Below are 60,948 nucleotides of genomic sequence, written 5' to 3'. Positions count from 1 at the left end.
GATACATATAAAAACGTCTAGGTTGAACGTATTGGACATCGCAAAGCATCAGGAAAACGTTTCAATTTACGTTTTCATACATCAAAAACATCAGGATACGTATGCATCTGATGTCTGAATTTACATCAGGAAACGCCTGAATCTATTGTTATTTACATCAACATATACATCAGAAAAACGTTTGAATATAATGTTTTTGCACATTATAAAACATCTAAAACCGACATAATTAAATGTCTTAATTTACATTCATATACATCAGCAAATATATCTAATGTTTTTTACATCAATATATATCAGAAAAACGTTTAAATTTTATGTTTTTTGCACATCAAATACCATTTGAAAACGTCAGATTTTGATGTTTCGGATTATATTCTTGACATAAAAAAAAACTGATGTGTACATTATGTTACCTTGCATAAACACATCTGAATCGTAGTGTTTTCTAATGTTCCACATCAGAAGTACATCAAAACTTAATGTTGATGCATACATCGAAATTTAATGTCAGGCTAATATAAATTTTTTGGGGTCGATGGTAGTTTTATTCAGGATTTCCCAAAATTCCCCTTAGATTAAATATTAAACACACCTTACTCTAAATAAGCTTGTGGCAACCAAAGGTCTAGCCATTCCACAGTGGAAACTCTTCTCCCACACGATCTTCTCTATCCAATCTAGATAGTGGTCAATACGATGAACAATGCCAACTCTGCGGGCTGTACTGCGATAAGGATTTTCAATGGCAGTGCTCCCTATTCCAGTCACCGTGAAGCGACAGGTCCGACTATCTACCATCTGCACAATACTTCCGTTGAATTTGTTCATTTCCGAGCTAGGGTTGATCAGACATGCCTGGCCAGGTTTCAGGAGATGTGGTTCTTTGATCAACTTGTCGCATTCGTCCTTTGTACCGATGTAGTCATATGATGAGTGTAGATAATACGAGTAATTCATTTGTGTGTTAGATGGTGATACTAGAAGAACAGATTAAAAGAGGATTGTGCGTGAATGTGGAAATAAACGACCAAAAACTTACCATCATCCTCGCGCAAAAGCCTTGTTTGTAACATGGCGTCCTTGTGGTGCTCCGACAAACTATTTGCCAAACAGGCCGGAACCAATTTACTGGATAGTGTAACGGCAGTGGATAACCGCACAACCCCGATATCATTTTGAAAGTTGGCGGGATTAAAGTCTGGATGGCACATCATTTCCGAAATGTTGACCATGTCACGATAGCCAATTTTAACTGTTTTTGGACGACTATGGTGCCTGAATATATGATATACATATGATTTACGCTCTCAGAGGGATGTAATGTTCATCTTACCGTAGGCATTGGCATGAAGTCAAAATGAAATTTTCTGACACAAGTACACCGAGACAAATGGTGCTCACAAAATCATCATGGAGCGAGACCTGTCAAAAAAAGAGCTCGATTGCTGAAAATTGATTGATGCGAAAAGAAAAAGAAGCGGTGTGTCGTTTACATCCATCGACCAATCAGCAACGAGGATCTCATCGACGGCACACCGCTCCGATGTCAAAACTGTTTTTTCTTTTTCCTTTATGCATCGATAAATTCAGGAATTAACGTATTATCACCGACGAACCGAAAAGGCCAGCTAGTGCAAAGGTTCATGAAATTCTCGTCCAAAATTTTAAAATAAAAACCGTTGAAAACTAGCGCCATCTGTTGATTTTGGTTCAGAACTATTTTGGTCGAAATATTTCGAACACTCTCAAGTAATGCCACCCATAGGTGTGCTGGAATGAACAGATTTTTCAAACATTGGATAATGCTGTTTATTTCATAATAATTACCAAATTTTCTCATGATAAACTAAGAAAAGATAGATTCACGAACTATGTTCAAAACAAACCTTTTTAGGAGCGTAGAAGACTCAATAATCTTACAGAATTTCATAGTTTGATTGATTTAAACGTAGAGTGTTTGTTTGTATTCCGCGGCGTCGCCGTCGTCGGTGGTCATAGTGGTTTCTGCTTTTAGTAGTGTTGCGTGTACGTACACGCTGCATTACACGAACACCACTTGAGTTACTGGTTGAAAATAGTAAACAAAGATCAGCTGTTCCCAGCAAAATCAAATGGGCATATTTTCAACCAGTAGATTTGCATTAGTGTGCGTGACGCCGCGCTGCGAAACCACTATGCCTTCGTCATACTGCAGCCAAATGTCATGACGGGCTAAACGTCATTTTCAATTTGACACTAGCGATCACTGCAATTTGAATTAACCGTGTAATGTTTTCGGTCAAGTCTCGGAATCGAGTGGCACGTCGGTTTAGTCGGTGGTATTATGGTAAGTTTCCAGTTCCCAAGTAGAGCGCTCAAGTAAAATTCCTCCTTTTTCCGTAAGTAATTTTGACATTTGTTTAACCGACAGCATTTTTACGAAAAGATGCTGTAAGAAGGATGTGAAGAATAGGGCACTGCATACGGCGGTTGCTAGATATATTGTTCGTTGTTCGTGTGGCGTTTCGTGGCCTTGTTGTTTACGATTTGGACTTAGAGAAATTTCGTTCGTTTCCTCAGGAAGTGTGATTGAAATTAAAATTTAATTTTTGCGCGCGTATGGGGAAAATCCAGATTGTGAGATTTCAACGGAATTCCAAGGGAAATGCTAATGAGAGACATTGCGCTGGGATTCTAAGGGAACTTTTAATGGTATTACAGCGAGAACTATGGTTGGATACTAATTATAAATTCTGCAATATTTGAGTTCGGACTACGGTGGGAGGAATTCTGCTGGGACCTAGGCTGGGACTCTGACGGTTACCTTGTGGAGTTTTAGACGAAATACGAGGTAGGACAAAGCTTCACGGGGAATTTAATGAAGATCCACGAAAGATTCTTTGTGATGAATCTTTTGGCATTCCGTACGAAGGTTTTTCTTTGGGGTTTCGCAGAAAGTCCTCTTGAAATTCTTCCAGATGTTCCACCGAAAAATCCACCAGAAGTTCGCAGGGGATTCTCATAAAATGTCTCTGAGATTTTCATTAGAAGTTCTACAAAAAATCGCTCCGTGAGTTCCTTCTAATTCAGGATTTATTTATTTATTTTGTTTTTTTTGGGGATCTTCTAGGAGTTCCTTCAGGGTTTTCTCCAGAGGTGTTTTCTAAGATTCTACCAGGAGTTTTTTCGAACTATTCTACAATAATTTCATCCGGGATTACTTTAGTATTTTTTATCCGGGGTTCACTCAGATATTTATTCGGAGATTCCCGCAGGAATTCTTTCCGGGATCATTTCAAGAGTTCCTTCTAGGATTTCTACAGGAATTCATTTTTAGATTCATCCTGGAGATCTTTCAGTGATTCTTCCAGGAGTTCTTTCTAAGATACAACTTTTTGAGATTCCTCTAGGTATTATCTGGACGTTTCTTATGTGAATCCTCAAAGAATTCCTTTTGTAATTTCTATAGCTTCTTCCGGGATTCCTCCAGGAACTCCTTCTAGGTTTCCTCTAGGAGTAAATTTATGGGTTCCTCTCATAGTTTCTTCTCTTATTTCTCCAGGATATTCTTCTAAGATTACACCAGGGGTGGCATCAGGGACCTCTCCAGAAATTTTACCCGGGATATCTTCCGGGAATTTTTCAAAAGTTCTTTCCGGAATTTCTTCAGAACTTCCAGACTCCTGGAAAATAAGTCAAGGTTTTTCCAGGAGTTCCTTCTAAGATTTGTCCAATAATTCATCCAGGATATCCTTCCGGGATTCCTCCAAGAACTTCTGCTGGGATTCCTTGCAGATTACATATTCTGGAATTCATTCTGAAAGTTTCTTAAATTTTGCTCATGGAAATACTCCAGAAGTTTTTTTTTATTCTTTATGGAAGTACTCCAACACTTGCTCTTGAGTTCCTTATAAAATTCCTCCAACAGCTTCTTAACGAATATCTCCAGCAGTTTTGCAGGGAATATCTACACGAGCTATTTTAGAGAATCTTTCAATAGTTTCTTCCCAGATAAAAATCTGAAGACATTCCAAAAGGTTCTGGAGAAATCCTAAAAAAAAGTCGTGAAGGAATCCCTGAAAGAACTTCTACAATAATTTCATAGGAATCTTCTGGAGGAATCTCTAGAGAATTCCATGAAGGAATTTCTAGAGAATTCCATGAAGGAATCTCTGAAGGAATCCCGTATGGAGTTACAGAAGTAATCCTAGAGAGAACTCCTGGAAGTTCTGAACAAATCCTAAACAAATTGCTGGAAGAATCTCTGAGGGAACTCCCTTTGGTATCCCAGAAAGAACTCCTGGAGCAATCCTGAATTTATTTCTAGAGAGATATAGGAAGGAATTTCTGGAGGAATCCCAAGCAGAAGATCTGTGGGAATCTCAGAGCAATTCTCGTAGGGATCTCGGAACGAATTCCTGGAATTCAGAAAGATGTCCTAATAAAATGGTAAATGACTAATTTTTTACCAGGAATAGTGTATTACGTAAAGCTAATACCATACAAATTTCATCAAAATCGGTTGAATATTGGTGGAGATATCGTTGAAACAAGAATTTTGCCATTTGAGAAGTTTGAGCAAACGAATGTTTTAAAAAATAACACTTCTTCACTGTTATAGCTCTAGATCCAAAAATACTGAACCGATTTCAATCTGTTCTGTATGTAAAGTATACATGTAGAAATATTGTGTAAAAATTTCATTCAATTTGATCTAGCCGTAATAAAGTTATAGCCGTATATGTGGCACAAAGTCACAATAAGCAAAAATGTTTTTTTTTTGTATCGTGACATTCAAACAGTTATAACTTGAAAAGTTTTCAAGCAATTTGGTTGAGAACAGTTTTTATAATGGATTTACAAATTCAAATGTTAATAAAAATCGGAACAGTCATGACAGTTGTACAAACAAAATAGTACACACGGAATAAAATGATTAAAAAGTACCTAAAATATGCCTTGAAGCGATTTGATTTTTTTTTATCTGTATTAACGAGATTTTTAGCCCTGGGCTAGTTCATCTCGGGACCCATGCTTTACTTCCCTTCCGAAGGAAGAACTCACATTTTGCGAGTTTGTCGGGAGTGGGATTCGATCCCAGGTCCTCGGCGTGATAGGCATGCGCTTTAACCATCACACCAGATCCGCTCCCTGTAACATTTGATTTGAATTTTGAATACTAGAAAAACGTATTGAATTGAACCGATTTTGAGATTTTTTTACCAGTTTATTGATACTCTGTTAAGAACTTCGAGTCAAATTTTCAGACGTCTTGACGAGTTACATCAAAATTATAGCCTACACAATTTTTAAAACGTGTGAAAAAATTTGCTAAAATCTTATTTTATGATATTAACAATATCTGCGCCTAGATCTGCGGCAATACCAAACAGAATTTGTTGCGATTGTTATGGTATTAGCTACACATTATATATTATTCCTGTTCAAAAAAATATTTGATTTTGTGAACGCAATGAAAAGCTATACATTATTTTCTGTGTCCAAATTTCATCGAATACAGTCTTTACTTCCCTGGTTCTAGTGCACCATAGAACATTCAACAAACGAAATGAAATGATTATGATGCAACAGTTTTTAGAATCATTGTCTCCTCATCAGCTAAACTCAAATGCTATTTCCTTTTTTAAACTGTCGAACTATTTATAAACAATTCAGTTTTGGGGTGTCTTTATAAATTTTTAAACTACGTAACGGCAAATTATTCAACCTCAAGAAATTCAATCTTGTGTTCTGATGCAGCCATGCTGATGGACGACGGAGTACACATTATAGAGCGACACGGCTAAATACTAATGCACACTGTGAACGCGCAGGCGCGAAAGAAGAAACACAAAGAAAGAGAAAATGTCCCTTTTACTCACGGAATAATACATCGACATATAAGGCAATCTGGCGTTCATCACCCTTCTCTCTCGAGCAGCATCAGAAGATAGCAATTTTTTGTTTCACGTTTTCATAGGGAAACGTTTCCCTACACTGAAAAATATTTAAACCCAAAGAATAAGTTCTAAAAACTCAAATTTGGCTAAACAGCTTATAGTTTTTACTCAGCATTGGGTTGTTTTCTCCCTCACCCCACACGAATGTTGTCAAAAACGAAGAGAGAAGCACCGACATATCCGTGCGACTCCGTGGAAGAAGCCAAATTTGGGTTATCTTGACTAAACCCAAATTTGCGTCATATAAGGCCTCCGCTGGGTGAAAATAACTTACCACTGGGTGAAAATTTTTGCAGCGATCAAATGAGATTTACCTAGTGACCACTATCGCTGTTTGACGCAAATTTGAGTAATTCCACGGAGGTGCGGGATTGCGTCAAAAGAACTTAAGTTTGGGTTGATATGTAGTTCCGTGTATGAAAACAAACCTATCCTCCTCGGGAGCCAAAACGAGAAAGGTGATTAAACGTCAGAAAGCCTTATTATTCCGTACGGAAAATCAACAACATGACTGACAGCATCGCACGACAGTGCCATCTGTTGGCAAATAGCTTTCTGGCTGCGAATTACTTATCAACTGCGAACGCTTAAGTAATTTTGATTGCAGAAGTTTTACGTGAGCATTATTTGTCCTACCCTTTTACACAGTACTTATCAAGTGGAAACTAGCCATTACACTGAAAAGCGGCATGCAGTTGTAACGGTTGTATTGTGCGTTTAGCACTAAATTGATTTCCGAAAAAACTTCATTGACTTCCGCTGCCTTTCCTATGCGTTAAACATTACGTCGGAAGTAGTGCGCTGTATAGCAAACCAGATTTACTGTACAGCGCACTACTTCCGACGTTATGTTTAACGCATAGGAAAGGCAGCGGAAGTCAATGAAGTTTTTTCGGAAATCAGTTTAGTGCTAAACGCACAATAACTATTCTAAAATCGGGCAATCTCTCAGTAACAAGAGACCCCTTTGAGCTGGGTCTCAGGGTTGGCTTGCTACCGGGTAAGCTGAGGGGCTACACGAACAAGGTGTGCTGCGTACGATCACCTGACTAGCACTATTACAAATGTGGAATGAAAGATTGAGTTTCGAGGAATATCTTGGAATTTATTTGAAAACTGGACTATTGAGTCAAACTAATCTATGGCGAATATTAAGGGTTGTATTTTGTGTATTGCAAGCTATTTGTTCTGGGTGGGGGAGGGTTATTATAGAAAATACTATTCACGTACCGGTACGACTTCTCCTTCTTACTGCATCCGACGATTCTCTGGAGTTCAGCGAGCGCTCGCCGATGCTGGACTGGAGAACTGGCTATCTGGTGACTACGTTGACGACAGTATACAATGTCGTGAGGGGGTTGGTCAATATGGCGTCTTCCCTCTTTGACTGCTATCGGCGCGGCCCAGGACGGTACCAGAGTGACCGAGCCGAGAGGGTACAAGCTCCTTTTCGTTTAAAAAGACACTACACCGTCTTCAGCCAGAGGCTGTACAGACTGAACATTACTAACACGAGACAACGGACAACACACATAACAACCAGTGGCCCAATGGAGAATTTTTCGTTTGACGAAAAGTTTTCCCCGACTGGAGCGGGAATCGAACCCACACTCCGAGGCTTACAAAACGCTTAAACGACTGACGCCGCTAACCGCTCGGCCACGAAGCCCAGGGGATTTGCCCGAGCTTTCGACCCCAATAACGACCGACGTGGCTAGAGGTCCTCGATGATCCTTGACGGGTTAGGCGTAGTAAACTGAAGTCTACTAGGCCGAATCGTGTGCATCTGGCTGGTCGCCACAGCAGACAAGATGGCGAATTTATATAAAAGGTAAAAAGGTCCTGTGAGGGTAATCGGGCATTAACTGATCGTACTTTCCAACTATCTAGTCATTAGTTTTAAGTCATAGATTAAGTATTAACTATAGCTGACGAATTTAAGTTTCTCTCCCACTCTGACGAAAACCACTCACGTTATTTTACTACGGACGCTTCTATAACTTTCTTATGCACACGAACGCCGTTTACCAAGTGAGGCAATGGCGCTTCTTGGAATCGACTCAACCCCCTCTATTGTACATTCTTCCCTTCCTTGTTTCCTTGCTAATTAGTTGGGGGGTTGTTGCCACCTGTTTAGTGCGATACGCCTGCCGACCCACTCCTCGTTTTATGTTGTACCCACAGCTTGTATGCAATTTCACCCTTCAGTTTCAATTACATTCAATGATATCGATCGATTCAAACAAATTTACTAACATTCATACTCACATTATCTTAGTACTTAACTTATCTTACTGACCCTTTTATTTATTAACTCTTCAAGTCTCCTACACCAATTAGTACTAAAAACGTGACCGTACACAAAACAAAAGCACGAATTAAAAAAACCTAACAACTTGTAACAAACGGTTACACAGTAATGAGAAGCATAAAAATGTTTTTAAATTTACCATGGCAAAACATGATCATCGACCCACCAACGCTTCTTGTGTGCGTTTTGTTTCTTCTCACATCAATCGGTTCGATAGCCGAGTGGTAGCGTGCGAGTCTGGTGATGTCAAGGTTCTTGGTTCGAATCCGGTTGCCAACAGAAACTTTTTTTAATTGAAAATCGAGCCCATGGTAAAATTGAAAATATAATTCTGTTGAATTGAAATGAAACTCAGTCTGCACAAATTTTGTGGCGTTGTGTATTTGAATTGACCCTCAGAATTCTTCATTACACCAACAAAGCAAGCCATGCAAATGTTTGACAATTCACAGGTCATTTTGACAGACCACACACTTGCACGAAAAAGACGGATAACATATTCTACTTTATCGATCTTGTTGCCGTCCTTTACATGCTCATTATACATCTGTCAAAATGACCTGAGATTTGTCAGTCATTTTGAGGTTAGGTTCGTTGGTGTAATGAAGAATAGTAATTTTCACCGCAAGCCGCCGTTCAGTGTACGAAATTAGTCTATGATATTACTAACCACATGCGACTTATATCCCCGCAAGTATTCCCACGAATTTTCACAAAATCCCCCGCTTTTCTCAGTCAAGCTCTGGAAACGCTCGCATTCTGAATTTGAATAAGTAAATTATTCCTACAATTCAAGTGACATTCCTCTTAACAATCACTACCTCTTTCACTGATTCTTCTAGATGTGTTGCTTGACATAATTCCTTCAATCCACGAGATATACGGCCGAAGACTAGTCAATATGGTATATCTTTCAGAATTGTTACCTTTCTTCTCGGATGACACGATTCCCGTCAAAACCCATGGCCACTGCAACTTACCGCGGTCTTCGTAGTACAGTCCCGATCCAAGGTCAGCGTTGCTTTGTATTTCTACCTCAAAAACGAATAAAAACAGTAATTGTCCAACTCAACAAGTAAATGAAACGATCTCACCATTAGGATAGTGGGAACAATACTGGTTTAAAGAGATGCTCAGTCCGGCTTCGAAGCACTCCTGGCGATGAAGAATGGAGATGTTAGAAGACTTCAGTGTATGTCCTGATCTCGTAGCTCCCATTGTTTGCCAGCCAGCGATGTAGACTTCCGATAGTCCTTCCAAATTCCAAAATTCCGTTTTGTCGCCCGGGGCAATGCAGATGTACGTCACATAAGGCGTGTTCTTGACCGGCCAGCTGGTGACCAGTAGCGCTACGTTGTGATCCGAAGTGTCCGGGTGGATAAGAACTTCTCTGACGTAACGTATTTGAACTTTTACATTATGACGTTCCAAATAAGTCAAGCCGAAATGCAGTTCAAAAGTATCCTCCGGTAACGGTCTTCCGGTGGTGAGATTCAGGACGCACTGTGCCGCTGTCACAACGTGCTTCTTGCTTATCAATGTGCCACTACATATTAGTTCAAGCGTACTAGTATTCGGATTTCGGTAGAATATTGCCACAGTCCACGGCCACTCCTCAACTTCTGTTTTATGTTGGTAGATTCCGCATTCGTACATATACAGTTTAGAATCTACTGAAACGAAAAGAAGCAGAACTGTTGATGTTGGACAAGAAGCTGCAAGAAGTGACGGAACGTCAACCACCGACGAACCGACTGTCACGTCGGTTCGTCGGTGCGTCAACTGCGAATGGATTAAGCCTGGAACACATAGCGTCCGTTCCGTCGAGGTTTGCGTTTTCCCATGGGAAATGTTTCAAACTACTGTGACGCACACGCAAACGTATGCATTGTGTGGGGCACTTTAGGAACATTACATCCGAGCAGAGTTCGATCAGCAAGATTTGTCAGCAGTGAGCATGCAACTTGACAATAAGGTCCTAAAATTAAAGACGAAATCTCGCTTATATTGAATAATACGATCAAGCATGGTATTCTAATCGGAATTGTACTTTACTCGAACTTGAAAAACAAAGGAATAATGAGAAAATTCGAAATAAGTAAAATGGTAAATAGTTCTACTTTGACATTTGAGGTCAACCTTGTGTGACTGAGCTCGACATTTTTCGCACTGGGATTTCAAAAATGTTCCTATCTGACATACACGGTGAAAAAAAATCACTCGAAGTATGTGTTATAAGCTATAGCTATAGGGACGAGACAAAAGGCTAAAAAAATAAAAATTATATATTTTCAACTACACACTAAGTTTTTTTTCGCTGAATCTCGACAAACCGATTGCCGAGATTGGCACCGCCGAGTGCTCGGCAACCAGCTCAGCAAAAATTAGATTTGCCGGGTCCTCGGCAATCACAAAATTGACAGCTATTGAAATTTTGCCGAGATTCTCAGTTAAAATATTTGCCGAAAGCTCGGCAAAATCATTACCTAGCATAAATGAATTTGCTGAATCTCGGCATTTGATTTTGTTTTCTTTTGAGAATGGAAAAAAGGATTGAAAATAAAATTAAATGATCTTAACCCGCACGAAAATACAATAAAAAAGTTACATTCTTGAATATTATTTTTCATCGGTCCATAAAATAGTAAGATATCAAAGCTTGTTTTTCTCAGAGATGGCGCCACCACATTAAAAGTAAAATCATTTTTCTTGTATGGACAAATCGCTGGCTTGCACTTGTTCCGCATCACAACGATTTGTACCCTGGGGCAAAAAGTTACAAATTAGAAACAAAATCATTATACCTATGCGTTTCTTCCGGATTCATTACAGTAACAGAGAATTTATTACGCCACCATACAAATTTCAAGCTGTTTACTTCTTTTTTTCTGACTGGCATTTTCCACCCGTGCTGCGCATGATGTTTCCGAGTGGATAGGTGCAGGCGGCGCCGCTGTATATGTGGAAAACACGTGGAACACGAGCGCCATCTATGATTCCGTAGCGTAAACTTTTCTGCTTGTTTACACTGTTATCATGTTTACCGTATTTATCAGAGAAGCGCCTCTACCGGCACTCTAGCAAAAACGCAGCTGATTGCTTCCTATATTATAATGAAAAATATGTATTTTGTTGCCGGAAACATCCATTCCTCCCAAGAGTCCCAGGGTTTCTCCTTTCATTTCAAGATTGGCTACTGCAAAGGCGTACCGCTCCTCGTCAAACATCCACTAATGGGTGTGACCGCTATTCTAGAAAAATTGAATATAACGCTAATAGGGTCCTAAAATTAAAGACGAAATCTCACTTATATTGAATAATACGATCAAGCATGGTATTCTAATCGGAATTCTACTTTACTCAAACTTGAAAAACAAAGGAATAATGAGAAAATTCGAAACAAGTAAAATGGTAAATAGTTCTACTTTGACATTTGAGGTCAACCTCGTGTGACTGAGCTCGACATTTTTCGCACTGGGATTTCAAAAATGTTCCTATCTGACATACACTGTGAAAAAAAATCACTCAAAGTATGTGTTATAAGCTAGGGACGAGACAAAAGGCTAAAAAAATATAAATTATATATTTTCAACTACGGTTAATAAAAACGTCAAAAAATGAGTAAAAATGTACTCTTGAACCATATATTGTGGTTTAAAACAAGAATCCCGATAGGACTTTAGGAACCTATTAGCAATAATTTACTTGTAGAAGCTCGATAGTTCTTATTGTCTATCCGGTTGGAATCAAGACCGACATTCAAACAAAAATTGTCATTTTCTTGGTCCACAAGTGTCGCAACTGTTTCGCATCTAGTGCGCTGTGTTGCTGACAACAACGGGAAGGATGCGCACTACTTTTGACATGATTATAAAACGTCGCGAGTTGGGTCGCGTCGCGACTTGATTGTGCGAAGTCCGGTTTGGTGGCGGCCCGACAATACCTATTTGGACTTCGTAATCGTTTGGGATTTTGGGAATGCACTTCATGTGACTTCAGTACTGTGGTGATTTTTTCTTTTCGGCTGGCGCAACTTCTGCTTTGGCTGATCCGCCATTTTGAAATTGGAAAAAATCGCGAATAACTAACTCGCGTCCGTACGCCACAAAGTTCGTCGAGAGAATGCGCCAAGTACCACAACCACTGATTTGTTGTTTTGTTTTTCGACAAAACATGGCGCCTGCTAAAGTGACAGTTGTATTACCGAAATTCAGCAAAGGATGACACGATTGCTGATATCTCGGTAATCTCGTTTACTGATTTCGGTAAAATCCGTGTTCACCGACAGGTTTTGCAAAAAATGCTGTCAGTTTTCTAATTTTTAAAGCCGTTTGCTGATATTTCAGTAAAATGTTTTGAACAATCTCGGCAAAAACATTTTGTTTGCTGAAATATCAGCAAAATTAGGAATCGCCGTTCGGAATCAGCAAATAGTTCTGCCGAGCTCGAGAACCAATTTTAAGTGTGTACGGTTAATAAAAACGTCAAAAAATGAGTAAATATGTACTCTTGAACCATATATTGTGGTTTAAAACAAGAATCCCGGATATAGGACTTTAGGAGCCTATATTGAGTTGTCCAAAAAAAAGTCTCACTAAACCTACTGCAAGCCTATCCATATACGTGAGAACAAAAGATGTTTAAAAAGTTCTTACAGATAGATTAACACGGGAAATCTGAACACTAACCACTACCACACAGGAATTTGGATTGGTCAATGGCACGGCATAAGGATCACAAGGCAGGCTAGTAACTTATGTAAACATCAATTTTGGATGTAAACATTGTAATGTCGGATGTTGGTCTTCGGATACGATTGCAGAGACACGTCTTCACGCGATGTTGGTCTGAACAGAACTCAACATTATTTATTTACATGTCATTCGACTACGGGTAGGTGACAGCATACACTCTAAGATTCTTTTACACAAGATATTCACAATAGTAGTAGTGTGGACACTACATTCCTCCTTTTCTTTACAGTTGTTTAGTTACTTATATAAAATCAATGCTATCTGACATATAAAACGTTTACAATTATTTAGGACCCTTATTTAAGCTACTGTAAACTTGTTATAAACAAACAAGAAACCATTTTAATTTTCATTGTAGTCACAAGAATGCTTGCCTTGCTATTTTAGTCTACTCCACTGCATCCATCTGTCGTTTCATCTCAAACAGTTAAGGTGATACGGGATGCCGTTAATTTTCCTATCTTTTCTTTCTTTCTAACTATCAACCTTCCGATTTTGAAGACGGTATTCAATTTCTATCATACTGGAGTGGCTGAAAAACAATCAGCTTATGCACATCTTGGTAACAACAGAGCAATGGCGGTTATTGTCTACACAGTCCCGTTTATCCTTAAGTAGATTGATTTTGTAACATCCTCACAGTTATAACAGGCTCATCATGGGCTATGCTTCTGGAGTTTTCTAACAGTTTCTTAACGCATTATTCTCTTCCACTTTCCCTTCATGACAACCAAATCTACCTTCTCGATCCTGGTTCGTTTTGCTCCACGACTAACGTCCTTGGCCACCTCATGTGTGAAGACAGTCCAATGCTTGATGTCGAATCATTGTTGATGAATCACCACCTAATCCTTTTAACAGATATTCCCCTTACAAGCCCAGGTTAATCATCATCATTTATATTTACAATTTGACAATGATTGTGGTCGGTTGTCAGTTTCCTGCAGTCCGGCATCTTAAATAGTTCACGTTAAGAGATAATGGATGGCTATCCGCTTCTTGTCCGACCTCGTTAAATTAGCTGCAAAACTCCTTACTCCGTTCCGTAGAAGACTCAGTTAATGCTTGCTTTATCGCTGGATCTCTTCTTCAACCACTCCGTGCAATATCCGCTAGGCTGATATCTTAGGATACGTCGACCAAACTAATGGAAACATATGAAAGTCTTATTTGTTCATAGAAGTAGTTTGGTATTTAGCCAATGAAGTTTCTCACTCCTACAAGGATTATGATAATTCCTATATAAAATCGAATCAAGATATTCCAGAATTCAAACGGATGTTCTCATCTACTAACACCTAAGTCTTTGATGGATTCCATTTCAAAGTAAATGCTTTCCATGATGTTGAGTGGTAAGTAAAAATTAGTCTTTTGTACACTCATCGATACAAAGTTAGAAAATATGTTATTGTATTTTTTACGAATAATCAGACTTTGACGACGAAATTGAACTCGCCCTAATATGGTACTAACCTAACATTTAGACACATTTTCGCCTTCCTTCTCCGATTCAGGCGAAACCAGCTGATTTTGTTATGAAAACATAAACAGCTGGTAGCCGAGAACAATAAGGATGAACGTAAACATCGGTGAACCAGCTGGTTTTGTTGTGTAAACATGACCAGCTGGTGGACCGATAACAAAAGACCTTAATGGTAAACATTCAGACGGCCGGCGAAAACTGTCACATTATCGGGCGAGTTGCAAAAACCCTGCGACTGAGATTGACAGCGAAATCGAAAGCGAAATATGAGTACGACGAAATTTATCGCATCAAAGTCTAAGTCGAAAAAAAAAAATCGCAATAAGTTCCGGACGACAATTATATATTCCTACTATCCTACATTGTTGCCTACTTTTTATAATTTTCCACCAGTGTACGATCTTATTCTCTCATTCTAATGTCAACTGTTGTTGATAAAATTTAGCGTCAACCTCAGTTTTACAGTTTTCTGTGGCACCTTAATTAGTGGTGTTAGTATTTCAAAATAACAATATAAAGCAAAAACTCTGAGAAATTCAATTGTTTTTCTTTGTTTGTCTGTTTCGGGTGAATCTCGATATGAGAACATTTATTTAATTTTGGTTGTACTGGTTACATCGAATTAAAATGCTACATTGTTAAATGAAAAACATTGAGAGACGCCAGGAGTGACGCTCAATCGAAAATCAGTTATAATGAATAATCGAATTCTCACGTTGAATTAACTATTCCCTTTCAAACAACCTAAAGGTAATTCAATGCTCTACTCTTCTACCGGTTTCGCCAACGCTTTCAATGAATCCACTTCAACTTCACCAAACATTCCTCATGAGTATTAGTTAATGCAAAGTCTATTTTGCCTATATTTACCCTTATCATTGTCAAACTGTAGAAAACCTTAGGTGCTCTATCAAATTATTGATGAACAATAACGGTAATAAGTAAATTCAATTGGAGTTTTAAATTTTGAAAAACTTAATGGTTCATTAATTTTATACGTAAAAGCACCTCCCTCTTAGCCATTATGACTCTCTTTAGCCCTCCAGAAATTCACCTTGGCACCCAAAATCAATCTTCAAGAATCGCCCAGTACAAAATCCGACGAGAGCGATGCAACAAATTACCTCCACTCAATCAGCCAACCGACCCACAAACAGGTTCCCGGGTCCCAAAATCCATGGAAACCCGAACCTTGGCCCAGCCTGGCATGCAGTCTCAGAACATCTTGTCATCACAACACCGGCAAAGAAGCCAACACTCAACCGACTCTATTGCAGCTACTGTTTTCCTCCTTCCACAGATTATCGTGCCATGTTCTTTCACACGCGAACACCGATTACTCGATGCACCAGCCACAAAACGCATTCGCATACCATGCCTGCTACTGACAGTTACAATCAAGGTTACAATACTTTCACCATTTCCGACACCCAATACAGCCCTCATACCACATCACTCCATGCAGAATCCATCTATAATCGTCTATAAGTTCGGCACTTGACACCTGGCACTTAATTCCCCTTTACTCATTCCATCCCCTTCCAATAACCCTTTTTTTGTAACATCAGTGAATCCAGTTCTCAACTAATTTCACTTTATTTAGTTAGCTGTTCAACCCCTCCACTTCATTCATTTTTTTAACAACTGTCGCCATTGAATCCGGTGCTCGATCCATTTCACTGCATCCATCACGACTGTCTCAAATGTCTTCCGGTAATCAATCCATCTCATCCTAAATAAATTCATCTGCAATTATTGGTGAATCCAGTACTCGACTCATTTCACCATCCCTTTTTTTTCACCCCCGAAGCGCCTAACCACTTGTGAATCCAGTACTCGACTCATTTCACTTTATTTAATTCCATCACATCCATTTTTTTCCGCAACGAAATTCACCAGTGAATCCGGTACTCGACCCATTTCACTGTATTCATTACGACTGCTTCAAATGCATTCATGAATCCATATCAACAACAAACCCATCAACAACTATCAATGAATCCTCGATGAATGCTCGACTCATTTCACCATTTACCCCTTGTTTCCGTAGCGCCCTACCATCAGTGAATTCGTTACACGACCCATTCAACACGATCACTTCCACGACTATCAATCACAGCTACCCCAAAACATAATGCATCTGATAATCAACTCATTGTGTGGAGTATACAATGAACCACAAACACAAAATCTATCAATGAATTCCAAATTCTATTCATTTAACTGTAATCACTAAATCGAAATCGCGACTTGCTTGAGAGTTGCGAAGTTATCTCATACGAAGCTAATGTCAAAGTTAAAACAATGGACTGACGGCGGCGTCGTCATAGTGACGTCCTCAAACCGTAAACAAACAGGTCAACGGAACGCCTTACACACCAATCTAAAAAAGGCAATTTTCAAGAAAATATTGTTCAACCAGGAACTAGGAACTTAACCAGACATTTTATTTGCACAAATTGCACTTCATACAGTTTCAATTTTGTTTATAATGAACATTACTGTTATGAATTAAATTGAAAAGCATGCGCCTAAATTTCCTTGTTTTTTTTTGTGTAAAACATTTTGACATTCTTTTACTTAGATTTGGGTACTTTACCGTCAAAGTGCATATAATTTTGCAGCTTCCAAAGTGAGCTTTTTATCGAAATTGATGATGTATGCTTTGTCACTCTAATCGATCAAAAATACGAACAAGTAAATCCAGTTCTTAGTATACACCTCACTGCACTCCGGTGTTCAAACTATCTTAACGTCATTTACCTCTCTTGTAATTGCTCAGTGATGAATCGTTCCACTCCACCACGTCTACACTCGCGTCTACATACAAATATCAGCCCAAAGTTACTATTTCCATTTCCACCCTGCGAAGACTTCACTTATTTCACCCATAAAAGACAAGAAAAGCCATCTAGTTCAACAACAATTACAAAGTACTCTCCTCTTCCCAACCTCTCTCCACAATATGTCCTGTTAAGCATCTGTATCAACTCAATAAGAATCCTCTCAATGCTGAACATGAAATAAAGGCTAGAAATATACAAAATTTCTACCCACTGTTTGTCGATGAATCAACAACTCGCCTTGCAATGGAACACAAAAAAAATATACACGCTCATCACAACTCCACCGAAATTACAATGTTGTGTTGACCATATACAGTGCTCTCTGCTTTGTTGCAATGAATGCCAAAAAATAATTCCATTAAATTTCACTGCAAATAAATTATGAACCACAATGTACAACGAAGTGGGAACCGCTGTTAATACCGCGCAGAAAAACAATACCACTACTGGAACGCAACCACTTCCATATATCAAAATATGTTTCGTCTCTCTCTACATTTCCTAATGGGAGCTTGTAAAGTGTCATTATCATCTTCTCTTTCTCTCGTTCGGTGTCGGTCCATCCTTGCCCTCAAAACAAACATGAGGTTTGGTTTCTACTACAAGCCTCTATCGCCTTTATCCACTTTGTCTCAGGGGACTGTTATGGTCTTCTTGTTTTCTTACCCCGCATTAAAATTATGCTGCTGTGTTGAAAGATAGGTTGTCAGCTTGAGCCCTACGCTTGAGCCGCTGTTATGCTGGCTACGAAAACATTGCATTGGTGGGATAGGGATGCCAATTCCTTGCTTTGTCTGCGCATCTCTTCTAAACATAAATAAAACACAATCATTGACATCTTCAGCAGCAGTCAGAAGTATCCACGCACACATTTGAGCAAAGTGTCAACACTCGCTACTCTCACTCTTCTCTCATTTAACACTACCATCCACGTTGGTGCAGTACGCGCAGCATCATGATAGCCTCCGTTACAACAAATTGCACTGTAACCTCCACATTCCTTGCTTCCCCACAATCCTATTTCCATTCTGCACCAACTGCACGCAAAAACAATCTTTCACTTCATAAACAAAACACCGAAAAATTTATCCTCGAAGCCAAATGTAATGTCGGATGTTGGTCTTCGGATACGATTGCAGAGACACGTCTTCACGCGATGTTGGTCTGAACAGAACTCAACATTATTTATTTACATGTCATTCGACTACGGGTAGGTGACAGCATACACTCTACACGGAGAAATCAAACTACCTATTTTTTGGGTCGATTTTACTCAAAGCTGAGTATATCGAATAAACTAGTTACCCAAAATTAGGTTGTTTTCCCTCTTTACCTCACCGATGTTGTCAAAAACAAACAGAGATGCATCTACTCAACGGGGGTCCTTGAGCCCAATAAGCCAATTTTGGGTAAATGCAGGTTTACTCAAATTTGGGTTGAATGAGGGGGGGTCTTGGGTTGAATTTACCTACTCTTGAGTAAATGTTTTTGCTGGAGGTGAAGGCAATTTACCTAGTGTGAGTTTAATCAATTTACTCAAATTTGGCTTATTGGGCCGAACTATGGGATTGCGTCAAAAGAACTCAATTTTGGGTAGTTTGGCGGTTCCGTGTAAGATTCTTTTACACAAGATATTCACAATAGTAGTAGTGTGGACACTACAAACATGTGACGTCGTTTTTATCGTTTTACGTTGATCAAACTGGTGTGGAGTACTAGATCATTTGTGTTGAACGATTTGAATTACGTAATCAAAAAACTGTCAGATTTTCGGAAGGTATCACCTTCTAAATATTGTACACCGTGGGTCAATGGTAACCTCGACGGAGCAAGTTTCGCCGATTGATCAACGGCCTGCTTAGCACCCGAATAAAACAGTATCATACACCAATTGTACAGTGTATGATTTAGTTATGATTCGTGCTATCATAAAGTGGATTATAAATCGATGATAAGACAAATCACTTTGATGATAGCAGTTATCATTTTGAGAACTTTGATGATAGACCGAATGGGTTGTTAAGTATCGTTACCATTCAAAAATGCCAAATTTCTCGAACAAAAATATTGCCGAATTATACATGTTATAATCACTTTATCGTTAACCTTATTATACGGCGAATAATAAAAATAAAACGGAAATATTTCACGCATCTACTTTATCGACCGAAAAAAGCACACCCCTGCGGGCACTTTGTCGGACACTGTCAAGTTCTGCTACGATTACGTGAATCATTGTTTACTTCCACGGCGTTTTTTTTATTTAGAGGATCGGGAATCGAACCGTGAGATTGCCGTGATCAAGCTGTTTTGGTACTTCTACCAGGTGAATCAGTGCTCGCGGTCGGCTGAAACTCAGTGGTGCTCTAAAGGTGAGAGGAAAAAAGCAACTTTGGAGGCAGGAATGTTCTTCTGGACGGATCGATTAAGAATGAATCCCCAGTGATAACCAATGCAGGTGCAGGTATTTTAAAACGGTTTAGTGACGACGAAGAGACGGAGGATGTACACGGGAATGCATCTATCGCTCCACAAAATCTGCGAAATACAATATTCCGATGTTCTTTACAATACCGCGGTAGCGACTCAGCGTGGGTGTTTGGGAATCGGTCGCCAGCAAGGTCGCCAGAAATATTATACCAAGCACCTCCGGATGAGACTTGAATCACAAGGTACGTTTTCATAAGCTATAGCATATTTACGTTTCGATTATGACTGTGGGATCTAAATGCAATGAAGAACACTATAATGATTGATTGCGTGCAGCACACTCATTGAAAATGGATGATTAAAAATGGTTCAATAATCATAGAAGAAATCGTTATCATTATTAGTATGATAACTGAAAAGTATTGAATGATCTCATTTCAAAGACTTGAATCATTCAATTATAAATTTATTATTACGTCTATCGTTATTATTCCACAAATGAACATCTTATAATATGCACGATACCATGAACCATAATTTTCTATTCGGGCAACCATGTGGGATTTTAGAGGACTTCAAAATGAAATTTCGTTGAGGCAATCTACAAGCGGGCCGACGTTAGGAGCAGTTATCGGTCGTACAGGAAACTAGCAAAGTATTGACAGCATGTAGGAACACTATATGCCTTCCCGGGATAGGCAACCGCTCATGCAGACCGTGGATAACGTGTCCGTGGGCGATCCTTTACAAAAACCTTTACAAACTCAAGGTCAAGCATATTGAGGGCCCACACTGCAACAACGACAACGACCCCTACGTTTCATACAAGTTGGCAATGAGCCAACAGGAGGTTCTGGAGGAATCCCGGAAGAAGTTGCTGAAGGAAGGATTTTCTCTGCGAAATCCCAGAGAAAAACTTTCGTACGGAATGCCAGAAGATTCATCACAAAGAATCCTTCGTAAATCTTCATAAAATTTCCCGTGAAGCTTTGTCCCAGTATTTCTTCAACAATTCCATAAAGTAACCGCCAGAGTCCCAGCAGAATTCCTTCCATCGTAGTCCGAACGCCTAAATTGCAGAATTTTTAATGAGTATCTAACCTTAGTTCTCTCTGTAATAGCATTAAAAGTTCCCCCAGAATTCCAGCGCAATGTCTCCAATCAGTATTTTCCCTGGAAAGCTTCACAACTCCGTTGGAATCTCACTATCTGGATTTTCGCCAGAAGCCCACTCAAAAGTTTTAAATTGAATCATTTTCCCTACACGCGCGCGAAATAGTACATTTAAATTTCAAAAACATTTCCTGAGGAAAAGAACGAAATTTCTCTAAGTCCAAATCGTAAACAACCTGGTGCCCTTCTCTTCACATCCTTCTTACAGCATCGTTTCGTTAAAATGCTGTCAGTTAAACAAATGTCAAAATTACTCAGGGAGGGTGCAGGCACGTCAAACTCGAACAAACTACGCCTACCTACCATGCATCGAGCGGGCCTTCCCAAACAACACAATGCGATTTCGCGGGCCATCCCCATCGGCAAAATAAACCGATTTCCAAGCAGGATTCGACCAGGCTTCTGGTCGCGTTGCCAGTCACACTTACACACTCGCAAAAGATGAGCAGTAGGCCTACCTTGCCGCTTGCGGGTCCCCTGAAATTACTTACGGAAAAAGGTGAAATTTTACTTGAGCGCTCTACACTCAGAAATAAACGAAATCGTGAACAGTTTAAAAATTATTCTTTTTTGTTATTATTGACCGTCCAGTTCCAAACTGTTCACGACCGTTCGAAACAGTCGACGTTTCAAACGGTCGGTGAACAGTCGGTGACGGATTTGACAGCAGAAATGAGCGAGAAAGATTTCGCGCGCAAACGCGTTTTCAAAAACATTCAATTGGTGGAACAAGGACAGCTAACCGGTCGCTCTGATCAGCTGTTGCCGGCAGCGAAGCCGCCAGCTTTTTGGCGCGGAAGTCGGGGGGTGTTCAGATGCAATGTTTATCACTCAACAAATTTATGAAAATATATTTTTTTCGCAATAAATGATTAAAATGTTTTAAAGTGAGGTTAAATAAATGCAATTTATATTATTTCCAAGATAATTGCTAATGTTTGTTATTCTGAAGACATATACGTTTGGAATAATGATGTGCTTGAACAAATTTGCTGTTTAATTGGTTTCTGTAGAATACATCGAGGATCCCCTCGCTATTCGACGACTGTTCTGATCAGTTTCACAAACAGTCGGGATAATCCAACTTTGAACTGAATACACAATATCTGCGTTTAAACTCACACAAGTTTAAAAGGTATACTGCCGTCACTTTATAATTTAAACTGAGCCAGATTTTGGTGAAACTATTTTTACAAGTGTTTAATAGACCATTCCCGTGATTTTTTTTATGTGCTCTACAGCTTTCCGCCAATTTATTGAACAAACTTTCGCAAGGAACCCATATGCTTAGAAGCCTCTAACTATTGAAAAACAATGAAAAACTTGCGAAGTAGCACTTATCCCTATTGTCTCCTATAAAATATTTTTCCTCAAAACCCGTTGAACCCCTTTCTCCTCTATAGTGCATTCGGAGATATGTGGAGAATTTTCAATCAGCTGGCTTTGACGTTTGAGTTTGTTTTGATCTTTTGCATTCTTTCTTGGTCTGTTTGTTTACGCCGTGCGCAATTTCTGAACGAATTCCGATACCGGATCGGATACCGCGAGTTTGATTACCGTTATCTGTTCCACGGGCGCAGAAAATGAAATGAGCAGACGGAGGACTATTTTCCGAAAGCTTGCAGCAACAGCGGCCTGGAATAAGGTAAGAAAAATAAGCTCAAATACCAGTACACAGACTTGTAAATACAAAAGCAATAAATAATTTGTAAATGCTTTTTGGTTGTCCACAGGGGTACATGCACAACTGCACAAGGCAACTTTTCCGGGCTGTCAGGCCATTCATCCGGGGTACGGATTTTTGTCGGAGAACGTGGAGTTTGCGGACCTGTGCCAGAAGGAGGACGTTAAATTTATTGGCCCGCCGGCTAGTGCGTTCCGGGATATTGGAACCAAGAGTCCTTCGAAGCATTACTGCCTGAGATTCAAAAACAGTTACTGATGGATGAAGCGAGTGGGAAAGCAGCAAAATTTTGGATTTTACATTTGACGTTTCACATCTGTAAACATTAGGAGGGCTGAACAAAATTCTCCACTTCTAGGTTTGCTAGGGGTGGAAGCACTACTTCGCATGTAGAGTTTAATTTAAATTTGTAGAGAATTTTTAAATTTTTGAAAATTTGTAAGAAAATCTGGAGTGCATATAAAAAAGTTCTAAAAGCGCCAAAATTCATCAAAAATAAATATCTTTCGAATAAAAATATAAAAAGTATGGGTTAGTTTTGACGGGAATAGTCTATTCAGCCATGGCAGAAAACTTTGCTGCAGTTTTCTCGTCGAAATCATATTTTTTATCGCTGCAAACCATTTGTCGCACAGATAGATATTATTCTGCTAAAAAGCATTTCAAGTTTGTTTCCTCGATGAATTCTGGAAAACCAGCCCGCGGAAGTAAAGGTAAGTGTTGAAATTGGCTAAAATAAGCAATTGTTACCGAACAGGTTAAAATTCCTTTTTCCAGGCACTTTCGAGGACACTTACAGCACCGGAAAGAGTCTGTATTCATCCGAAGACCACAAAATGCACGACGTTGAACATGTGTTGCTGCTGCCGATGCTGATGCTTCCCAATCATTGTCCGCTGGAAATTTCGGAAAGTGGAATTCGATCTACAGTTCCGGCAGCCGGTTGTATGCACATTTCCTGGTACGATTGGAACCGCCGAGGCTACGGCAGCGTGGAGGAAGTCGCGATGGAGTATACCGTTTCAGCGGGGGATTTCACGAACGACGGCGTTACCTGTGATGGATCCGGCCACGACCAAGACGGAAACGTTCGATTTCGACGGATAGAAGGTCAGGCTCATCATTGGACGCGGCGGGAACCCGCGAAATTCAGAACCCCTGCCAGACGCTAAGCATAAGCAGCGTAACGAGAACGGCCGCAACAATGTGTCGGTGATGGGCCATCAAATGCAGAGAAAATTTACAAGTGAAAATAATTATTATCTAATAAAATTTCGTCACTTCATTCAATCTTTGTTTTTCAAATAAAAAGAAACATCAACAACAATAGTTAAACAAATTTTCGATAAATCCAGGTTAAACTAGGTTTGATATTTGCAACTTATACTGGAATTTGTTTTTGTTCAAGTTATACTGAGCCAGTTTAGTCTGGATGACTGGATATAAACGAAGCTTGGGGTCAACCAGGCGAAACGTGATTTAGTCTGAGATTTAAACTATTTAGTATTGATTTTTTCCTGAGTGTACTTGGCAACAGGAAACTTAGCTTGGCAAACAAACGACGTGGTTTTTTTTTATCTCTTTATTCGGGGATTTTCTGCCGTAGGCAGGTTTATCCCGGAAAAACGACGTGGTGTGTGTGGCAGCAGATAAGGTAATCGGCAATTGGCTTTCAAGGGCAAAACAAAACATACTGTTACCCATCTTTGTTTCGGTAGCGCAACTACCGAAGTGATGATGTTTACCTTTTTACCCTTCTTACACCCATAAGAAGGGTATAAATACCGCTTGGAAAACCGACTTTCGATCCGAGGCCCGCAGGGCCGAGTCACATATACCAATCAACTCAGCTCGACGAATTGAGCAAATGTCTGTATGTGCGTGTGTGTGTGTATGTGTGTGTGTATGTATGTTACAAAAAAATGTCACTCACGGTTCTCAGCCGTCTGTTGACCGATTTGAGTTCTCTTGGAAGCAAATGAAAGCTACTACATCCTAGTAGAACGCTATTGAATTTTATTTTGATTGGACGTTCGGTTACCGCGATATCTTTCAAAGAGTGCTAGGGAGTAGTACAACTTAATTATTTTAGATATTTTTGACAAAGTGTATCACCATAAATTTCTCAGCCGTCTATCAACCGAATCGGGTTCTTAAGGCTCGAAACGAAAGCTACTGCACCCTAGAAGAACGCTTTTGAATTTCATTCCGAATGGACATTTTGTAACCGAGATATCTTTCGGGGAGTACTTTGGAGTCGAGTTTGGAGTAATACAACTAAACTTTTTAAGAGGTCTTTGACAAAATGCTTCATAATAAATGAATCAGCCGTGTGTCAATCGATTTGAGTTCTCTCAGCATCAAATGAAAGCTACAGCCTTTCAAAGTTTGTATGGGAATTACTATGGGAAAACGGTGTTTTTCATTCAATCCACCGTAGCATTTCCCCAAGTGCCCTAGTGGGTTAGTCAACCCTTGGTAATCCTAGGCTGCTTTATCAGCTACAACTTTGCCGAAGACCGCATTCAAATCGAACACCTCATTAATTAGTTACCGATTTTTATCCAGAATCGAAATCTTTACTCATGATGGTTAAACTATTCGGTGGGCATCACTGCATTTTGCAGTGAAACATAGTAGCCATGATTCCAGTGTGCTATCTTTGGCGCCATGTGCAGCAATGTTGCCTGCTGGGAAGCTGGAGGATCACTGTTAAAGTTTGCCCAGTTGGATACAAATCGATAACTTATTAATGAGGCGTCCGATTTGAATGCGGTCTTTGGCAAGGTTGTAGCTGATAGAGTAGCCTACACACTTAAAACAGATTCTTGAGCTCGGCAGAAAAAAATGCTGATTTCAAACGGCAAATCCAGAATTTACTGATAGTTCAGCAAACAACACGTTTTTGCCGAGACTGTTCAATATGCTTTGCCGAAATATCAGCAAATTGCTCGAAAACTAGAAAAACTGACAGCATTTTTTGCTGAGATCATCGGTAAACACAGATTTTACTGAAATCAGCAATCGAGACTACCGAAAAATCAGCAATCATCTCGTCTATTGCCGAATTTCGTAGAAAGAACCGTCACTTTTGCAGCCGCTTGTCTCAGCCAAAAAAAGACCAAAACAAACCAGTGACACGTAATGACGAAGGTGCTCTTTTGAGCGATAAAAAAGTGAAGATATGTGAAATCTTTCTGTAAGTAATAATTGCTATTAATTTCATATTCAATCTATTACAGATTAGCAAATACACCTATTGATGCTATTCTTCGAGGAGCTGTTCGAGTCTGTGGAACTGTTAGTTCTGGAGAGCAACGTGTGTCTGACTAGGAGCAAAGTAATGAATGAGCAGTTCCGGCATTAAATTTATTGTTTTTTCAATTAAATTCTTTGGAAAATTCGAATACTATGCAAGAATAAAGTTTTTCTACTGGTTTTTCATGCGGGTTCATAATCTTCATTTTACGATTCACAATTTTTCTCTCTTTTAGAAACAAAAACAAAACAAATTGCCGAGATTCAGCAAATCCATCTGTACTGGAAATAATTTTGCCGAGATTCAGCAAATGTATTTGCTGATATTCTCGGCAAAAAATGGATAGCTGTCATTTTTGTGATTGCCGAGCTCTCGGCAAATCTAATTTTTGCTGAGGTGTTTGCCGAGCACTCGGCGGTGCCAATCTCGGCAATTGGTTTGCCGAGATTCGGCGAAAAAAACTAAGTGTGTAGGATTGCCAAGGGTCGACCAACCCACTAGGGCACTTGGGGAAATGCTACGGTAGATTGAATGAAAAACATCGTTTTCCCATAGTAATTCCCATACAAACTTTGAAGGGCTTGTGCAGTCTCAATTTTCATCCAAATGAGCTCAAATTTTGGGAGAAGGCATACAATCTGGTTAGGAATCGAATAAGCGGTGTGGAGCAAAAACGATTTTTTGAACCACGCTAACATACACACACACACACACACACACATACAGACATTTGCTCAGTTCGTCGAGCTGAGTTCATTGGTATATGAGACTCGGCCCTCCAGGCCTCGGATCGAAAGTCGGTTTTTCGAGCGATATTTATACCCTTCTTATGGGTGTAAGAAGGGTAAAAAGGCTTTTCCTACATACATTCCGTGATATTTTTGCTACTGTTTATTAAGCTCAAATATTACAAAGAGATAGTAGCTTTTATGTATTTGATGCAATTGCATTTTCATGTATAACTAACTTGTGTAACCAAATATGATCATAAAAAATCTGTTGACAAACGGCTGAGAAATGTATTATGATACATTTTATCAAAAATCTCTCAAAAGCGTAAATTTCATTACTCCTTAGTACTCGTGGAAAGATATCACGGAAACAAAATGTCCAAACGGCATGAAATTTAATAGCATACTACTTGGATGCTGTAGCTTTCATTTGATGCTGAGTGAACTCAAATCGATTGACACACGGCTGATTCATTTATTATGAAGCATTTTGTCAAAGACCTCTTAAAAAGTTAAGTTGTAGGGTAGTGGAGGTATTTTGGCCCACCTAGGGAGTTTTATGATATTTATCACATAATCTCTACTAAATCTTGGTAAATTTTTATTGAAACACGAAAAGTATTCAACTGTGTGATGACCTTTATTTTGGATGTCAGTTAAATATGCTGTTCAGTATCAAACATAGATAAAATGTTTTCACTTCCAATGAAACGCACGGAAAAGCACCAAAAACAAAAGAGGTGACAAATTTGTAGTCGGCTTCGAAGAGGTATTAAATTTTACAAATAAATATTTATTTCATGTGAATGTAGTTAGGGCCATGTAAGAACTCAAAATAAACTGTTCTTAACCTCGGCGGAGCGATAATATTCAATAAAATGGTGGTTTGAGGTATGGCCAAAATATGTTCAACATAATCAGATGTGGACATATTTTGGACCACCTGCCAGATCCATCTCTCCAGTTCCTTCTAAAGGGAGAAAACATTCATGCCAATCTAATGTAGTCCGAAAACAGATGAATAGAATAAGTTGGGACCTCCCGTGATCTGAGTTGTTATACGTTTATTTCACAATGAGAATGTTGTGGGTTCAATTTGTTCTAACAAATTTTCGCCAAGTTTTTTTCATTTCGATTCGATTTGTGCCCTAACAACTTTTTGACAAGTTGAAATTTTCAGGTGTTCAGTCGTCCAGTTTAGAAAAGTTGTCCTTTTCGGCAATTAGTTGATGACTGAGACACTGTGTTATCTATTCTATGTTTGACAAATTATGTATCATTCAAATTACTTTATTTTTGATGGCCTTTCCACTCATTACAATATGTGTGGAACGCCTTTATATTTAGCAAAATCACTAGACTTTCACACTTCCTATTAAGGGTTACGTAATTTATACATGGTGACTTACGTCATGAGATAGTTAATAAATATACGTTTTGCGTAACATTTTTTATGAAACATCATACTACAATGCGTAAAAACTGGCAATAGCAACAAAATTTCATCTTTTTTTTACCGTTACGTAATTTTTAAACGTTCCCTGCCTCAAAAAATGAATAGAAAAGATGTAATCGTCACGTAGTTTTAACTATGCTGAGGTGGCTTTCATTTCATCAATAAATTGAAGTTTAATTTGGTGGGCCAAAATATGTGCACTTGGTGGTCCAAAATAAAGTCAGGTGGTCCAAAATAGAAGCCCGAGATCCTTCAGGAGTTTTGATATTTCTTGTATTTACTACAACAATTTTGAGTTCTGTTTGGCCTTTTTCGACAGAAAACATGTTGCTCTACGTAATGCCTACTGAAATTGTCCATGTTCAGAAGTGGGGACCTTCTTTTTTCGCTGAATTGTTCATCCACTTCCTAAAGCGGTCCAAAATACCTCCCTTACCCTATTACTCCAAAGTACTCCCCGAAAGATATCTCGGTTACAAAATGTCCAATCGGAATGAAATTCAAAAGCGTTCTTCTAGGGTGCAGTAGCTTTCGTTTCGGGCCTTAAGAACCCGAATCGGTTGATAGACGGCTGAGAAATTTATGGTGATACACTTTGTCAGAAATATCTAAAATAATTAAGTTGTACTACTCCCTAGCACTCTTTGAAAGATATCTCGGTAACCGAACGTCCAATCAAAATAAAATTCAATAGCGTTCTACTAGGATGTAGTAGCTTTCATTTGCTTCCAAGAGAACTCAAATCGGTCAACAGACGGCTGAGAACCGTGAGTGACATTTTTTTGTAACATACATACACACACATACACACACACATACTCACACACACACACACACACACACACACACACACACACACACACACACACACACACACACACACACACACACACACACACACACACACACACACACACACACACACACACACACACACACACACACACACACACACACACACACACACACATACAGACATTTGCTCAATTCGTCGAGCTGAGTTGATTGGTATATGTGACTCGGCGCTGCGGGCCTCGGATCGAAAGTCGGTTTTCCAAGCGGTATTTATACCCTTCTTATGGGTGTAAGAAAGGTAAAAAGTCATTTTCTTGTCTTCAAAGTTTACTCATTTCTTGCTCTAGAAGTTGATATTTTCCATTTGCAATGGCTTCTAATATCATCATTCTCGATGCCCATATCGACGGACATCGGATTGGCCAGCAAACAAAAGATCCGGAAGATTTCCCGCCGGAGGCATAGCATGAGCTCCTCAATTTAATCACATAAATTGTTCCTAAGTATTGCTTTTTTCACTGAAAATTTTCCTTGCTTCGCTGAGCAATATGACATTTCCTTCCAGCGAAGGCTTACGCGATACAGGAAATCACTGAATTTCACACTAACACAGCAGAAAATCTGTCAACAAGACCTCAATACACATGCATTTTCAGCGAAAAGCTCTATTTGCGTGACAACAATCCACTTCCATGACTAACAGGCGACCGTCGTCAAATTTCAGGATTGCCAACTGCCCGGCGACTGCTGTCAGTGTTCTTTGTCGCCGAATCTGGCGCTGGGTCTTCGGCGCGGAAACCCAAAGGTGGGAATAAAATTTTGGGGTTTGCGCGCAATACCTACCGGATCTTAGCGCACGCTATGTCCAAAGGAAAGTATTATGAAAAGTGAATGTACCTCAATTTTTTTTTCGCTAGAACCGTATTTTTGGACCTCTAGATTCAGTATATGTGCGATTTAAAATCATCCATCTTGGTTTTTTTTTCATACATTTTTGTATGGGATGAATTTGACCTTAAAATTACTTTTTTCGACATTTGTATGGGAAAATAGGATAAAAATCAAAAATATCAAAAAACACAAGATGAAATATTTTAACCCGCAAAGATTCTGAAACTAGAGGTCCAAACCTATGATCCTAGGGAATAACATTTAAGGTACATTCATTTTTCATAATACTTCCTTTTGGACATAGCGTGATAGCGCTTCTGAAAGAGAATTAAATTTTCGTCCCTAAAAGTGCTCGTTTGATTCTCTACGATGCGGAAGAAAAAGTGAAAAAAGTGCATTTTGCCAATGCTGCGCCATGGCAAATTTTGACGGAGTCACTCTTTTCATAGGGTTCTCATTCTTTCCACCAGGAAATATTGAAAAAAGTTCACTTTACCTATGCTTCGCTTTGACGGAGTTGTACTTTTGTTAGAGCCCTCCGCATCTGGTGGCAGGAATGAGAACCCTATGAAAAGAGTGACTCCGCCAAACAGTGCTATGCCGTGCCCGTAGTTTAGACGAGGTGCACTCTTTTAACTTTTTTTCTTATCGAATACATCGTAGAGAACCATACGAGCACTTTTTGGATAAGTTTTCTAAATTCTCTTTCAGATGCGTTTAGATCCGACAGGTACTTACAAACAATTTATGTTAATTAAATTAAATTGAGGAGCACTTGCTTTGCCTTTGGCGGGTAATCTTCCGGATTTTTTGTTCGCTGGCCAATCCGATGTCTGTCGACGTGGACATTGAGAATGATGATATTTGAGGTCATTGCAAATGAAAAATCGTCACTTATAGAGCGGAATATAAGTTAATTTTGAAGACATAAAAATGAACTTTTGTTGTAAACAAACGATTTTCACCTTATTTCACCTAGCGCCTCTACTATTGGGGGACATTCGAATTCGTCTTTATCACGCCAGAAAATGTTGAAGAAGGGAGAATAAAAATGGTTTTTATTTGATAAGTTCAAAAAAATCGATTATTGTTTAATAGATTATTTGAAAAGAAATGGGCATCCCCACCATGCAATGACAGTTCGACAGAATAAACGTCATTCGGATAGCGCATGCATTTAGTGTGTAGTAGTACCTCTTCTGCCGCTTGGTGGCGACACATTCACTAAAAAGGTGTCAAAAATTTGTAAGAGTGACCTATATTGTTAATATAGTATATTTGTATATACCATAATAACAATTAAATAACAATCTAATGTCTAAGAAATTATCTTATAATGGAAAGGGGATGTGGTGATCTATATTATGAATGATACCATGTAGTATATGCGTTGAACTAGTGTGGGTGGCTGCACTAGCGAACGAACGATCCAACCACGAATAGCCGGCACCACTCGTCATTCTATCGTGCAGGCCTGACTAGATCGGACGACATCACAATCTACATACTTGTCGAAAAGTTACAGCTGGTCGACTATTTTTTTAAGTGAAAATTTTGCCTGTCCTGGTTATTTTGTCTATCCTATGTATCACATATTTTCCTAAATCGAATCCAGACCACGTGACTTTTGCCTCTCCCACCCTGCTAACATAACTTCTTTCCGTGACAGACGTGGAGAAGCAGAAGTGATCTCGGTCTAAAGTATGTCGCACGTCATACAAACATTCCTAACATTCTTTGCTTTCCACGATGACCGTAAGGACGTGGCCGACGTTATTGACTTAATAATGTTTGGAATTCTCGATAGTGTACATTGAGAACGGTAAGCTACACCCGAGGCTACTCCCAAGCTTCGTTTTTTGAGTCCTTGTGCAATTTCAAATGTTCTGGTCAATCATGGAGTAGCAACTACGAATTGTAACGGATGTCTGTTCACTCTTTTGTATGAGCTACGTCCATTGTATTCTAGTTACATTATAACGTATCACTTACCTTTGGATTGTCCATCCCAGATACTCTGCTCAATCCAATCCAAATTGTAGGTAATTCTAGCATAAATTTCCATCCAATACCGATTGGGGTATTCACCGCTTCCTCGGTTCTGAACTTTTAGGCCCACCACAGTGGACATGCACGAGCGCCTGTCGGTAGTCTGCAGCACTGCACCGTGTGAATTGTACGACAATTCAACATAGTCATTGTACCTCAATTTATAAGTACTTTTGACACACAGTTCCCCGATAAGGTCAGACCTGTTGAACCAATCGGGACGACGCAGTAAATGGCAATTCTCATATAGCGATATTCTGTTCTCGTTCAACTCAACCAGACTCATCTGGTCGTCTGGAAGTGTTCAATGCTTATTTAAGAATATTGTTTGATACATCTTAATAAAGGCTCTCAAACTACCAAACGATTGAGTGGTGTAGAACGTCTGCACAAGAATGTCGTTCAGATTTTCCGTCCAGTTATTAGCCAAACAAGCCGGGATCAGGGTATTACTGAGAAGAATCGTTTCATTCAGTTTCAGAATAGCTAAGTCGTAGCGTAAGCTGTCGTCGGCATGCTTCGGATGACATGCCATTTCCGAAACAGCAACTTCTCCGTACGAATCGAAGGGCACTTTTGCTGACAAGTATTTTGCATATACTGCATTTCTGGAATTTCGAACAAATATATGTTGATGTTAATCATTGAACATTTTATGCTCACCGAAGGCAGCTGCAAGTGGTTATGACATGTGACTCATCTACCAGGACACCATTGCACCAATTCTTAGAACTGTAATGCGTTGCAATTACCATCACCTAAGAAAAATCTAAATATGGTAAGTACTATAGTAATATATTGGAAAACTTACATTGTGCATATATATGTTTAAGCAATCACCGTTGGGTCGTTTTCTCGTCAGTGTTTGGAATCGTTCGCACTCTGAAATGGAGTTGAAAAGAAAGTAATCACCCATATCTTGTGCCATTCCATGGCATGTATAAATGGATACCTAGCTCGCTTATTCGTTTTTGTCTCTTGTCCAGGCGAAGTTCACTCTCGCCTAAAATTTCCTTAACCCATGACAAGTACCACTGAATGTTAACAAACACGATGTATTTGGAAGCATCAACTGATTTCTTCAACTCGTTGAATTTTCCAAAAGAAATAATTCCCCTGAGCTGCCAACGATCGCCATCACTGATGTACATGCCGCCGCCACTGTCTCCCGGTCCAGGACTGCCTCCTAAACCAAAATATAGCTCAATTCAAATTTTTATAGGCATCTAGGACTTTTGTACTACCTTTTTTATTTCCAGCGCAGAAAACTTTTTCGTTCAAACAGTTACTAAACAGATTTGGGTCGTCCTGCAGACACGTCAAATGACTTACCACGGACAGCGAAACCGTCCGAAGTACATCCGAAATGGTCCCGTTCTCCGTCATTCCCCACCCTGTGACCCATCCTTCTAGCTCTTGCAATGCAAGGTCCATTCTCTGGTCCAGACAAATCGGAATCACGGTATCGGAGTACTCCACTGGCAATCGCATCACCAGCACAGCGATGTCATTCTTATTTGGCTCATATTCCGGGTGCACATGTATTTCACTAACGTCGCGGACCACAACGTTATCACTCAACTTCGAAAGATTATGCTGACCGAAATGAAGCTCTATCTCATAAAAAAAAGGTGGCCGCTTTCGTTTGACGCAATGAGCTGCCGTCAGGGTGTGCTTCTCGTTGATCAAAGTACCCCCGCAACCGTACTTGAACTGATCAGTACTCTTCAATCGATTAAACACTGCCACGTGCCATGGCCACTGACCTTCTTCCACTTGCCAACCGTCTTTGATCAGTGGACGCAATCCGTGTAGTCTGATTCCACATTGGTAGGATGTATCGGAAAACTGAATCGAACACAGAAAACATAAAATAAGGAAGCACTCACGCTGGTTCATCTTTCTCGGAACGATCAGATCTCCGTCAAAACCAGAAAGCGACTAACGTTCTATACGCACTAGATCTTTCCGCAGGAATCACTGCGTATCAGATGATTGTCATGGTGAATCACCCGAGCGTCTAAGGATTTGTACGTAGCACATTTCGCTGGCAATTGGACTGTTGCAGAAATTGTAAAATACCGTCGTTGGGAGTGACAATAATGGGTCAGAGGGGCGAGATTGCTGTCAATAAATTAGGTTTCTAGAGCAATTAGTTATTTTTTGATAGATCATCAAAAAAAGCTTGAACCTTTTGGCCTTTTTAAAATACCACTTTTAAGGCTAGATGAAGTGTCTCGGGATGAATCAGATCAGGTAACCAACCCCGGTGGGAACTTTGGTCGTAGGCTGACAGGGAAGGGGGGGTTTGCTTCGGCAAACCTGAGCGTCTGTTCTCCAGGAGGAGCGGCTCACAACAGCGTCTGATCCCCATGTTAGGGGCGGCTGATCTACGTCCGAGTTCCAGGGAAGGACTCTAAGCTCAACTGTGCACTATGGTCCTCCGGAAAGTAGGGGGTTGGTGTCAGGCCCTACGAGCCAGCCGTAAAAAACAAACGGAAAATCAGCAACAGAATAATACGAACCGAGACCAACGGCAACGACCCCAGCGAACAAATAGAACTTGCGATTGGAAACTCGGTACGTGGAACCATACACAGAAAAAAATATTCATGTAAAATTCAGGGAATGCTAGAGTTAGTGCATATTTACATGGGATATCATGTAAAATTACGTTACAATCGTGTAAATTTCCGCTAATAGTCACGTAATCGGTTGGAGTCCATGATGGTTTACGCGATGGTTGGCGGAAATTTACACGATTGTAATGTAATTTTACATGATATCTCATGTAAAAGTGAACTAACTCTAGCATTCCCTTTATGTGCATGTTTTTTCTTAGAGATACGACTGTGATAGTTGATTCGGGGTAATGGCTTCCAGTCTCTTTTAATTAAAAACGGATTCTTATGCTTTCATCCGACGTTTCGGACACATTTATTGTGCCTTCTTCTTGGGATTAACAATGTTCCGTTTTATCGTTAAGGGCCTGCAGCATAGGCACCTTTGTCAACGGTTTATGCTCCGACAATTCACCCACTTTGTTCTGGCCGTGGGCTGGATGGGCTGATTTTTCAGAAATCGATCCGGCTCGCAGAAAAGAGGTGCAGTCTGCTTCGCGCCACTTTCACACTTGTGTGAAAGTGGCGCGAAGCAGACTGCACCTCTTTTCTGCGAGCCGGATCGATTTCTGAAAAATCAGCCCATCCAGCCCACGGCCAGAACAAAGTGGGTGAATTGTCGGAGCATAAACCGTTGACAAAGGTGCCTATGCTGCAGGCCCTTAACGATAAAACGGAACATTGTTAATCCCAAGAAGAAGGCACAATAAATGTGTCCGAAACGTCGGATGAAAGCATAAGAATCCGTTTTTAATTAAAAGAGACTGGAAGCCATTACCCCGAATTTATGTGCATGATTTCTCGCTGAATTTTAATCACATATTTTTTCCTGTGTAGATTTAAATATCAAGATGTTAATGTGAGTGTCGTAACTGAGGTTAGGCCGAATCAGATTCCGTGAAAGTAAACACGCGTTCTTCTGCTTCCAACTCAGAACAAAGAATGACGTTTATTTCAGTAATGAACATGATACATTGGTAGACCGGAGTCATGAAGTAATCAAGGTTATTATAATGAAAGGTAATACCATTTATAACATATTTTCCCCCCCTTGAAAGAGATTTCTTCTTGTTCCTTTCATTTGAACGAACAACAATGAGATTAGTATGTTAGTTACACAAGTTATAAGTCCAGTCTACGCGGAGGCCTTCTTTCTCGAGTAGATTTTCGTATAGTGCCCAACCCAGACTCTGGTGGTTTTGATTTTACGCTCCGCTCATTACATGGACTTGAATTGGAGCCACCATCTCTGAGCGCAATGCTGACAGGTGTACGAATAGTCTGTTCCAAGTTTGTGCTATGGTCAAAGTTAATTGAAACGTCGATGTTTGGATCAGTCTCATTGAGTTCAGATTTCACTTGTATTACAGGTTGTGAAGTGGGTTGTATGTCATGTACAAGCTTACGTTGACTGCTGTTTATCACTGGGTAACGTGTCAAGGGATCCTGTCGATTTATGGCTCCGGGTCTCAGCTGATCAATGTGGCGTTTCCACATTCTACCATCATCTAGTTCAACCATGTAATGAAGCTTCCCAATCCGTTCAGCTACCACACCAAATCTCCATCTTTCGTTAGAGAGAAAATCGCGGGCAGCCACCCTGTCATTTACGGAGAATGAACGTACCGTAGTATCTTCCCCACGAGGAGAATTCTGGACGCCTATTTTCGGAACCATTAAATCAACTCTAGATTTGATCTGACGCCCAAATACCATCATTGATGGACTTTGTCCGGTAGCTGGATGGACGGTAACTCTGTAGGTCATCAAGATCTTTTGAAGCGCCGCATGTACCTCGGAACGTGGGCAGTTGAGTGCTTTGAGTTTATCCTTAAACGTTTGTACGTACCGCTCCGCCTGGCCGTTGGTGAATGATGCCATTATTCTTGAGAAAACGCTGAAAATGTTCAGATGTGAACTGGGTTCCTCTGTCCGTAACCAAAACCGACGGTAATCCTAAATTTGCGAAAAAATAGCGCATTGTTCTGATGGTTGTTTCAGTCGTTATGTCTGGTACCACTTTAACCTCCGGCCACTTGCTGTGAGCGTCAACCATAATCAAAAAGTATAGCCCCAGGAACGGTCCTGCAAAGTCAGCATGTACCCTTTGAAACGGTTCAACGGGTCGCTCCCAGCAGTGTACTGCTACCTTCGGTGGATCAGCTCTAGTGCGTGCACAGTCAACACAATGTTTGGCTAAATCTTCGATGGCCCGGTCTATATTCTCCCACCAGCAGTAGGATCGCGCAAGAGACTTCATACGGGAAACTCCAAAATGCCCAGAGTGCAATTCGTCGAGAACGCGACCACGAAGAGGTGGTGGAATGTACACACGGATTCCCCTCATCAAACATGAACCTTGCATCGTAAAATCGTTCTGGTTAACTCCAAACCTGTAGCAACCGTCGACCGCTCGACCGGATCTCAGACCTTGAATCAGTTCCTTAACGTTTTTGTCCTGAACTGTGTATTCCTCGAGCTCTTGCACAGTAACTGGCAACGTTTCAATTTGATTGATTTGCACGATGTCGATTTCTTCCACTTGTTTCCGGTTCCCAGAATCACCAATTGGCAGTCGTGACATTCCATCCGCATTACCATGATCTTTAGAAGCCCGATAACGTATTTCGAAATCAAAAGACTCCAAAAACACAGGATAATGTTGCATTCGTAGCGCAAACATCGTCGGAAGTCCTTTGTTCGGCGAAACGATTTGCTCTCTAAAATAAAAGCTCTCATTTTTGAGTAGCGCCCATGCCGCACAGGGACTGTGTTGGAAACACACATTTTTTTAAATTGCTCGCACGCTCGCATGTTTGCAAAATATCAATATTTTTCGGTATTTGAAGGTGGTTTATAAACCCAGTGAGGTTGCCATGTCGAAATTATTGCAAAATACATGCTCATATGAGCGTACGAGCAATTTTAAAAAAATGTGTGTTTCGAACAAAGTCATGTGCGGCATGGATGTTTACTAAAAATGTGCAGGCCGAACACATTTTTGAGCGTAGCCGTTTTTGCGTGTGCACCACTGGTTTGTTATCCGTGACCAACGTGAATTTCCGGCCAAATAGGTACTGGTAAAACTTTCGCACACCGAAAACTATAGCATAAGCCTCCTTGTCAATCTGAGTGTAGTTCTGTTGAGTAGTGTTCAATGTCTGTGAAGCATACTGAATGGGTCGCTCCGTGCCATCTGGGTAAATGTGGCTCAACACAGCTCCAACTCCGTAAGGCGAAGCATCGGTAACTAAAACCAGAGGAACACTAGAATCGTAGTGCGCCAGTACTCGATCAGATTGCATTTCTGCCTTAATCCATTTGAACGCCTTTTCACAGCTTTCATTCCACGCAAACGGCATCTTCTCTTTCAGCAAACTGTTGAGGGGATACAGTTTTGGGCTCAGGTCGTTGATAAACCTGCCATAGTAGTTTACAAGTGCCATGAAAGCTCGCACCTGGTCTTTGTTCTCAGGACGCGGCATGTTTTGAATTGCGTCAACTTTCTGTGGCATCTTGTGTATCCCCTGGCGATCGACAATGTACCCGCAATATTCTATGCTGTCAGCAAAGAATTCGCATTTGTCCACATTTACACGTATGTTGTATTCATGGAACCTCTTCAATACTTCTCGCAACCTAGAGAGATGGGTTTCGTCGTCAGGGCCCGTGATTTTCACATCATCCAAAAATACCGTCACTCCAGGGATCCCTTGAAGAATCTGCGAAATTTCCCTCTGGAAGATCGCAGGTGCAGAGGCGACTCCGTACATGAGTCTCGTCGGCTGATACAGTCCCAGATGTGTGTTAAGCGTCAACATTGGTTGGTGCTCCGGAAGAACCATCATCTGTATATAAGCTTGAGCCAGATCAAGCTTCGTGAATTTTTCCCCACCCGCCATGTCCGAGAACAGTTCATTGACCGTAGGCAAAGGATACTCATCCACCAGTAGACATCTATTAACAGTGAGCTTGTAGTCACCACAGAGCCGAACTTTGTTAGCGGATTTCATCACAGGTACTATGGGTGTTGCCCACTCACTTCTGTTCACCTTAACCAAAACACCGCTCTCAACCAAACTGTTGATCTCCTGCTCTACCACGTCTCGAATGGAAAAGGGAAGGGAACGCGCTTTGAGGAAAATTGGTTTAGAATCAGATTTCAGGTGCAGAGAAGCGAGGATCTTATCAATCTTACCAATAGACTCATCGAAAACTGAAGCGAACTCCTCCAACAAACCTTTTACGGCACCGGGCATGGAAGTACGCAACGAGATCCTGTTAACATCTACAACCGTCCCTCTCATAATCTCGTTCCAATCGAGGCGTAGGGTGCGGCATCCATTCACGACCCAACAACGGACGACGTGCAGCATCCACCATAAACAATCGCATCTGGTTCGATTGACCCTCAAAAGCAACCTCCGCATTAACAACACCCAGAACCCCAATTTTATTACCACAACAGCTTCGTAGTTCAATGTCAGTCGGTAGCAATGGTACGTCTTTCAAATACTTGGTCCTGTCAGCATTGCTAATCAGAGATACTGGTGATCCACTATCAACCTCAAATTTGATCAATGACTCACCTACCATAACTTTGAGGTAAATTTTAGACAAATCTTTAACATCGCTCTCCAGGTTACAAACTTCAACAACTTGAATCATATCGTCGTTTGAGCAATCCGACTCCGACTCATCTTCACCTTCAACAAGATGCATGGAGTGTTTCTTCGCTTTGCTCTTGTTTACGTTAGCATTAACAGATTGCTTATTGTCGCTGTTGGAGCTCAGACACACTCGCCTTAAGTGACCTTTCTTGTGGCAAAGTCCACAGATTTTGTTCATGTGCTCACATTTGTTTGCCAGGTGGGTCTCGCTCCCGCAACGGAAACACAAACATTGATTAGTAGGGTTAGTTACCTTGCTGCCTAGTGTCGTCGTAGTTCCCCGTCTCGGTTGAGACTTCCTCCTCTCCATCAGGTTTACTTCATGCATCTGCCGGTTGAGTACTTCTGCCGCTTCACCCGAGGCTTCCATGGAGAGCGCAATTTGTTTCGCTTTGTCGAACGTCAAATTCTTCTCCTCGATCAAGCGAGTCCGGGTACGATTACTCCTCAATCCGAAAACCAGTTGGTTACGCAATCCCTTGGGCAAATAGTCGCCGAAGTCACAATATTTCGCCTCTCGTTGCAACGCCGTAATATATTCCACAATCGACTCACTTTCTCGTTGCATCCGCTGTCGGAATTTCCATAGATCCACCATCTCCAATGGTGCCGGGTCGAAATAGTCGCCAAGTGCTGTAACAATTTCCGCATACGTTTTAGCTTCAGGTTCCTCAGGAGAAAGATGATCGCAAAGGACGTTGTAGGTTTCCGCTCCCATGTAGTGGAGCAACATGTTCTTCTTCTTGTCGTCAGGTATACCAAAGATTTCGCAAGCGCCTTCCAATCGTTTTACCCAACGAGACCATTTGGTTTTGTTTTTGTCGAATGGCTCGAACGCGAACGTGGGTGGAACCGCTGCCCCTTGAGCAGTTCTGGCAGCTCCGGTTTGCATTAGAGTCCCTATAATTAGAGTCTGGCGCACTGTCACTTTCGACCGGAGCCAATCGAGCATGACGTCATAGTGTCCTCACCGATAAATGCTAAACCGTGACGTCATGCTCGATTGGCTCCGATCGAAAATGACAGTCCGCCAGACTCTAACTAGACTGACTCTATAGTTTGCATTAAATATTGATATGTAGTAGTAGTCGAGGTAGTAGCTTGTTCGTCAACACACACTGAAAAAAAAAAATAAGAGTAACATTGACTATTCATCCACAGACAAACAGACGTAACACTCTGATAATTCCCATCGTACACCGATTTAACGGTCTTTTTCAAAATTTGATAGTTGGCCAACTGCCCAACCGTGGCGCTCGCATCGTTTTTATTCGAGTTTGACGTTTGCTCACTACCGCCATCTAGTTGGTGGTCGGCCAAACATAGTCCTATTAGTATTGGGCGAATATGTTTCCGTGACTATGATTTGAATCGAAAAATGTTCAAAGTGTTACGTCTGTTTGTCTGTGATTCATCCATTTTTAATTTTACCATGCCGAAAAATAGTAATTGTGAATATGTTTTCAGTGATAATTACTATGTTTCTGTTGAAATTACTAATGGTGTGTAAATAGTAAAAAATACCATCAAATGTGGTTATCTTGATAATACCATTCATGTTTGTCAGGACAATTTTTATGTATGCCTACTACTATTCCCATGTTTATTTATAACAAATACCGTTGCCTTATTGTTTTGAAAGTTTCTTTGTTAAAATTTACTTAGGTTTAATATTTTGCCATCGTGTTTGAGGAGTTCATCATTATTAAGTGAAGTTAATGAACAATTTAGTGAAAAGTGTCTGCCGAGATTTCTATAGTTCCTATAGTGAGTGTGACTCAATCGTCAATTTAATCGATTAATGCTTATTATTTCTCTCCATCAGAACCCGCATCACCTCGCCACCTGCCGATTTTAAGGCTGCTGATATTTTCGGAAGCCTTTCCCACCGTCATTGTGGAAGATTGTTTTACCGGTAGAAAATGATTTTAAAAACCAGCAGCTCTTATGATGTCACCTTGAAGGCACTCGGAAGTTCCGATATTTATTGCAGCAATCTAGCTTCCGGTGGCATCCTCCAAGAATGCCTTCACTGAACCAATTCCGAATGCCATACTACCGAACCGATTCAACCGAACAAGCAGAATTCCTATCTCTAGTAACTGTTGTATCGCAAAAATCTCCGCTTCCAAATGATGGCACCCGGTCCAGGGATAATCATGTAAGCAATTTTCTATCCACCGGAATATCGAGTCGCGATCTCGGAACCTCCCAAAGACCCAAAGCACACTGAGTTGAACCAAAAGCAAGTCGACCAGCAGCAACACTTCCAGGAACATCCCTTGAATGTTCTGGGCTGAGTGGCCACTCCCTTCATGAAGAAGCCTCGGCCAGGACTCTCACATTTCACCACGCACAAGTATCCTCAATCGGAACCGCATTACCCCAGCACAAGCAGGTTTAGTTCTCGAGCAACGTCACCCTAGACCTAGATGATTGATGAGTTCAGTTGATTCTCCGGTGCCGGATCTGTTCTCGGTTCCACCAATGCATGCCTCTTCCGAACACCACAAACTTCCAGACTCCTAAATGCCAACGAAAAAAGGAGCGCCACCATAGGGTTTTCGAAAGATATTTATATACCTATTTTAAATTTATTGTGTTATTCAATATCATTTATTTGTTGATATAAATGTAATTAAATTAAATCACCAGCTCTTTTTTAATGTAAACAAAAACAGATGACAGAACCACCACCACTGGCCGAGCCACATGCATAGTAACTGCAACTATTTCACAATGGTTAAACTTACTATGTTCTTGCATACCGTTTAGCACGCGCATGGTAAAATGAACTACGAGATTTTAGTAAAAAATACCATAAAATGTAAACATCAAGCGGCATGGTAAATTAAACCCAGCACATGGTAGTTTCAAGAATAAATCATGGTCTACCAAAATCAAGTTGTAAAAGTTTTTAATTTCACCCTCAAGTTGTAAAAGTTTTTAATTTCACCCCACTTTTCAGAAAACTAGCCTATTATAGATCATGGAACGTTGAAACATAGATTGGTTAATGTCAAATGGACGAAAATGAGGTTTGAAGTTGAAAAACACTTTCGCATTTTTTCCTGCCGCATACTGTACGCAACACTTGTTTGCGCTTTCTGATTGGTTGTCACAGTCAGCGTTTTTTGTTTAAGGGCGAACGGGAGGCAAATTGTTAGAAAGGGAGGCAAGATAGGGAAAATAACACGGCATCCCGTTTCACCTTAATGGTTTCATAGAGAAACGTTTCCCTATGAAAACAAACACGTTCTCCCAGTGAGCCAAAAAGAGAAAGGTGATCAAACGTCAGAAACCTTTATGTGATTATATACTGACTGAAAAGGTCTAGGTGTGAGATACAATCGCGAGTGTCTTTTTTTTATTTCTCATTTGTCATACAATAGGACTGGTAGGACAGGTGCAGGAGATGTGCCTGTTTTTATCTTGCATATGAATGGTTAGTCAATAATATTGTAGTGGTTTTGCCGCTCATTGATGCTGCATGCACAGATTTGATGAAAATCACAGTGGGAGAAGAAAAAACAAGGTTCTTTAGTTGAAAAAATGAAAAATATCAGACATTTGTTTAGTTAAAAAAGGCTGTGTTTCCTGAAGTGTACAAAAGTTATTACCGTTACGTGATAGTAAAAACATAGAAGAATCAGCTGTCAAAATTTCAGCTGCGTAATTTTGCGTAGAATGGAGATTTTTAAGGTTAAAGTTGACCTAAAATAAGGAGAAAATCTGTAATAACTTTTTTCCTATAAGAGATAGAATCTTGATTCCTTCTACAAAAACATGTATTTTGTCATTTGTGATAACTTTGTAGAAGGTTTGAAAAATTAATAAAATACCAGTCAAGAGTTATACTGAAAAAACAGGTTTTAAGGGGTTTTTATACTAAATTCTTTGTATCTCAAAATTTTGAAGACATAGGACATTGGTGTCTTTGGCAAAGTTTTTTGTATTTTGATTCTCTACAACTTTGCCGAAGACACCTTGGCTCTAAAAGTGAGTTTAGAAAAAATAAATTTTCTAACTCACTTTTAGGTGGATTAATCATCAAACTGATTTTTGCAAAATATGCGCCCTTTTTTATCAAAAAACTTCTCCGAAGACAACATGTACACTGAAATAAATTTTGTTGTGGAAACTACCGATTCCATAGTAAAATTACTAACCGTACCTATGATTCTCAACCGACAACAATTTCCAGTTAATTTCACTAAAACACTGTTAACTTAACTAGCAGGGCAGTTAACATAACCAAAAATAATCTTAATTTAACAAATGAGCATTGTATTTTTAACCATACTGTGTTGTAAAATGCGTGTCCTGGAAAAATTAACAATGTTTTGTTGTTGAGACGACTATGCTTTTAGTTGAATTTACTACAATGCATTGTAATTTCAAGCATATTTCAGTTACCTTAACAGATTTTGTTGTCGGTTGAGAATCATAGGTACGGTTAGTAATTTTACTATGGAATCGGTAGTTTCCACAACAAAATTTATTTCAGTGTACCTAAAATCATTAGTTTTGAAGATATTCAATTTTGATCGCGAAATCGGCGAAATAAAACACTGTGCGTCGGCCGAGATGATTGCAGACGCCCTAACAAAGCCGTTGGGACGCTTGATGTTCAATAAGTTCATCGATCGGATTGGACTATCGGTTTAAATTGAGTCGGTGGTCATTCTACACTGAAATAAATTTTGTTGTGGAAATTACCGATTCCATAGTAAAATTACTAACCGTACCTATGATTCTCAACCGACAACAAAATCTGTTAAGTTCACTGAAATATGATTGAAGTAACAATGCATTGCAGTTAATTTGACTAAAAGCGTAGTCGCCTTAACAACAAAACATTGTCAATTCTTCCTGGACACGCATCTTACAACACGGTATGGTTAAAAATACAATGCCCAGCTATTAAATTTAGATTATTTTTGGTAATGTTAACAGCACTGCTAGTTAAATTGACAGTGCTTTAGTGGAATTAACAGGAAATAGCTGTCGGTTGAGAATCATAGGTACGGTTAGTATTTTACCATGGAATCGGTAGTTTCTACAACAAAATTTATTTCAGTGTAGGAGGAGTGTGGGAGTAGAATGACACCTTGCGCCTTACACTCAGAAATAAAAGAAGTCAATAATGCATATTTTTCATGCAAAATGCAGGTTCGACTGGGTTCATGCATTAAGTTACTAAACAATGAGTAGTTACTGCAAAACTTAATCCTATTTAGTATACCAATGCATACTTTTTAGTATTTATTGTAAAGTTGACAGTTCATGCAAATAAATATTTTTTATGCATTAAATGACTAATTTTAAGTAACTCTCGGACTTTCTTTTAGACTTTTAACCCAGTTGTTTACTTGATATAGTATTTATTGAAAATCATGATTAAGTTTATTTATAATTAAAAAAAATATTGAATAATATTTATAAATACTTAAGTATGCGCTGCGCTAAGTTGAGAACTCGGTGGCACCCTTCCTGGGTCCGGACTCGATCACACAACATAGAGGAATCACGGAGTTGTAATCCTGTAGATTATAAGAATATATTAAGAGTATATGTGTACTGTATAAAGTATAAAATTTTCAATATTTACCATTAAAATATTTAAAATATGTTGTCTTATAAAACACCAGCACACCAAACAGAGAATTTATTCCACCAAAATAACTTGTTCAATCATGCTCCAAAGACCGTGGATCTAAATTTTAGAAATAAGGAAACTTAACTAAATGTACGCATTGAAATACTAAAAACTAGTTTACTCATGCGTAGTTTTTAGTTTTATATACACTGAAAATATTCTACACGTTCGAGCCACATGTTTCAAACATGAATTTTCACCACTTAGGAAACATCTCAATTTAACGTGTCAAACCAGTCATAAATCTACTTTTCGAAATCATGTGTAAAACACGTTAGTTTGGCATCATAAATGTCAAATTTCTTAGAATATCAGTACAGGCACCCAGCTGCGAGTCCCTGTTCATTGAAAAAAATGAAGTATGGTAGGACATACTTACCGCGGGCGAGTTTGGTAATGTACATTACGTTATAGGCGAACCATTTCCATTATCGATACATAAACATACTGTCAAACACCATAAAATCATGTGTAAAAAACAGTGGTTCAGAACCTCAACTATTCAACATCTGATTCAAAAGAATTACACGTTGATATAGCGTGCTGTTTTAAACGATACATTAACGTGTAAAAGAACATGGATGAGGCGTGTCGATTATTTTCAGTGTATGCATAGTTGCCTTCCAAACTTTGTCTTGCCTACTGCGTTTTTTGACGTTTCAAGTTTCTAGCCAAGCCCAAGTCCCCGCTGGAAGAGGTATAGAAAATCGATTTTCGAAAACTCTCAATTGGCTTCTTTAGTGGTGTTGAGATAATTTCATATTCTGAATCAGCATGCCAAACTGAGCCAAAATCCAAATTTTCATCAATTTTGGTGCCCGGGAACCTATTTAAAAATCAAATTGAAATTTGTATGGAAGCGATTTGTCGAATCACCCCTCGTCGCATTTTGTACTGAGCGGAGCTGTCAAGCAGTTCCCAGCTGTCAAAAGGTGATTTCAAAAAATCTCTTTGAAATTGATTTAAGATACCAAAATAAAGTTCTAAAAATCTGAAAAAAATCATAGCGGCTCAGAAAAAGGTGCTCTTTTGTTTAAAAATAAAATATCATTGAATTTTTCTTAATTTAAAAACCCAATTTGTCCATGTTTTAGGTCTCATAAACCTTCCTTGGGTGAAAACTAACAGAACAAAACTAAGACGACCAAAATCGGACTATCCGTTCGCAAGTTATGCGCGGTCCCACGTATGCCACTGCATTTATATATATATATATAGCTGTACCCGGCAAACTTTGTCTTGCCTACTGCGTTTTTTGACGTTTTAAGTTTCTAGCCAAGACCAAGTCCCCGGTCAAAATGTATGGAAGATCGATTTTCAAAAATTCTCATTTTTTCCATGTATTTTGCCTCATAAACCTTCCTTGGGTGAAAACTAACAGAACAAAACTCAGACGACCCGAATCGGACCATCCGTTCGCAAGTTATGCGCGGTCCCACGTATGCCACTGCATTTATATATACAGGGTGTTAGGTTCCTGAGTGCAAACCTTTTAAAGGGTGATAGAGGACCATAAATGGTGAAAAAAATTGTTCTACGCATATGCTCAAATCTCAACCGTTACGTAGTTATTGAACTCCCCGTGTTTTTGACTCTTAATGCCTTAACTGGCTATAACTTTAAAATGGTCAAACTTATCGCAGTTTTTTTACCCTTATTCGAAAGATTATTGAATTTTCTATCTAATGGCATCTTTCAACCGATTGGTTTAGTTAAATAACGCAGTTTTCTAGAGAAAATAACTTAAAAGTTGTGCGTTTTGATTTGTATTTGTCAATTATCTTTGAAAAATGTGTAATAAATTAAAATTCTTTCTTTGGCAAAGTTGTGGCCCCTGTACCACTCTACAATTTGTTCTTTGACGTCAAACTTCTATCTCTTATCGTTTTCTTGCAATTTCGATTTAAACGTCGCATTTCAGATCATAAATTTGAAATCGTCATGGTAAGCACCTTTTTGCACACTGTGCCGCACATTTAAATTAAAATTGCAAGGAAACGATAAGAATTAGAAGTTTGGCGTTAAAGAACGAATTGTAGAGTGGAATAGGGGCCACGACTTTGCCAAAGAAAGAATTTTAATTTATTACGCATGTTTCAAAGATAATTGACATAAACAAATTAAAACACGCTATTTTTAGCTATTTTGCTCTAGAAAACTTAGTCATTTAAGGTGAATATATGACGAAGCCACACCTCGAATTTTCAAAAGCACAAATCTAAAGAACCGAATGTCGGTTTAATCTGAAAAGTTGATCGATTGGTTACCCGCTGGTGGTGACCAATCGATCAACTTTTCAGCTCAAACCGACATTCGGTTCTTCAGATTTGTGCTCTTGGAAATTCGAGGTGTGGCTTCGTTATATATTCACCTTAACTAAACCAATCGGTTGAAAGATGTCATTTGATAGAAAATTCAATAATCTTTCGAATAAGGGTAAAGAAACTGCGATAAGTTTGACCATTTTAAAGTTATAGCCAGTTAAGGCATTAAGAGTCAAAAACACGGGGAGTTCAATAACTACGTAACGGTTGAGATTTGACCATATGCGTAGAACAATTTTTTTCACCATTTATGGTCCTCTATCACCCTTTGAAAAGTTTGCACTCATGAACCTAACACCCTGTATATATATATATATAGATATATACCATTTTCTACCTTAACTTAGTCTAAAACTTAGTTTATGAACATTTCATAACCATTTCTGAGTCTTGCCATTCAACTATCAATGAAAGAATTAAAGTTCTACAAAAAAAAAAATAACGATTTGATCAAAAATCCGACTCAGACTTCATTTGGAAGGTGACCCCAAACCTTTGCACGGTGACTTGTAAACCTAACTCTATAATTTAAATTATGTTATGATTTTTTCCGTTAAAATCTAATGGATGGCTCTCAAAGATGAGAGAAATGGGACTGTAATGCAACTTTAATTTTAAAATTTGGTCGACCCAATTTTAAATTACACGGAAAACAATTTTTCGTACAGATTTAGGAAAAACATGTAAGTTTAGGTAAACTTTTTATACTAAAAATTTCATATACAATTCGTGAAAAGTACCTACGAATCAAATCTAACTCTTTATCTTCCGAAATAGTCTAAGAACGACTGGATTAAACGAAAGATGACTGAGATATGACCGAAAAACATTTCCATGTTTTTGAGGGGGTGACCCCAAACTTTGGCACGGGAGTGTACAACACCCTCCCTGCTACTACCACGACGCGAAGAAACAGTGACTACCTTCTGTACCAAGTTACTTTGCTATTCAAATGTCAAAATCAATTTCAGTATCAGTGTAACCTCACGCTTCGTAACAAAAGGAATTCAATAAAAACTCGTTTTTATTCAATTCAATAAAAATATCTTTTCAAGTATCTCGCGTGTTTAGATCGTTTATCCGTGTGACTAGTCCCTTTCAGTGTTTTCCGGTGGTGCTCTGCTCCTTCAGGAACTGGATTGGCGGAAAATGTGTAAACAAACAAACGTCAAACAAACTTTAGTATTGTCTATCCGGTTGGAATCAAGACAGACATTAAATCAAAAATGGCCATTTTCTTGGTCCACAAGCAACTGTTTCGCATCTAGTGCGCTGTGTTGCTGACAACAACGGGAAGGATGCGCACTACTTTTGACATAATTCAAAAACGTCGAGAGTTGGGTCGCGTCGCGACTTGATTGTGCGACGTCCGGTTTGGTGGCGGCCCGACAATATAAGCGAAACTGAAGTCGGGTTGGTAATGCAACCACCGACGAACCGACGTGACAGCTAGAACAAATAAATTCAAATTTGTTGTCCGCGACGCCATGATGAAAAATAGCCGAACACTATCGCCACCTCTATAACGGCTCGCGATGATTTGATAGCTCGACACCAAACCCCCGTGTGTTCATATAGGAAACGGTTCGCGTCTGTGCTGATTTGACAGAAGCGATCGCTCGCTTCGCTGGTCGACCGTTAAGGGAACGTTCAAAAATTACGTCCATGATTTGGGGGAGGGGGGGTCTAGAAAAGTGTGACAGTACGTGTATTGGGTATAGGAAAAGTGCGTGACAGAGGGGGGAGGGGGGGTCTAGAAATCCCGAAAAACGATGGACGTAATATTTGAATCTTCCCTAAATTAGGGGGGGACAGTTTTGGATCGTCACTGTCACGTCGGTTCGTCGGTGATGCAACTGTGATCAAAAAGAAAAGCGGCATAAGGTTCGAGTGCGGTTACTGTAAGGGTTCATTCAAATATAACGTAACGCAAAATTTGACAATTTCAGACCACCTCCCCCCCCAACAACTTTTGTATGAGAATTTTTGAAATTTTGTATGAAGCGTAACACAGTGTTAGACTCCCTCCCTTCCCCTTAGCGTTACGTACTATTTGAACGAACCCTAATAGAAAGTAAAGTATCTAAGTGAAAAACACTGCGATTTATATCCATCAGTGCAACAGTGTACCCTCAACAATGTTTTGTATTCCGATGGTAGTTTTATCAACGATGTTTTATTCAGGATTTCCCAAAATTCCCCTTAGATTAAATATTAAACACACCTTACTCTAAATAAGCTTGTGGCAACCAGAGGTCTACCCATTGCACAGTGGAAACTCTTCTCCCACACGATCTTCTCTATCCAATCTAGATAGTGGTCAATACGATGAACAATGCCAACTCTGTGGGCTGAACTGATATCAGGATTTTCAATGGCAGTGCTCCCTATTCCAGTCACCGTGAAGCGACAGGTCCGACTATCTACCATCTGCACAATACTTCCGTTGAATTTGTTCATTTCCGAGCTAGGGTTGATCAGACATGCCTGGCCAGGTTTCAGGAGATGTGGTTCTTTGATCAACTTGTCGCATTCGTCCTTTGTACCGATGTAGTCATACGATGATCGTTGAAATACTAGAAGAACAGATCATAAAAGGGTTGTGCGTGTGTGTGAAAATAAATGAAAAAAAAAACATACCATCACCAACGTGCAAAAGCCGTGTTTGTAACATAGCGTCCTCGTGGTTCTCCGACAAACTATTTGCCAAACAGGCCGGAACCAATTTACTGGATAGTGTAACGGCAGTGGATAACCGCACAACCCCGATATCATTTTGAAAGTTGGCGGAATTAAAGTCTGGATGGCACATCATTTCCGAAATGTTGATAATGTCATGATAGCTGATTTTGACTGTTTTTGGACGACTATGGTGCCTGAATATATGATATACTTATGATACATATGATCTACGCTCTCAGAGGGATGTAATGTTCATCTTACCGTAGGCATTGGCATGAAGTCAAAGTGAAATTTTCTGACACAAGTACACCGAGACAAATGGTGCTCAAAAAATCATCATGGAGCGAGACCTGTCAAAAGAAGAGCTCGATTGCTGCAAATTCAGGAATTAGCGCAATACTTACCACATGCGGCGGATATCTTAAATCAGCGTCCCAAGAATTTTTACAGAATCCGCTGCTTTTCCAAGTCAAGCTGTCGAAACGCTCGCATTCTGAATTTCAATAAGTAAATTATTCCTACAATTCAAGTGACATTTCCGTTAATAATCACTACCTTCTTCACTGATTCTTCTAGATTTTTTGCTAGACATATTTCCTTCAATCCACGAGATATACGGCCGAAGACTAGTCAATATGGTGTATCTTCCAGAATTGTTACCTTCCATTTCGGATGATACGAATCCTGCCAAAACCCATGCCTGAAATAAATGCTCGTGGCCTTTGTAGTACAGTCCCGATCCAAGGTCAGCGGACCCACTGTATGCTGAAACATGATTATTATCGAACTAGCATGAACCTCATATTTTTTTTTTCGTTAAAAGTTAGTATTAACAGTATAAAAATCGATGGTGAAGACTAGAAAATCTTTCATCGGGGAAAATTGAAATCAAATCGATTTGAGCATTTCAAGGTGAAGGTTGCAAGAGATTCCGGCCTCCTACTCAAATCACCCTCTCAACCGCCCACTCAATCCAAACAAACTACACGGCGCACAGTGCAACTTGGCCATAGAAACAAACAAAAATCTACCAACCAAAACCATGTTAGCAGTAACAACTTCAAGCACGCCTTCGATTGTTTTTGCATACATTTGAGTTTTTCTGTTTTCCGGAAAAACTTTTTCCCAAAACCAATTCAAAACTAACTATAATTTTATGATTTGCCCAGTGTTGCCCTCAATTACCCATTGTGCGTCGTTTTATTCAGAGAAGTTGTTATATATATATATATATATATATATATATATATATATATATATATATATATATATATATATATATATATATATATATATATATATATATATATATATATATATATATATAAATAATTAGAATGCTGTCTAGCATTCGATAAAAAAAAATAATTTTATTCAATTAAACACTAAGTTACAACTCACGATTAAGACTAACTTATTCTAGACACTGAAAGTGGCTTTTATAAACTCATTATGTCAACTCAGCAAACCTATCCGCCTGGTGACTGTTCCTCTGTGGGTCCGTCGTCGATCGGGTGATCGGTCGAATCGATTAATGCGTGTCATCAGTTTATGCGTTTGCCAAAGTGCAATTCCTCATAGCGCCTGCTCGTTCGTCCAATGTGGCATGGCGCCTTACTTTGTTGTTGCTATGTCGATGTTGCCACCCTGGCGTTTCTATCTGTGTTGGTGTTGGGGTTCTGGGGCCGGCTTCCTCCTAACGTCTCTCCCCTTAAGTGTCGGGCGTCCTCGTTCGACTTCTCCTGGACTTCTAACCTCGTAAGCCTTGGGAGAGGGATGAACTTTGAAGGTGTTGGCTTTCCCTCTGCTGATATCGTCTCCAGACTGGTTACCTTGTCCGCAATGATTTCTGCCTTGGTGTTTGTTGCTTTACCAAAGCACTGCTTCCTGAATCTGTGAAGATAGACTATGATCAAAAGAAAAATGGTTATGGAGGCAATAGTGGCTCCTCCGATCATTTGTGAATTGGACAGCTGCAATCGGATCCTTGCGATCTCCTCCAAGTTCTCCAAGTGTGCCTGATGGACTTCTTCTACATCGGCGATCTGCTTGTTTGCTTCAATACGTTTCCCAAAAATTGGTGTGGAAAACTCGGCGTTCGATAAGGTTTGGAAGTTTTGCAAGAACGTTTGATTGAGTATTTTTACCGTGCAATTTTCCGTTTCAATTATTGTGGTAGCCGCTATAATACGGTCATCTCCACAAGAGTCGTAAACGTGTACCCTAACTCGGGTATCAAGAAGGATGGTACCTGGGATGATCTCTTTTAGAATGAATTGGTTTGTATCCTTGGACATGTTGCACTTTGCCGCCTGGTTGGTTAATATGTTGTAGACACACTCATCGGCTAATTTGTGAGTGTTGTCGCATAACACGCATCTCTCGCTCTGCTTGTACATGGACTTTCTGAATTTGGCCACATACTGGGTCTCCAAATTGATTCTGCTCCCGTTGATGTTTGTTGCCTCTAGTTGGATGAGCTGATATTCCTGACTTTCTACAACTGGTAGTTTTATTATAAAAACAATATGCTCGTCTTTCAGTGTTGTAATACATTTAACAGATTCCAAGATTTCGTCATCAAAATAAAGTTTGATCCCTTGCTTTTTGTAAAATCCAATGATATAATCTTTGTCTAAGCGGGATAGAATGTTTTTGTTAAGGATGTTTGATTTTGAAAAAATAATTTGTTCTTCTATGTCTTCAAGAATTTTAATGATTATATCCAAATTTAGAATCAAGTTAATTTCTTCTACATCTTTCCTGAACGTTTCCCTGTCCGTACTCATTCGTTTGGCAATCTTGGCTATTGTAATTGATACTTTATTAACCGTTTTTTGTAAAGAGTTATTGATTTTAATCTGTCTATCCTGGTTGCTTATAATGCGATTCTCGGTTGATTCGATTTTTTCCAAATTATGTTGTACAAGTTCAAGGTCTTCGTTATCTGGATTTCCTGCTACAAACTTTATTACGGTTCCTAGCGCGTTTATTAATCCTCTCTTATGACGTTTTGGATATAGGCTGTTCAGCTTGTTTTTTGCAATATTAAGTTTATATAGAAATGTATCTGCTAGGTGGTCTGTAAGGTTTAATAGATTACTGACATTTTCAATATATAACAAGTTTGATTGTACATCATTGAGATCTACTTTATGAATGATTCTATGGTATCCTGTTCTGATTCTCACTTTATGTAGGTTGATGGTTATTAATCCATTATGGTTGCTAATGTCTTGGTAAACTGTTGCAGTGACGATTGATATGAATCTGAAATTAGAGATTTATCGATTTAATTATTTTATTACTTTTTTATTCGGTTTTTATGGATTTTAATATCGTTTGTATCGCGAAATGTTAAATCGTTATCATTTTGGATTGTTATGAGTTTGAATGGGTCTTTATCTTTGGTTAATCTTTGAGATATTTTAACGTATTTCTTTTCTCCGGCTTCAAGGGGTTTAGGTTTTTCTTTGTTTTCGTGCTTTTCCTCGTATTTAGTTTTCCTCTTAAGAAGTTCTACTTTTACCGCCGAATGCAGATTTTTGAATTTTTCCGTAATTTCTTCCATATTTATGACTTTTGATTCGTTAAAAATTAAACTTCGAGGTTGTCGTTTCGTCGATTGATGAAATGTATTATTATAAATGTCAACCGCGATGTTGATCATTTCTGTTGTATTCAAATTTTCGAACTTCGCTTTGTTCGTTCTGTAAATTTCGATAAGTGTAGAGTGGAAACGCTCTACTATTCCGTTGGAGTTAGAATTACTAGCGAAATGTATTTCGATGCCTAAGTCGTTCAAAAACCCGATAAAATCAATTGACCTGAAAGATGGCTCTTGGTCACCTACTATAGTTTTTGGTCTGCCAAAATGTCGTATGTGCTCTGTAATAGCGTTTTTTATGTCGACTATTGTTCTGGATGGTAATGGGATCGCGTTTGCAAATTTTGAGAAAGAATCTACTATAGTAAGCCACGTTTGCCCTTTGAGAAAAAATATGTCAATGTGTACTCGATCGAAAGGGTTATCTCCAAATACGCTTTTATGAATTAATTTTGGTGGCCTTCTGTCATATTTGGCTCTTTTACAGATATCGCAAGATTCATAGAAAATTTTAAGCTTTCGGTCGAGCTGTGGGAAGAAATATTGTTGTAAGATTTGTATTCGGTTCTCTTTGGGTCCTCTGTGCCCATAGTTGTGTGTTTCTCTCACGAGCTCGTCCTGCTCGTTGTCCATTCTCACGTCCTGTAGTAAAGTTTCTGAAATGAATACTTTATAGATTTTGTTAGATGAGAAATGTTTTTTAAATGTTTCTTGGAGTAATTGAGCTAGAGATATAGGAATTTTAATGCAGCTTATTCCTCTAGGGTTAAGTTTTTGCTTAAGGGTTTCGACTATATCCTCTTCTGTAAATTCACTCTTGGCGATTATGTGTCTATGATATCTGGGGAAGATTTGTTCGTACGTGTTGATATCGTTACCACTTATTCTGAAAATCACTTGGGTTCTGAAAAAGTTTATGGGTCTCTCAGTGTAACGTATGTAATAATCGTCACTAGAGTCCGCGGAGTGCACCGTCATTCCATCGCTTTCTTGATCGGTGTCTTTTTCATGTTCCGAAGGTTCGACATCCATCGATGCTTGCGAATTCGCATTCAATTCATCGACTTTAATTCGAGACAAACCATCAGCTACCGAATTTAGTTTTCCCGGTTTATATATTAGCTCGTAATCGAATTCTTCTAACGCGAGTTTACCTCTTATGATTCTATGGTTTGCGTTAGTCATGGAAAATGTCAAAGGCTGGTGATCTGTGAACAATTTGAATTTTCGTCCGTACAGATACGGTCTGAAATGTTTAACTGCCCATACAATAGCGAGAAATTCTTTTTCAGTTGTAGAATATCTTTCTTCTGTTTGGGTTAAAGTTCTTGATGCGTAAGCTATAGGTCTGTCTTTACCTACTGACCCTTGCGAAAGTACAGCGCCTATTGCAAAGTCGCTTGCATCTGTTGTTAGTGTAAACTCTTTGTTAAAATCTGGGTATGTTAACACAGGGTCTAAAGTCAAAATTTGTTTGCATTTTTCAAAGCTTTCTTTGATTTCCTCTGTTATTATGAATTCAGCATCTTTTCTGAGTAGTGCTGTAAGTGGTTTTACTAATTTAGCGAAATCCTTTATAAATCGCCTATAATAACCCAATGTTCCTAGAAATTGTCTAACTTCTTTTTCTGTTCTAGGTATTGGCCATTTTCTAATGACTTCTATTTTGTCACTGTTTGGCTTCACACCTTCTTCAGAAACAGTGTGCCCTAGGAATTGAGTTTCTTTTCTGAAGAACTCACATTTATCAAGTTGAATTTTTAATTGAGCCTCTCTCAATTTTTGTAAAACTTGGGCGATGTGTTTCTTGTGTTCTTGGAGAGAGCTGGAAAATATGATTATGTCGTCCATGTAAACGAAACAACATATTCCTATTAGTTCTCTTAATACACAGTCCATAACTCTCTGGAAGGTTGCCGGGGCGTTTTTCAACCCAAATGGCATACGAGTGAACTCATATTTCCCTCCGTTTACCGAGAATGCTGTTTTTTCTGTGTCTTCTTCCGCCATTTGAATTTGGTGGAAACCGGACACTAAGTCAATGGTAGTAAAATAGGTAGCTCTACCCAGTTTATCTAAAATATCTGTAATCTCCGGTATTGGATACTTGTCGTTTATTGTTTTTTCATTAAGTTTCCTGTAGTCTATGACTAGACGAAACTTTTTTCGACCGGTTGCATCGGTTTTTTTCGGGACTACCCATACAGGTGACGTGTATGGTGAGATTGATTCTTTAATTATCCCGTCATTTAACATTTTTCTTACTTGTTCCTGAACTTCGTTTTCGAACGCGTAAGGATACTTGTAAGATTTCGTGTGCACTGGAATGCAATCTGTAGTGCGAATTTTGTGCTTGATTTTGTGTGTAAATGAAAGTTTATCGGACTCCGTGTAAAGAACTTCTTTGTTTCGTTTAATAACCTCTTGTAGTGCTTCTTTTTCTTCATTATTCATGTGGTCATCGCGAAAATTATAGTTAGTCGGGTCAATTTGCGTTGGCAATTCCAACAAATCGAATGGATCGTTATCTAATTTGACTTGATTTAAATTAATCTCTTGAGTACATTTTGAAATATTTTGGATTGCCACAATTGCTTTGCTATTGGTGCTTCTGTATAGGCCGGGTAAAATTTTAAATGAGCTATAATTTATTTCATCTGTTATCAAAAAATCACCGTCTTTTTTTGTTTGAAGCGAAATGTACTGGAATTCTTGCTCGTTTATATTGATATTTTGATGATTATCTGGGAAACGTTTGAGCATCTGGAAGGTTTTTCTACCAATTTTCAAAGTGTTTTTTCTTATGTCGATCTGAGCATTGAGGTCTCTGAGCGACTCGTAGCCGATCAACCCGTCAAAATATTTATGGAATTTAAAAACAAAAAATTTTTGCTTTTTGTTAATTTGGAAAGGGTCAAATGAAACAGATTTGTTAATAGTTATGGTTCCATTTATGTTCGTTACTCGGATTCCAGTTTCATTTTTACAGTTATCGATATTCACGTGTTCGGGGGAAATGTAATTTTTGTTCGCACCAGTGTCGACCAAGAATTTCATTTCTCCTTTGGATGTTTTTATTGAAATATAAGGTATAAAATTGTTACATTTCACGTTTTTCCCCTTAGCGTCTCTTCCACGAGAAAATTTAGCTCGTCATCAACTAAATATTCATCATCGTCTGACTCGAGCACTGAGTCGTCCGGCTGATGTGGGGTGTCATATTCTTTCTCCCTCGAATTACCGCATTCGTTTTGCGTTGCACAGCTGTTGTGGTTATTCACCTCAATTTTTGACTTGGCCGTTCTCATCGAAACGTCGTCATCTAAATTATTTTTCTGGTTTCTAAATCTTCCTGATCCATTAAACTTATTATTTAGATTTTGAGGTTGCTGGGTGTTAAACTTTGCTTGCGGGTTCTGAAGACTCGATGGTATTTGACCTTGTGGCTGAGATTGTGTTCTTTTATCCGCGTGCCACTGGCGGTCTTGTGTGGGTTTTTTGTTTAATTTTTGCCTATAAGCGGCGTTTGAATATTGAACTGTGATTTCGTACGCTTCTTCCAGCGATTCTGGTCTATAACTTCTCACGTGGAAAGATAGTTCATCCGATAAGCCGTCTATAAATCTGGTGAGTGTCATAAGACTAAGGTCACGTCTATCCCCGTATGAATTAATTAAAACGGATTTAATTTCGTCCCAACTGTTGGGGTTACCGGCGGCTATCAGGATTCCTTTAGCCTCGCCAATAATCTTGTTTTTTATCGCTCTGACTATTTGTGAATACATCGGTTTCCCTCTGTATTCCTTAAATAAGTCAAGAGTATTTTCTGCATCTTCTAGCCATGCGCTAGTTTCTTTTTTATTGCCACCAAATGTGGGCAGATTTTTGACGGGATCCGGTGTTCTAAAAGCTAGGAACGGATCGTCGTTTTTTGCCTTCAGTTCGGCAATCGTTTGCATCAGCATGTTTTGATTGTTTGTGAGCTGGGTAATTTGATCAATTAGCTGCTCTTCAAGTGTTGGCGATGGAACGTCTGGCAGTTCCCCGTCTTGTTGAACTTGGTAATCATTATTCATGATTGTAGTTTTTTTTTTCTTTGTTTTGTCACTAGACACTATGTTTCCCGTTTCACTTGGGTTTATTGTGCGACTGATCGCGTATGAAAATAATTAAATGCCGTGGATGGAAATGAAAGATATGCCCTCTTCACTCGTATCACTAGCACTGGTTATTTGAATGTGGTTCTTTTCGATCACTTTATGATTTAAAAAAGAAGGTTTTACTTACAGGAGAATAATTTTCATCCCGGAGTCGTCTCGTGGTTGTCCCGTGGGTTGTAGGTTGTTGCGTGTGGGTCCTTCTGTCGCTTCCGAATCACTCAAACAGAATGATATTCCCTCAACTGTGGCTGTTGCCGATGATCCGGTTCTTCACACTGAAGTTTGCTAAAGTTGGAAATTTCGTAATGTCTTTGGTTTCACTATTTTCACTCAAAGTCCTTCACTACTTCCACACACTTTTCCGAAGACTGCGCCAATAATTAGAATGCTGTCTAGCATTCGATAAAAAAAAATAATTTTATTCAATTAAACACTAAGTTACAACTCACGATTAAGACTAACTTATTCTAGACACTGAAAGTGGCTTTTATAAACTCATTATGTCAACTCAGCAAACCTATCCGCCTGGTGACTGTTCCTCTGTGGGTCCGTCGTCGATCGGGTGATCGGTCGAATCGATTAATGCGTGTCATCAGTTTATGCGTTTGCCAAAGTGCAATTCCTCATAGCGCCTGCTCGTTCGTCCAATGTGGCATGGCGCCTTACTTTGTTGTTGCTATGTCGATGTTGCCACCCTGGCGTTTCTATCTGTGTTGGTGTTGGGGTTCTGGGGCCGGCTTCCTCCTAACGTATATATATATATATATATATATATATATATATATATATATATATATATATATATATATATATATATATATATATATATATATATATATATATATATATATATATATATATATATATATATATATATATATATATATATATATATATATATATATATATATATATATATATATATAAGCGATAAGTCGGGGCTACCGGTATATGTTTTTAAAAAAGGAAAATCCCAAGTGGACGGTTCGAAAGAAAGACTAAGACTGATTTATTGAGTTCGAAATTACAAAGGCCTAGCTTGTTGTGGTAACCGTTCCTGTATAAATGCTTACGCTATCAAACTGTGAAATGCGAGTCGTACATCCCGTCACGTTCTGCTGGTCGGTGGAGTTTAGCTTTTTGATGAGTCGAGTCGGTTCATGCTTGTGGCTGTTGTTGTTGTTGTTGTTGTGTTTGGTGTTGTGTGTTCCTCATCCGTTCTATAATGTCGGACAAGTCCGGGATCGGGTATGGAGGTTCGGTAACTACTCCCCCCCTAAGTGAGGAACGTCCCGTTCCGTATTTGAGTATGATGATTATGCCGATGATTAGAAATGTAGATCCTGTCAATGAAACTCCTCCGAATAGATTCCAAAATTTGAAGTTCAGTTTGCTCTGCTCCAGGTAGACGTGGTCCAGGTGGCGGCGGTTCTCTATTGTATTTTGGTGAATTGCTCCTAAATCGGGTTCGTCTTTAAGGTTCCAATCTGGGTTGAGGTTGTAGAATGAGTTGTGTATCAATACAGGCTGGCTGGTGAATTCCTCGCTCCTAAATGTCTGGTTATTGATTTTGATTGTGCAATTTGCAAATTGGATTAGCAAATTACCCTCCAATGTACGGTTATCCAGGCCGCAGTTCGATTCCAGTGTCTTGTATCTGATGTTTGAAATTAAAATTGTATTATCCGAGATGAGTTCATAGATTGTCCGATTATTGAAAACTGCGCTGCATACAGGTTTTCTCCCAATGATTAAAGGCGCGATGCATCCATCGTTGAGTTCCTTGAGGTATGCATACTTTTGAACGTAGTCATTTGGCTTTTGGGTTGTGAAGATGTGGTTTCCGTTCTTTACTATGTATTCCGGGTATTCGTTTATGGTGTGATTTTGGTTGACAATTGGGTATATCCTGATAATAGGCTTCTAAAGGCCTATCTCAATTTCTACATAGTTTGATGAAGCATTGATTAAAACGACATGTTTACTCATTTTTAAGTACACGCAGAAAAATAAATTGTAAACACAATTAAATTCTAGTTAAAATCAACCAATTTTTCAGTTTACTATAGCGACAAACTAATTTCTAGTTTAAACTGAACTGTTCTATTGTTTGATAATACAAATATTTTCATTTGACGAAATTTTTGACAGTTTGTTAAAACAAACAGAGATATGGTATTTTCAACATGAAATAATGGATTGATTCAAATGACTGCACTTTTGCCACTTACAAACCCGGAATGTGATTGTGTTGGTGACGGCAGCAACTGCGGAAGCTCGGAAGTCTATTTTTAGACCGTCGGTAAGCGGATGGGGAGGAGAACGACTAAAGAAAGGATAAAAAAGGCGAAACCGACCAACTTTTTGTGGATGCTGTCGTGAGTACCAGCGCGTTATTCATCACGGCCAAAGCTGCACTTGGAAGTTGGCGTGATGGATTTGCTACACCTTCTTCGTTGTGGCGATGTTGGGGTAAGCATTTTATAGATGTGTGAGTGCTTTCGGACCATGTTTATGGCTAGTTTCCACCTGGTAAGTACTGTGTAAAAGGATAGGACAAGTAATGCTCACGTAAAACTTTTGCAATCAAAATTACTTAAGCGTTCGCAGTTGATAAGTAATTCGCAGCCAGAAAGCTATTTGCCAACAGATGGCACTGTCGTGCGATGGTGTCAGTCAGTTGTTGATTTTCCGTACGGAATAATATGTCGATGTATTATTCCGTGAGTAAAAAGAACATTTCTCTTTCTTTGTGTTTCTTCTTTCGCGCCTGCGCGTTCACAGTGTGCATTAGTATTTAGCCGTGTCGCTCTATAATGTGTACTCCGTCGTCTCTCAGCATGGCTGCATCAGAACACAAGATTGAATTTCTTGAGGTTGAATAATTTGCCGTTACGTAGTTTAAAAATTCATAAAAACACCCCAAAACTGAATTGTTTATAAATAGTTCGACAGTTGAAAAAAGGAAAAAGCATTTGAGTTTAGCTGATGAGGAGACAATGATTATAAAAACTGTTGCATCATAATCATTTCATTTCGTTTGTTGATTGTTCTATGGTGCACTAGAACCAGGGAAGTAAAGACTGTATTCGATGAAATTTGGACACAGAAAATAATGTATAGCTTTTCATTGCGTTCACAAAATCAACTATTTTTTTGAACAGGAATAATATATAATGTGTCGCTAATGCCATAACAACCGCAACAAATTCAGTTTGGTATTGGCGCAGATATTGTTAATATCATAAAATAAGATTTTAGCAAATTTTTTCACCCGTTGTGCCACATATACGGCTATAACTTTATTACGGCTAGATCAAATTGAATGAAATTTTTACACAATATTTCTACATGAATACTTTACATACAGAACAGATTGAAATCGGTTCAGTATTTTTGGATCTAGAGCTATAACAGTGAA

General features: G+C 39.3%; 2 protein-coding genes across 2 annotated transcripts; both read right to left on the bottom strand.

Annotated features, from left to right (window-relative positions):
• Positions 1 to 422: 422 nt before the first annotated feature.
• On the bottom strand, positions 423 to 33,722 carry LOC134285011 (uncharacterized). The gene is made up of 13 exons (XM_062844847.1): positions 33,046 to 33,722; positions 32,757 to 32,987; positions 32,616 to 32,686; positions 32,468 to 32,562; positions 32,162 to 32,412; positions 31,748 to 32,098; positions 9,348 to 9,947; positions 9,075 to 9,284; positions 8,920 to 9,012; positions 3,609 to 3,633; positions 1,337 to 1,396; positions 1,025 to 1,278; positions 423 to 938 (listed from the first exon to the last, which is right to left on the bottom strand). The coding sequence occupies exons 1-13, from the start codon at positions 33,701 to 33,703 to the stop codon at positions 586 to 588; spliced, it is 3,252 nt and encodes a 1,083-aa protein (XP_062700831.1). The 5' UTR covers positions 33,704 to 33,722; the 3' UTR covers positions 423 to 585.
• Positions 33,723 to 49,287: 15,565 nt separating this feature from the next.
• On the bottom strand, positions 49,288 to 50,244 carry LOC134285010 (complement C1r subcomponent-like). Its single transcript, XM_062844846.1, has 4 exons — positions 50,165 to 50,244; positions 50,022 to 50,110; positions 49,719 to 49,954; positions 49,288 to 49,654 (listed from the first exon to the last, which is right to left on the bottom strand). Exons 3-4 carry the CDS (start codon positions 49,891 to 49,893, stop codon positions 49,293 to 49,295), a joined length of 537 nt encoding a protein of 178 aa, XP_062700830.1. The 5' UTR covers positions 49,894 to 49,954; positions 50,022 to 50,110; positions 50,165 to 50,244; the 3' UTR covers positions 49,288 to 49,292.
• Positions 50,245 to 60,948: the final 10,704 nt, after the last annotated feature.

This window comes from Aedes albopictus, chromosome 1 (genome assembly GCF_035046485.1).
Source record: "Aedes albopictus strain Foshan chromosome 1, AalbF5, whole genome shotgun sequence".
NCBI classification, from domain to species: domain Eukaryota; kingdom Metazoa; phylum Arthropoda; class Insecta; order Diptera; family Culicidae; genus Aedes; species Aedes albopictus.
The sequence above is the reverse complement of the archived record's forward strand: the minus strand, read 5'-3'. Positions and strand labels throughout refer to the sequence as shown.

What these genes read in the sequence shown, in the direction of transcription:
- LOC134285011 (XM_062844847.1), bottom strand. Translation starts at nt 33,703, where the DNA reads ATGAACCAGCGTGAGTGCTTCCTTATTTTATGTTTTCTGTGTTCGATT. An exon ending in AAAACGAATAAGCGAGCTAG is followed by an intron (nt 32,687 to 32,756) that starts GTATCCATTTAT and finishes ACTCCATTTCAG; the next exon opens with AGTGCGAACGATTCCAAACA. An exon ending in ACCACTTGCAGCTGCCTTCG is followed by an intron (nt 32,413 to 32,467) that starts GTGAGCATAAAA and finishes TCGAAATTCCAG; the next exon opens with AAATGCAGTATATGCAAAAT.
- LOC134285010 (XM_062844846.1), bottom strand. Translation starts at nt 49,893, where the DNA reads ATGATGTGCCATCCAGACTTTAATTCCGCCAACTTTCAAAATGATATC. An exon ending in GCTTTTGCACGTTGGTGATG is followed by an intron (nt 49,655 to 49,718) that starts GTATGTTTTTTT and finishes CTGTTCTTCTAG; the next exon opens with TATTTCAACGATCATCGTAT.